The 72,089-nt window shown below is 37.0% G+C and overlaps 1 non-coding gene across 1 annotated transcript; it reads right to left on the reverse strand.

The window, feature by feature from the left end:
* Window positions 1-32,559: 32,559 nt before the first annotated feature.
* On the reverse strand, window positions 32,560-32,666 carry LOC141694618 (small nucleolar RNA R71). The gene has a single exon (XR_012563906.1). It is a non-coding gene; the product is annotated as a small nucleolar RNA R71 (small nucleolar RNA).
* Between the last annotated feature and the right edge of the window lie 39,423 nt (window positions 32,667-72,089).

Genomic DNA, 72,089 nt, shown 5'->3' on the forward strand with positions numbered 1-72,089 from the left:
AAGTATGTTAGATATAATTGATGATATCTGGACAGAAACTATCAGAAGTTCTTATAAAGACTTATATCAGCATTTACTAAAGAGTGACATCATCAGTACTTATATCAGTAGTTCATGATCAGCAAATGATGTCATCCGGATTTGTCACTTCAGTAGATATTCATGGAGGAAAAGGAAAGCAGGAATTCAAGGCGGTGAAGGACTTTATCTAAGAAGCAATCATACATGGATAGGTTTCCTTGTTGTAATAGAATAAGATTCCTTATTCGATTGTGTACCTGTGCTCTATATAAAGCACGAATTAGGTTCATGTTATATACATTGCGAACATTATTATATCATTCGCATAACCTAGCAGCTCTCGAGGATATTTGTTCATCCTTCTGAGAGAGTACGTTTATAATCAGTTTTTATTTGTTAATATAAAAAATGTTGATTCTGTTGAAGCTTTATCGAATTTATTGTATAAACTATATTCACCCCCTCTATAGTTGATTACAGAACTAACAATTGGTATTAGAGCTTGCTGTTGACATACAAACATTTAAAGATCTGAAAATCAATTTTACAATGTCATACAAAGAAGAAAAACCACAGAATCCACCACCACCACCCCCAGCCACATCACCGATTAATAGCAGCATGAGTAGGTATGAAGCAATCAAGGTGCCAACCCTGAAGATACATGAATATCCAATGTGGAAAGTTAGGATGGCTATGTGTTTGGAAGCAACAGATCCCGAATATCTAAGCAGGATTTATGATAGTCCTCATAAACCAATGAAGGTAGTTGTTTCTGTTGCTGGATAACCACAAAAGATGGTTGACAAAGAAAGAAAGGACTACACACCTAAAGATCTTTAATCTATTATGAAGGATGCTAAGGTCAGACACATCTTGCACAACAGTCTTGATAGTGTTATGTCATATAGGGTTATTGGATGTAAGACAGCAAAAGAGATATAGGATGCTTTAGAAGTAAAGTGTCAAGGCACAACTGCTATCAAGAAGAACAGGAGGACAATACTTACTCAAGAATACGAGCACTTTGACTGAAGCGATAATGAGTCCTTAACTGAGATCTATGACAGATTTCAGAAGCTTCTGAATGACTTGTCTCTTGTCGACAAGGAGTTTGATTTGGAGGACTCAAACTTGAAGTTCCTACTTGCTCTCCTTGAAAAGTGGGACTTAAAGTCACATTAGTAAGGGATAACTATCAACTTGATGACACACCTCTAGATGAGATCTATGGAGTACTGAAAACTCATGAACTAGAGATGGAGCAAAGAAATAAGAGAAAAGGATCCAAGTCTAGACCAGTTGCACTTAGAGTTGAAGAGAAGCCAAAAGAGAAAGCTAAGAAAAAAAGCTACTCCAAAGGAAAAGCTATGATTGCAAAGTCTGATACTGAATCATCAAACACTGATGATGAATCAAATACTGATAATGAATCAGATACTGAAAGTGATCATGACAACAATGAAGACATGGAGCAAATAGAAGCTCTAATGGTTAAAAACATCAAGAAGATGGTCTACAAGAACTTCAAAAAAGGGAGAAGATTTTCCAGAAAAGGTTCCAGTTCCTCAAACTCTGAAAAGAGGAACAACGGAAGAAATATTGATTGGAAGGAATTAAGATCTGGAAAACTTCACAAGTCAAAGGAGAGATGCTACAACTGTGATGGAATTAGAAACTTTATAGCTGACTACAGAAAACCCAGAGCTGAGAAGAAACAAGCCTTGATCCCAAAGAAGAAAAACTGGGATGATTCATCAGAATCAGATGATGAGGTCAATTATGCTCTCATGGCAAATACTGAGGTTGACAATTCTGAATTAAAGGTACCTCAGACTACTCTTGCTTTTGATATTGATGATATCTATGAATTAAGACTATTTCTTAAATCTCTGCATGTTAGTTATAGAGATCAAACCTTAGAAAACAATAGAATCAAGAGTGAAAACTCTGTGTTAAAGAAAAGGAATGATCACGTAGAAATTGAGTTGCTTTCCAGGCTAGAAATTCAAAAATAAAGAGATAATGTTGTTTATGTTAAAGAAAAATTGTTAGAAAGGCATGATTATCTGGAAAAGGAGTTAGCTAAAGAAAGAGAGGTTATTAAACTTTGGACTAACTGAGGAAAGACAACTCAGGAAATTTTATAGAATGGCTGTTGGGGATCAGGATTATGATATGCTAATAGATCTAATTTTGATAAGAAAATTGAAAAAGAAACTGAGAAAAATAAACCAGTAAGTACTGATATTAAGGTCAAACTGAAGAAAGTTCAGTTGAAGACCATTAAGTTTAATCCAAGTGCTGATGCTGTTAAATCAGTTAATGAGGTAGGCTCAACCTCAGCACCTAGATCAAACTTAATTACTGATAAGAGTGAACAAGTTCACATAAAATCAGTAAATATTAGTTTAATGACTCAGAAACAGCCTAAGCAAAAGCTGAAGGATCTATACATGAAAGACAAGAAGAAAAGGCCTAGGAAGAATAGGAATGGCAAGTTAGGTGTTAATAAGAATAGCAATTATATAACTCCTCCCAATACACCTAGAAAGGCCTATTTGAACTGTGGTAGTACTAATCATCTTGCTAATTCTTGCAGGAAGAATAAAGAGATATATATTGTTCCTTCCATATCAGAGTTTAGGAATAGAACAGTTAGATATAAATCACAGAGTTCTTGTTTTCATTATGGTAGTGTTTAGCACTCTATTTATACATGTAAAGAGTATCATAGTTTGTATTATGATTATTATAAAATGAAACCCTCTTTAAATAAAGCAAACTCTGTTTCTGCATGTGTAAATATTGATAGTAAGGATGTTAAGAAAAACTCTGATAAAAAGTCTTATGCTGCATATGTTAACAAACTTAAAAAGGCCAAAAGATCCAAGAAAATTTGGGTCCTTAAAAACACTAACTGATTTTAATTACTGATTGCATGGTAACAGGAGGAATACTCTAGTCTTGGACAGTGGATACTCAGGACACATGACTGGTTATAAATCCCTGCTATCAGAATTTGAGGTGAAGGCTGACCCCAAGTGTTTCTTATGAATATGGCAACTTAGGAAAAATCCTGGGATATGGCAAAATCACAGTTGAAAACGTCATTATAGAAAATGTTGTTCTGGTTACTGGACTCAAGCATAATCTAATCAGTGTGAGTCAAATATGTGACAGGGGTTACCATGTCAACTTCTATGAGGAGCATTGTAATTTGTTAGTAAGACTGATGGCAAGATTACAATGACTGGTGTAAGACATGGTAGTTTATATGAAACCAGGGTGTAACAAATGAGAAATTATGTTTGTATTATATCTTAATAAAGATGATTTATGTGTTTTATTATGTCATTAAGTATGTTGAGTTATAAAACCCTAGGTGTTATATGCTACGTGTGTTCTGTTTTGTCAGAATTTATCCCAAGTAATTATCGGGTGTTTTATTCTAAGTCAAATGCTTTTATATCAAAATTTGTACGGCCCAAACAGTGTTTTAATAGCTGATAATTCATACAAAATCATTGGCCTTATTTTTCCTAGTATGGCCAATACCATATCGATATTCTGAACATCCAGTCGTTTTATGAATTTTCTTGTTTCGTGGAAAACGACTTTTCCGGGGCCCTTCGGGTGTTAAAAGCCCCACAAAAATCACATTTTTATTTTTATAGGATCATGAAATTATCAAGTGTTATTTTTCTTTGCATTTTTGTACTATTGAAATTTTTTGGGAATTTTTGGCATATATTTTGTATTTATTGGATATTTAAAAATTAAAAATTTGTACCTAAAAATTGTTAATTAAGGGCCAATTAATTTTATTTAGGGATATAATTAGGGCCTAAATTTTTATTAGGGGTATTATTTTACAACTATAAATACTTTAATTTTATTTAATTATTATAAAAAATCTGAAAATTTAGAAAAATCCCCAAATTTCTCTACAATTAGGGTTCTTCAGTTCTTGAAATCAATCAGCAGTTTCAACGTGATTCTGTTATCCAAATCATTCATGTGAGTAATTAAACCAAAGCTCGTTGATTCTACTTTCTATTTCTGTTATCAATTTCGTATTTAGATTATTCGATTTTGAATTTGTAATTTTCGGATTTAATTTCGATTTGGGTATTTTTGTTACAGATTGTTGTGATGAATTTGATTGTTATAGAGTTGTAGATTGTACGATTTTCTGTCGATTTATGTCTGTTTTATTAAGTTTCGATCCCGATTTAGGCTCGCCGGAAAACCGACGCCGCCATCGGAGTTCCTCGAGTTTCCGGCCTCTGTGACGACCGTTGGTGAGTTTTGTGGACTGGAATAGTTAGGGTAAGGCATGAGGATGAAGTTGTGTTGTGTTTTGATGAGTTTTGGATCGAAACCGAGGCCGTTGTTTTTCCGGTCGCCGGTTTGACGACAGGTTCGATCGTCTTCTTCACCGGAGAAGACGTTAACGGAGGGGTTGTTGTAATTAAGCCCGTAGATGATTTGCTGCTTGGTTTACGAGTGATTTGGCTTCGAAATCAGGCACAATGGGACAGTAATCAGGCTTCAACGGGGCTTGCCGGAGTTTCGTGACTTCGTCGGAATCTACTAAAATCCGGCGAAATTCTTGAACATTCCTGGAAACCCTTTAGACCCGTTTTACTGACCCATTAACCCGCTTTTGATCTTGTTTCTGCTGTGTTAATTTCTAAAAACATGTTTCTGTATATTCTAGTTTATTTTTATTTTATAAAATCAGTTTTTAATTATTTAGTAAATAAAATAATTAATTTGATTAATTATTTGATTTATTTTGTAAATAAATCCAAACTGTTTTCTTATTTTAAAATTTGAAAATTTAATTATTTATTTATTTATTTCTTATTTGTTATTATTTATTTAAATTGATTAGTTATTTGATAATTAATCAGTTTACTCAAATAATTTGTGATAAATTCTATTTAATTCCAAAAATTAAGGAAAAATCATTTTTAAATTTGATTTTTCCTAGATAATTATTTAAAAATATATTTTAGGTTCAATTATTTTTGAATAATTAATTATTTTGAACAATAATTGGTTTATTCTTGTTTATTACGTAATAATTGAACCGTTTATCTGATTTAATTGAAACGAAAGCCCTTAGACTTAGAAAAATGACCTGAATTCATTAAAAATAGTTTTAAATCTTAATTTTTTTCGAGAGCGAGTCGGCTTACGATATTTATTTAATTACATACCCTATAATTTATAAATACGAGTCTAATAAATCCTAGAATATTAGGAAACGAGTAAGATATTGCTTGTTAGTACGAGTATAGATCCGATTTTGATTCTAAAAATATTTTTGAGTCTAAAGTAACTATGTGCCTTATGTGCTATATGATTTATGTGAGTACTTTGAGTCCTAAATGCTAGATAATTTATATACGAGTCAGATAGAATCATATGGGTAGACGATAAGGGCTACGTGACCTCAGTTTGAGATACGATTACGATGAGAGTCCACTAAATGAATATCTTTCTTTGATAGATTCAACACCAGTAAGGCGGATCAAGCCAGAGTTAGGGAGCTGTGAACTACCCAAAGTGGATCGTATACCAGACAAGTTTTTCCCCTATTCTAAGTTCAGAATAGTGACTTTCAGATTTTTATGGCAGCTACACACTGTTCACTCTTGTTCACAAACACTGATACACAACTATTGTTCCTTTATTCATAATTCGTTTCGATTCCTGATTTCTCCTAATTCATTAAATCCTTTATTCATATTCCAACAGTTAATATAAGTATACATATACTCTGATATATTCCAATGTTGGAATACATCAAAGCATACAGATTGCTCTGGATGCTGATCCATGGACTGGATGGTTACGATGTGGGCCGGGTATGAACTGGACCCTTGATTATTAGGCCATAGTGCCTGGGTACCCTATATATTAGTGGGTCTATATAGTTGGGTATAGATCCGCACTATATCCTGACTGATCAGTAGGTTATAGTGCATATGTTGGTTTTTGTGTCCAGTCTAATTCATTGGTTATCGCCGATAGTGGCCTTCATTGTTCCTTGCAGAAGTATATGGTTATTCGAACAATCAGTTTACCGGTTCATTTACCATTCTCTTTATACTGTTTATATATATGTTGCAGACATGTTGAGCAATTATGGCTCACCCCTATTATTGTAATTCACCTTGTTTTCAGTTAAGGCCGAGAATGAAACTCATCCATACCCGAGTGGTCAAAAAGCGGGTCAGACGGCGGGACCCTCTGGCACCAAGGGTGCTAATTCCAAACCAAGAAGAGAGTTTTGAGATGCCTGAGAAGGTGTAGTGAGAATAGATATAGATGTTGTTTGAATAAAACAAACTTAGTTAAAACTTGTGTAGATAAATGGTTTGTAATAAATAAGGTTTGTAAGACTATTAATTTAGGTTGTTTGTAATAAAGTTGGTGAGTTGTTCTTGCTTTCATACCATAACCTTAAAAGATCCTGAGTAATAGTAGAAAGGGGTTGTTATATGTTTATATTATTATCGTACATGTTTAATAATGTAATTAATGGCAAGTAATCCCCTAGATCTAGACCCCGGATTCAGAGGGTGTTACACAGGGTCTCCATAAATACTAATGAATCAGAAGTTTGTCTACTTAGTAAAGCATCTGTGGAAGACAGCTGGAACTGGCATAAAAGACTTTATCCCCTCAATTTCAAAAATATCAATGAACTTGTGAGGAAAGATCTTGTGAGAGGATTGCCCAATGCAGTGTTTACTCCTGATGGCTTATGTCACTCATGCCAGAAAGCCAAGCAAAGGAAAACAACATTCAAGAGTAAAACTGAATCCTCCATTCTTGAACCATATCATCTACTCATATTGATCTCTTTGGTCCAATAAATGTTATATCAATTGCCAAGAAGAGGTATGTACTCGTAATTGTTGATCAACTGCATGTACATATTTTAAACTTGAAATGCCTCCACCGTCACCATCATTTGCATTATTCAACTTAAGTAATAAGAGATGGGAACTCAGTGCACAAAACATGCAACATTCTTCCTTCTACAGTCCCCACTGCGTCCATTGGCAAAAGCAAGGTCTGCTAAATCTCTGCCTCTCGGAACACATATCTAAATTTTAGTAACTATCAAATGATTTGAACTCAAATTACCAGTTTTATCGGTATAAATTCATCTAGCATAACCTAAAATCATAAACTCAACTCCTGAAGTACTCTATTATAAGTTAAACAGTGCTAAATGTGAATGTCATTCATGCCTATAAATTACCACCAGCTCCAAGTCACCATCCTTAGGGCCAAAATCTAAAACAGATACAGTAGTATACTAAACACATCTATGGTTGAAGATGTACCTCCATGGATAGCAAAAAAGTTTGCAGTTCAAAAGTCTTTATACATCCATACAATATAACAATATTATTAGTAAATAATGAGTTTAGACGTTGTCGGTATTTCAGTTTATTTTGTTATATTAGAAACTTAAGAAAAACTTACACTACTTTTGGAACAGAAGAAGAAGGGAAACAGAGGAGAAAACTACCAGATAACATGGATATTATTTCTGTAGGGCCCGGGAAATTTAAGAGAATACCTGACATGTTATCAAGGTTCCTATCAAATAAAATTGTATTACTCATACACCTAAAAAATTAAAATAAAATTGTAACAAAACCTAATAAAAAAAATTGTAACAAAATATAGAGATATATAGATTATATGAAATATATTAGTAAATCATTTGATATAGTTTATAATATATATAATCGTTGTTTAACATGTACTTCTCCCAAAATATATAATATGTCACAACTTTACTCGGAAATCCTTCATTGCCTTGCGATATCAAGGTCTGAAGTAAATGTAAAAACAGTAATTCACATATATGTGTATCTGAAAAAATAAATTAACTAACTAAAATCAAGATAATTATACTTCTCAGGTTTAAAACATTGAATTCTATTACTCACATTTGCATATACCAATCATCACCAAAGTATGATTATACCAATACTTAGCAAAGTATGATACTATAAACTCGAATAAAAAAATATGAAATTACAGATGTCTCCCATGATTACCAAGCATAATAGTTAAATAACAACACATTTTGTTAAATATAATTGATGATATCTAGACAGAAACTATCAGAAGTTCTTATCAGGACTTATATCAGTATTTAATGAAGAGTGACATCATCAATACTTGATGATCAGCAAATGATGTCATCAGGATTTGTCACCTCAGTAGATATTTAAGGAGGAAAAGGAAAGCAGAAATTCAAGGCGGTGAAGGACTTTATCTTAGAAGCAATCATACATGGATAAATTTCCTTATTGTAATATAATAGGACTCCTTATTAATTGTGTAGTTATGCTCTATATAAAGCACATATTAGGTTCATGTTATAAGCATTGCGAATATTATTATATCATTCGCATAACTTAGCAGCTCTCAAGGATATTTGTTCATCCTTTTGAGAGAGTATGTATGTAATCAGTTTTTATCTGTTAATATAAAAAATGTTGATTCTGTTGATACTTTGTCGAATTGATTGCATAAACTATATTCACCTCCCCCTCTACAGTTGATTACAAACCTAACAATTGGTATCAGAGCTTGCTATTGACATAAAAACAGTTTAAGATCTAAAAATCAATAGTTAATGACAGACAAAGAAGCACCACAAAATCCACAACCACCACCCACATCCATATCACATATTAGTAGCAACATGAGTAGGTATGAAGCCAACAAGGTGCCAATCCTGAAGATACATGAATATCCAATTTGGAAAGTCAGGATGGCCATGCGCTTGGAAGCCACATATCCTGAATATCTAAGCAGGATTTATGATGGTCCTCATAAACCAATGAAGGTAGTTATTTCTATTGCAGGAGAACCAGAAAAGATGGTTGATAAAGAAAGGAAGGAATACACTCCTGAAGATCTTTCATCTATTATGAAGAATGCAAAAGTCATAAACATCTTACACGGCAGTCTTGATAGTGTTATGTCCAATAGGGTTATTGGATATAAGACAGCAAAAGAGATATGGGATGCTTTAAAAGTAAAGTATCAAGGCACAACTGTTATCAAGAAGAACAGGAGGACAATACTTACTTAAGAATATGAGCACTTTGACTCAAGAGATAATGAGTCCTTAACTGAGATCTATGATAGATTTTAGAAGCTTCTGAATGACTTTTCTCTTGTCGACAAGGAGTATGATTTAGAGGACTCAAACTTGAAGTTCCTACTTTCTCTCCCTGAAAAGTGGGACTTTAAGGTCACATCAATAAGGGATAACTATCAACTTAATGACACACCTCTAGATGAGATCTATAGAATACTGAAAAATCATGAACTAGAGATGGAGCAAAGAAGCAAAAGGAAAGGTTCCAAGTCTAGACCAGTAGCACTCAAAGTTGAAGAGAAGCCAAAGGAGAAAGCTAGGAGAAAAGGTTACTTCAAAGGAAAAGCTATGATTGCAAAGTCAGATACTGAATCATCAAACTCTAATGATGACTCAAATACTGATAATGAATCAGATACTGATAGTGATCATGACAACAATGAAGACATGGAACAAATGGCTGCTCTATTGGTTAAAGGCTTCAAGAAGATGGTCTACAAGAACTTCAAGAAAGGAAGAAGATTTTCCTGAAATGGTTCCAGTTCTTTAAATTCTGATAAGAGAAATAACAGAAGAAGTACTAATTGGAAGGAATCAAAATTTGGAAAACATGACAAGTCAAAGGAAAGATGCTACAACTGTGATGAAATTGGACACTTTGCAGCTGACTGCAGAAAACCCAAAGCTGAGAAGAAACAAGCCTTGATCTCAAAGAAGAAAAACTAGGATGATTCATTAGATTCAGATGATGGGATCAATTATGCTCTCATGGCAAATATTGATACTGAGGCTGACAATGCTGAATTAAAGGTACCTCAGACTACTCTTGCTTTTGATACTGATGATATCTGTGAAATGAGATTGTTTTTTAAATCTCTGCATGTTAGTTATAGGGATCAAACTTTAGAGAATAATAGAATCAAGAGTGAAAACTCTGAGTTAAAGAAAAGGAATGATCACCTAGAAATTGTGTTGCTTTCCATGTTAGAAATTCAAAAAGAAAGAGATAATGTTGTTTATGTTAAATAAAAATTGTTAGAAAAACATGCTTATCTAGAAAAGGAGTTAGCTAAAGAAAGAGAGGTCATTAAACTTTGGACTAACTCAGGAAATTTTATAGAATGGATGTTGGGGATCAGGATTAGGATATTCTAATAAATCTAATCCTGATAAGAAAATTGAAAAAGAAACTAAGAAAAATAAACCAGTAAATACTGATACCAAGGTCAAACTGAACAAGGTTCAGTTGAAGACCATTAAGTTTAACCCAAGTGCTGATGATGTTAAATCTATTAATGAGGTAGGTTCAACCTCAGAACCTAGATCAAATTTAATTACTGAAAAGAGTGAAAAAGTTCATACAAAATCAGTAAATCTTGGTTTAATGACTCAGAAACAGCTGAAGCAAAAGCTGAAGGATTTACACATGAAAGATAAGGAGAAAAGGCCTAGGAAAAATAGAAATGGAAAGGTAGGTGTTAATAAGAATGACAATTATGTAACTTCTCTCAATGCACCTAGAAATAAATGTTTGAACTGTAGTAGTACTAATCATCTTGCTAATTCTTGCAAGAAGAATAAAGAGAAAAATATTGTTCCGCCTAAATCAGAGTTTAGGAATAGAACAGTTAGATATAAACCACAGAGTCCGTATTTTCATTATGGTAGTGTTTGGCACTATATTTATACATGTAAAGAGTATCAAAGTTTGTATTATGATTATTATGAACTGAAACCCTCTTTAAATAAAGAAAAATATGTTTCTGTATGTGTAAATACTGATAGTAAGGATGTTAACATAAACTCTGTTAAAAAGTCTTCTACTGCATATATTAACAAACTTAAAAAGGCCAAAGGATCCAAGCAAGTCTGGGTCCTTAAAAATACTAATTGATTTCAAGTACTAATTGTAGGGTAATAGGAGAAAAACTCTGGTCTTGGACAGTGGATGCTTAGGACACATGACTGGTTATAAATCACTGTTATCAGAATTTGAGGAGAAAACTGGCCCAAATATTTCTTATGGAGATGATGTAACACCCCCAGATCCGGGGTGGGGATCCGGGTCATCACGGTCTTTCTTTTCATAAATATCATTTAACTTAATTAAAAATAAATAACCTCATGCTGTGACCCCACAATAACACACACCACAACACGTTATAGTCTCAGAGATGATATGAAATAAGTAAAGTCGTTGAAATCCATAATTTAAAAGTTATTACAACCCAAAATGATTACTTAATAAGTTTACCGTTTGTTGCCATTATCCAACACAAGTTATAATTATACATAATTGATTCCCAAAAGTAGAATTCCTGGTCTATAGATAGATCTACCTCTGCAGCTATGGCAGCTATGATATCAACGGGAAGACGTGGGATGCTTCCCACGCTCTTGCGTTGGGTCTGCTTGAGTCTGGCCATCCTTCCTAACCGTTGTTGTGTGATAAAGAAATGAAGCAAGAGTGAGCATTACTGCACACAAGATAATATATAAATTAATTGTTAGGTCACACACACACACTGTAGAGGGGGTGAATACAGTGTATAGTACACTCAAATCGAACTTTAAGAACTTAAGTAACAGAAAACAAACTTTATTGAAACAATAAACTCTGTTACAGTATGGAACTGTTACCTCTCAGTGATGAACAAATATCACGAGAGCTGCTAGGGTTACAATGAATAATCTTTTCTAATAATGATAACACTTATAGTGTAAACCCTATGTCTGTGTTTATATACTACACAGTTACAAGATAATCGCTAATTGATATGGAATATAATTCTGCTTCCTAAAATATATCAATCAGATATCTTTTCTTCCAAGTATTCCATTCTTCACGGAATTCCTTCTTCATGCATATCTCTTCTTATGTTTATCTCAATCTTCTTTCCTTTAATCAGCTACTGTCCTTATGTGATTGTCCTTCAGCACTTAAGTTCTGATATCTATCTTCTGATGATTATCTCCTGATAATATAAGTACTGATATCCTTAAGTCCTGACTTCCAGTATAAGTACTGATCAACAGTTAAGTACTGATTTATCCTGTTCACGTAAGATCTAAAAGCTAAACATAAAACATATTAGCCATGACATTATCAAATATATCTAACAATCTCCCCCAACTTGTAAATTAACAAAATATACAAGTTTAACAGATATTTGATGATGTCAAAAACATTAAGTACAAATGCATGAGAAATAGACTAGATAACTACAACTTACAGTCCTTAAAGTTTTTACCAATTTCAACTTCTGATAACAACTTCAATCTGTATAAATATAAGAATTTAAGCAGTTGTAGATCTTCGACTTGGCTTCTTCATTTTTTGATCTCTCTGATGTCAAGAGTTGTTCTGAGATAGTTCTTCAACAAACATTTCTAAGCATATCTTAGTTCATCAATCATTCTCCTTTTAACACCTTTAAGCTCTGCAGTATCTTCACCAGTTTGAAAGATTGCAGCTCTGAGATCATTAATCTTTGCTTTTCTTAACTCCTGATCTAGTCTTATGACATAAGCTTTTTCTGACTTAAGATTGAATTCAAGTCCCTTAATACCAAGATACGTTCTGATCTGTGCAGTATTAGGCTTCATATCAACAATATCACCATTGTGATCTCTGTACTTTGGAACATATCTGCTGTCAGACTTAACAGAATAAAGCCTTTTCTGTCTCTGAATCTGTTATTTTAAGTAGTTTGCAGCAGTCTCTGTTATTCTGTCATCCACTTGAAGTAAGAAAAGTACATGCTCCAATTCTTCAAAATACTTCAAAGGAATGGCATTTTATCTTATATGATAAACCCTACCATCTGTCATGAAATACAACATGATGTATTCTTTCAAGTAGGTATGGTAAACCATCTGTACAGATTCCAGTTGATTCAATCTCTTAGGAGTTGCTCCAATACATGGTTCACTCAAGGAAGTTGGATCATTGGTAGTGTTGTGTACTCTTCTTTCATCAGCACTTCCCAATCCAGTTTTATCTCTAGCTTCCTTTCCAGTAACTACTCTTGCTTCAAAACCACTTGCAGTAGTCTTCAAAGATTGAGTCTGTTTTGCTTTAGTGAATCCTGGTAGGAGTGTCTTTGATCTATTTTCTGATATCAAGTTAACTTGAGCACTGTCAGAGGTTACTTGCTTCTTCTGAATATCAGAACTTACAATTTCTTGACTCTGAACAACTTGAGCCATGTTAGAGGTTGTTTTAAGCACTTTTCTTGTAGTCAGAGCAAGATCATCTTTTCCATCAGTAATTTCTTCTTCCTCAGGAGGTACATAAGGCTTGATAGGTTCACCAACCTTTTCTTTACCCTTGGATCTTGGATCTATCTGTGGTTGTGATCTAGCCAAAGTTGCTTCAGTATGTGTCCTTTCTTTGATCACAATGCCTTTAGGTTTTGGAAGTAACTTTTTACCAGAAGCTTCATATTTAGATGTGACTTTCTCTGATTTAAGTCTGACTTCTTCTTCCTTTAAACTTTCCAAGTCCATCCCTGGATTTTCTTGAAGAAATAACTATCTTGACATTTCCTCATCAAGATCTAGAAGTTCATCAGAACTTATCCTTTTACCAGCAGCAGAACTTATTCTTTTCCCAGTATCAGAACTTGTTCTGTGACTAGCTTGTCTTGATGTAAACCTTCTACCTTGACTATGACCACTACCCATTCCAGAGGTTCCTTGGTCATCTTTTCCATCATCCTTTCCTTGCAGTGTCTTGTTGGTTGTGCATTTGGACTTAATTACCTTCTCCCCCTTTTTGGCATCAGCAGGTAATAAAACAGAGAGAAGTAGTTCCACTGAGGTCTGGATTTCAGTAAGTTGCGATTGCTGAGAAGCTTGATTTGTCAGAATTTGATCAATCTGAGCTTGTTGTTTCTCTTGAGTTTTCTCAATATAAGCAACCCTGTCAATGGTAGGTTGGAAGAACTTTTTCTTATCAATTTTCCAAACTTGTTCCTGTTTGATAAAGTTCTCCTGAATCTTGTGTAGCTCGGCATGAGTATTGGAATGAAGACCTTGTAGATGTTTAGTACTCAATGCAGTGACTCTAAGCTGGGTTTTAAAATCATCAGAATTTAACATTTCATCAGCTTTAGTCAGGTGCTCAGCAAGATGTAAATCATTTGGAACACATAAAACTGAGTTTCATTCCTTAGTCCACTCCTGACCTGCAGGAGTTTCACTCCAAGGCACTGGTGCATCCCTGATAACAAACTCCTTTACCAGTTCAGACTTAGGAAGAGTCGGTGGAGGAGTATGTCCTGAAGGTCCTGCTTCATCAGCATCTACAGTTGTAGCAGCTTCACCAGTATCTCCAACATTTGCAGCATCAGAACTTAAAGAATCAGTATCTTCTGATAAGACAACAGTGTGAGTAGCAATGGAGGCTTCAGCATCCTCTAATTGCTGATCTGAGACTAAGTTCTGATCAACAGCCATATCCTGATGCTCACCTAAAATCTGATCATCAACATCTTGATGCAGAGAAGGTGTTGTTGATAACTCTGGAGTTTGAACAGTATCAGTAACAGGTGTTGTGGAAGGATTATTTGCTGTTGGAGCTTCTAAGAAAAGAATTGCAGGCACAACCAAGTTCTGAATATCAATTTCAGCACTTGTGCCTGGATCAACAAGAGACACAGATGGGGAGTTAGCCTTGTCAGATACAGCTTCCTGAGATGGAGTGGATGGAGAAGAAGTGACTGGAGCAAATTCCTTGCCTTGTGAGATCAGAGATTCCTGATCCCCTTCCTTAGCTGCTTCCTCCTCATCATCTGAAACTGGCCTTTGTGCCCTCTGTTTCTTGTACTTCCTTGTTGATTTGGATTCCTTGGGAGTTTCAAGAATTATCATACGTCTAAGCCTCTTGAGAAGCCTAGAACCCCCAATTTCAGAATCCTTCTGAGAAGTTGCTTTCTCAACTTCAATCACCACAGGTTCTGAAGAAGGAATCTGTTCCTCAGAATCTAATTCATCTCTCAAAGTAAATCTCCTCCTCTTTTGAGGTGTTTGAGGAACAGTTTTTGTTCTCTTTGGCTTAGAGGATGGAGACTTCACAGTAGGTGCTGAAGAAGAAGGTTGAGTAGTCTGTGAAGTGGAGAGATAGAATTTGAGATAATTTCTGAGGGTAGGTTGAGTAGAATGAGAGGTAGGTACTGAGGTTGATGGATTTTGGATGGTTGGAGGTGGTTGGACATCAGAGTAAACAGATCTATAGGTATCAGGATCAGCATTTACCAGGATCTGTTTTACAGACTTAGGAATCTGTAATGGTCTAACCATTTTCTTCTTAGTATCAGCATTTACCAGATCATTAAAGTACCTTTTTGCAACCTTAAAAGGTGGGGTTTGAGTGCTGACTAAATGAGGTTCATCAGTACAGTAAGTGTAAATAAGTTGATAGAATTTAGTAAAATAAACAACATCTCGATCCTCTGTCATCCTATCCCCAATAAAACCAATTATTCCAGTTGCAAAATCAAAATGAGTTTGATGGATAATAGCATACCCTATGTGCTGACTCAGAATTGGGATAACATCAAAATTTGAACATTTGTTCCCAAAGGCTTTGGTGATGCAATCAAAGAAGAAACTCCATTCTCTTCTGATATTAGCCCGTTTCAACTGTCCAAGTTTTGTCAGACTCTTTTCATATCCCAATTCAGCCATTAACTCCCGAAGGGCTGAGTCCTCTGGAACTGAGAAAGTACAATCCTCTGGAAGATGTAAAGCCCTGCGTACTGTACCAGGAGTGACTACAAAAGATGAATCACCCACTTGGAAGATAATACTGGGAGTTCCACGGTTACCACCATCATCAAAAACGCCAGTCCTCCAGAACCTCAGAACTTGTTGACTTGAAAATAATTCAGGCTGAGTTAAGGCGTACCCAACCTCACTATGTGCAAGAAGATCTTGCACAAAGTGCAATTCAGATGGAGCTTCAACATGATCAAGAATTGCAGCATAGTTGTTTGGAACAAACTTAGCTCCATCAATGATTAAATCCTTTGGTGCCATGTGAAAAAATTGAGAATTAAGTATGCCTGATAGGTGTTTGATATAATATCTGTATGAAAACAATGGAAAAAGTAAAGTGAAGGAGAGTAAAAGTAAGAAGAGAGATAAAAGATGAAGAAATTAAAAAGATTACAGAAATCTTCTCTCTGCTGTACTTATACAAAAAAAATATTACCGTTGGACACCTGTCAGACATGCAGTAATAACGGATAGTTACTGGGCTCGAGAAAACAGGAATGATTACTTACCCAGTTGCCTTGTTTCAAGGAAAAACCGTTCCATTAATCAAGAGAAACAGTTTTAATTCAAAATTTAAACCGTTAGCACTGATTGAATTATTTTTCACTGCAACATTAATATCCTGAAAATAAATCATGTTAAAAATGACCAAGATAAATTAAAGGAGTAAGTGCTGAAAATGAATCAGAACTTAATAAGAAACACAATATATATGGTCATCAGAACATCAATCAGGATTTATCAACACAAGATGAAATAACTCAGAGACAAAATCTTGAAGTAAAAACAACTTTCATTAATATATCAAGACAATACATTTATGAAATGGAAATTACATCAGTACTTATACAAGATTTTCCCTTAGCTCCTAATCCTAACGTCAACAGCTTTAGTCCTAGCTAAGAAGCCTGACAAAGCTGATGATGAAGAAGAACAGGAAGAAGACGAGATTAAGTCATCTTCCTCTTCCTATCTTCGACGAACAAGATGGCGAGTCGTATGATTCGCTCTTGCTGACGGATAGCTTCCCGCCTTTCCTCCTCCAATCGCTCCAGATGGCGATGGTAATCCATATAGAAGAATAGGAGGTGAGTTAGCACCTCCTGTGGGACAGAATCCCAGATCTCCTCAGGAATGGCTGTTACATGCCACTCCTGCTGCCAGTCGGCACAACTTAGCTCCATTGTGAAGGTTTGGTTGTTCAAAAACATGTTGTATCGAACCATTGTGTTTTTGATAGAAGAAGGAGGATAAGTGTGTGAGAAGAATGTGATGGAAAGACTGATGTGAAGTGGTTGCTTATATAGGCAAGAGAATGCCAAGAGACGCAAAGATATTTAATGCTGACAGGTAGAATTAATTCTACCTCGTCTCCCTAGACTTTGAAAAAGAATAACAGTCATTGAAAAGAGGAAGCATGGTCTAGACTGCACAAGACACAAGAAACAATGGACTGTTCAAGTACAAATACCATTAATCCTAATCATAGTGACTATTAATCTTCCACTTCAATATATTCGAGTTCGAACTGAGACTGTTATCAAATTTTATTCACAGATAAGCCAAGTAAAGGATTAGACTGAGAAATCAGAACTTAGACCTATACCAGAACTTAACAGTCATCAGAACATAATTTCTTAACTCGAAAAAGGAATGCCCATCTTAGTAAATACTCATACAAGTTCTGAGTTATGGACGTCAGAACTTAATCATCAGAACGTGTAACTTAGAACTTGTCCTCAGAATTTGTGCAATAATGACACAATGACTGTTTATCTAAAATAACATAGACCACCACAAAAATTTTCATCATTTAGATGGAGTGATTAGTGTGTGCATTAAGCTAAAAACAGACAAAGAGTAAAGTCTGATTCACTTCAGTACATCTTAGAAATAAGGCATAACTAAAATTTTGCTAAAAATCTGTCATTGTCCTGAAACCTACTGAAGAATGAGTTTATGCTTGAGTCCACCTCAACTGTTTTGTGCTAATTTTATGCATCTTTTGAAATTCTATTTTACAGTGGCTTCTCAGTGTAAGTGAGTCACGACTGTTTATCAGAATTTATGCTATTTTTAGAGTATTTCTCCAGTAATCATAGAGTGCGAAAAGTCACCAAGAAAATATTTTGCTTTTCTGATGCATATTTACTTAATACCAGCAATGCACTTGGGTCGTCCCTTCCACATTTTTACTCTAGATCTCAAAGGAGTACCTGATTTTAAGCTTTGATCTTTTTGCTTTTTCTTTTGATAAGAGAGGTCTATCAGCACTTAGTACATTCAGCAGTTTTACTAGTATCAGAACTTAACAGATGAGTAGCATTATTCTAATTTGTGACTTAGTAATAAGATATACAAAGTAAACTTAACTAAGCTCAGTTATCGGAGTTTGCTAGTGTCATAAGATTTCCACTGAAATAATTACTTCTTCCATGGAATCATTTGTTTATTGAAGACTACTAGGTCAGTATCTAGCACAGTTATCCTCATAGGATTAAATAGGTACTAGAACAGACATATCACTTATCAGAGTTTAGAAATATATATCAGACAACAGTCAGTACTTAAAGACATTTATCAATTAAGCACAGAATACACAATGAGATTAATTCTGTAAATACTGAGCATAAAGTCTGATAACACAGAACAAGTCTAAGCAGATTTAGAGAAAGAACCTGAAACCCTTCCAAGTTCATTTACCAATCTTGTAAAAGTAGCTTCACATAATGGTTTTGTGAAGATATCTGCCAACTGTTGATCTGTGGGAACAAAATGCAATTCCACTGTACCTTCATCCACATGTTCCCTAATGAAGTGGTACCTGATGCTGATGTGCTTTGTTGAACTGGATTACCTGTCATGGCAATAGCACTTTGATTATCACAGTAAATAGGGATTTTGAAATATGTTAACCCATAATCCAGTAACTGATTCTTCATCCAAAGAATCTGTGCACAACAGCTTCCTGCAGCAATATACTCTGCTTCTGCAGTTGATGTGGAAATTGACTTTTGTTTCTTGCTGTACCAAGAAACCAATCTGCCTCCAAGAAATTGGCAGCTTCCACTTGTGCTTTTCCTGTCAATTTTGCAACCTGCAAAATTTGCATCTGAGTAACCTATTAGTTTAAAATCTGATTCTCTAGGATACCATAATCCCAGAGCAGCTGTCCCTTTAAGATACTTAAAGATTCTTTTTACAGCTGTTAAGTGAGGTTCTCTTGGATCTGCTTGAAATCTTGCACAAAGACAGGTAGCATACATGATATCAGGTCTACTAGCAGTTAGATAGAGTAGAGAGCCAATCATACCTCTGTAGTCAGTAATATCTACTGATTTATCGGTATCCTTATCCAGTTTTGTTGCAGTGGCCATTCGAGTGGATGCACTTGAACAATCTTGCATTCCAAATTTCTTTAGCAGGTTTCTGGTGTACTTGGTTTGACAAATAAAAGTGCCTTCCTCATTCTGCTTGACTTGAAGGCCCAGAAAATAGCTAAGTTCCCCCATCATACTCATCTGATATCTTGACTGCATTAGTTTGGCAAACTTCTTGCAAAATTTGTCATTTGTAGATCCAAAAATGATATCATCAACATAAATCTGGACCAGAAGTAAGTCCTTTCCATGGTTGAGGTAGAATAGTGTTTTGTCTATTATCCCTCTGTTGAATCCACTTTTCAGAAGAAACTGAGCTAAAGTCTCATATCATGCTCTAGGAGCTTGCTTAAGTCCATAAAGTGCTTTGTCAAGTCTGTAGACATAGTCTGGATGTTTGGTATCTACAAAACCTGGAGGTTGTTCAACATATACCTCTTCCTCCAATTCTCCATTGAGAAAAGCACTTTTCACATCCATTTGAAAGACATTAAACTTTTTGTGAGCAGCATAAGCCAAAAATATCCTTATGGCTTCTAACCTAGCAACTGGTGCAAATGTTTCATCATAATCAATTCCCTCCTGTTGAGAATATCCTTTTACAAGCAGCCTTGCCTTATTCCTTGTAATTATGCCATCACTGTCAGTTTTGTTTCTGAATACCCACTTTGTACCAACAACAGATCTATTCTTTGGTCTTGGTACTAGGGTCCAGACTTTGTTTCTTTCAAATTCATTCAACTCTTCCTGCATTGCTTGCACCCAATCAGCATCTTGAAGAGCTTCTTCCACTTTCTTTGGCTCAGTCTGAGAGAGAAAAGAATTGTAAAGACACTCATTTGAAGTACCTGTTCTAGTTCTGACACCTGCATCAGGATTTCCAATTATCAGATCAGGTGTATGTGATTTTATCCACTTCCTTGCAGATGGAAGGTTTTCTCTAGAACTGGATGCTCCCCCATGATCCATGCTATCTTCATTTTCATTTTCTGATGCTCCCCCTGAAACTATGCTCTCTGAGTTGGATTCTTCAGTATTTAGATTTTCAGCACTATCAGAACTTGGCTTATCAGAACTTGACGAATCAGAACTTGAAGAGCCACATGCATGTTCGGATGTTTCTTGAGATGTGGTAGGATCTTGAGTATGCTCCCCCTGCATAGGTGCATCTTCCTTTAACGTAGTCACCACAGTTTCAATAACATCAGAGTTTAATCCATCAGAGTTTGCAGTATCAGGACTTAGACTGTCAGGATTTTCAGTATCAGAATATGAGTCTTCATTTTCAAATCTCAGCTGATCATGGTCAACGAAATCTTTAAGACCAGTGATCTTCTTGTCATCAAAAGAGACATTGATAGATTCCATGACCACTTTTGTTCTCAAATTATAGACTCTGAAGGCTTTTGTGGAAAGTGGATATCCAACAAAGATTCCTTCATCAGCTTTTAGATCAAACTTCGATAGCTGTTCAGGATGAGTCTTGAGAACAAAACACTTACATCCAAATACATGAAAATATTTCAGATTTGGCTTCTTTCTCTTCACCATCTCATATGGTGTTTTTCCATGCTTGTTAATGAGTGTTGCATTTTGAGTAAAACAAGCAGTCTGCACAGCTTCAGCCCAGAAATAGGTTGGAAGCTTTGCTTCTTCAAGCATTGTACGTGCAGCTTCAATGAGAGTTCTATTCTTCCTTTCAACAACTCCATTTTGCTGTGGAGTTCCAGGAGCAGAAAATTCCTGCTTTATTCCATGGCTTTTGCAGAACTCTTCCATTATCAAATTCTTGAACTCAGTGCCATTATCACTCCTTAAAATTTTCACAGAATCTTTGACCATTTTATCCAGCTGTTTGACATGATCAATCAAGATAGATGTAGTTTCACTTTTTGTGTGCAAGAAATACACCCATGTGTATCTGGTGAAATCATCCACTATGATCAACGCATACTTCTTCTTTGCAATAGACATGACATTTACTGGACCAAATAAATCAACATGTATAAGATGATAAGGCTCAAGAATTGATGAATCAGTCTTGCTCTTGAATGAAGATTTTCTTTGTTTGGCTTTCTGACATGAATCACAAAGACCATCAGGAGCAAATACTGTGTTTGGCAATCCTCTCACAAGATCTTTCTTGACCAGTTCATTTATATTGTTGAAATTTAAATGAGAGAGTTTCTTATGCCAATTCCAGCTTTCTTCAATTGATGCTCTACTTAACAGACAGATTGCAGAGCCATCAGTACTTGTTGAAAGCTTAGCTTCATAAATGTTACCACGTCTGTATCCTTTCAGAACAACTTTGCCTTTAGATTTACTCACAACTTCACAGTGTTCTTCAAAGAAATCAACATGATAACCTCTGTCACAGATTTGACTTATACTCAGTAGGTTGTGTTTAAGTCCTGAGACCAGAGCTACTTGTTTAATTATGACATTTCCAAGATTGATATTGCCATATCCCAATGTTTTTCCAATGTTGCCATCTCCATAAGAAACACTTGGGCCAGCTTTCTCCACAAAGTCTGATAGCAGGGCCTTATTTCCAGTCATATGTCCTGAACATCCACTGTCCAGAACTAGAATATTTTTCCTGTTGCCCTGCAATCACAAAGACCACTAATTATTAGTTTTAAGGACCCAGACTTGCTTGGATCCTTTGGCCTTATTAAGTTTGTTAACATTTGCAGCGGATTTAGCATCAGAGTTTATGTTAACATTTTTCTTATCAGAATTTACATTATCAGACTTTAAATCAGAATTTACACTAGAAGGAACAATGGAAACTTTCTTCAAAGAAGGTTTTATTTGATAATAATCATAGTACAAACTATGATATTCCTTACAAGTATAAATGGAATGCCATAAACTACCACAATGAAAACAAGGATTTTGTGGTTTGTATCTAACAGACTGACTCTTAACTCCTGATTTTGAAGGTAAGGAGTTAATATTCTTATTTTTCCTGCAAAAAGAAGCCAGATGGTTAGAACTTCCACAGTTATGACATGTTTTCCTAGGAGCATCAGGAACAGATTTATAATCATTGCTTTTATTCACACCTTCCTTTCCATTCCTATTTTTCCTAGGTGATTTTACCTTGTTTGCATTCTTGACATCTTTCAGCTTATGCTTAAGCTGCTTCTTTGTCATTAAGCCTATGTTTACTTCAGCTGTCTTTTCCTGTTTTAGTTTGTCAGAAGTTAATTCCTCTTTAACTTCTGATTTCTCATTATCAGACTTTACAGTTACAAACTTAACAGGTTTTAACTTTGGCTTTTGCTTAACAACAGGCTTAATTTCTTCAGTTCCTTTATCATTCTTATTCTCTCCATTACCTAAGCCCTCTTTCCAATTTTCACTACTTAGCAAATTTTGAGTTGTTCTGCCGGAGTTAGTCCAAGTCCTGATTATCTCTCTTTCCTTTTCTAACTCAGTTTTTAGAGATTCATTCATTTTTAGCACTTCATCCCTTACATAAAAAGCATCATCTCTATCCTTCTGAGTTTGATGGAACATGACTAACTCTTTTTCTAAGAAATCATTCCTTTTCTTAAATGCAAGATTTTCAGAAGTTAATCTTTCACATGTTAAAGTTTGGTCTCTATAGCTGACAAACATGGTTTTAAGATATCTTCTCAACTCATTAATATCATCAGTATGAAAAGCATAAGTAGTCTGAGGTACCTTTGTTTCAGCAGCTTCAGAACTGCTCTCAGCACTTTCTTTATCAGCATTTGCCATCAATGCATAGTTCTCCTCACTTTCAGAGTCTGAAGTGTCTGTCCAGCTTTTCTGCTTTGTGACAAGAGCCTTGCCTCTGTCACCCTTTACTTTCTTGCAGTCAGGAGATATGTGGCCTTTCTCACCACAGTTATAGCATTTAACATTGGTGTAATCTCCTCTGTCAGAATTTCCTCCTCTGCCTTCAGATCTTCTGAAATTCTTCTTATCAGAACTTATGCTTTTTCTGGAAAACTTCTTTCCCTTCCTGAACTTCCTGTATGCAATCTTGGTGATTCCTTTCACCATAAGAGCACACAGCTTCATCATCTCCTCATCAGCATCAGTCTCAGGCAAGCTTTCAGAATCTGAGTTATCATCACTCTCAGAACTTGATGACTCAGTATCAGACTTTATGAAAAGAGCTTTACCCTTGTCTTTCTTTGAGGAAGCTGCTTTGGGGAATTCTTCTTCAGCCTTAAGAGCAACTGTCTTTGACTTTCCTCCTTTCCTCTTGCTTCTTTGTTCCATCTCCAGCTCATGAGTCTTGAGCATTCCATAGATTTCGTCAAGAGTTGTTTCATCAAGATTGTAATTGTCTCTTATTGTCGTTGCCTTCAAATCCCAGCATTCAGGAAGAGCTAACAGGAACTTAAGGTTTGAATCTTCAAGATCATACTCTTTATCAACCAATGACAAATCATTCAAAAGTTTGACAAATCTATCATATAAATCATTCAATGACTCATTAGTCTTTGAGTCAAAGTGTTCATACTCTTGAGTGAGTATTGTCTTCTTGTTCTTCTTAATTGTGTCAGTTCCCTGACACTTGTTTCCAGAGCATCCCATATCTCCTTAGCAGTCTTGCAGTTGATTAACCTGTTTGACATTACATTATCAATGGCACTATGCAGTAAGTGTCGTACCTTAGCATCCTTAGCAATTGATGTTATGTCCTCAACAGTATAATCACTTTTCTCCTTTGGTACGGTCATTGCTGCTTCACCTGCAACTGCAACAGCGAGTTTGGTTGGTTTGTGAGGACCTTCCTTGATTCTATCCAGGTATTCTGGATCTGTTGCTTCCAGGAACATGGTCATCCTTACCTTCCATATGGGATATTCAGATGGTCTCAGTATGGGGACTCTGATGGTCTCATACCGACTCTGAATTTGTGTCTTTGGTGGTTCCTCAGTTGTGGTAGGCTTAGTTGGAGTTTCTGTGTCCGACATGATTGTGTTTGGATCTTTAACTGTATGTAAGTTAACAGATAGGCTCTGATACCAATTGTTAGGTCACACACACACACTGTAGAGGGGGTGAATACAGTGTATAGTACACTCAAATCGAACTTTAAGAACTTAAGTAACAGAAAACAAACTTTATTGAAACAATAAACTCTGTTAGAGTATGGAACTGTTACCTCTCAGTGATGAACAAATATCACGAGAGCTGTTAGGGTTACAATGAATAATCTTTTCTAATAATGATAACACTTATAGTGAAAACCCTATGTCTGTGTTTATATACTACACAGTTACAAGATAATCGCTAATGGATATGGAATATAATTCTGCTTCCTAAAATATATCAATCAGATATCTTTTCTTCCAAGTATTCCATTCTTCACGGAATTCCTTCTTCATGCATATCTATTCTTATGTTTATCTCAATCTTCTTTCCTTTAATCAGCTACTGTCCTTATGTGATTGTCCTTCAGCACTTAAGTTCTGATATCTATCTTCTGATGATTATCTCCTGATAATATAAGTACTGATATCCTTAAGTCCTGACTTCCAGTATAAGTACTGATCAACAGTTAAGTACTGATTTATCCTGTTCACGTAAGATCTGAAAGCTAAACATAAAACATATTAGCCATGACATTATCAAATATATCTAACATTAATCAATAATGCAAGTATCTGAATTAATAACTTACTGAAAATCTTTATCAAGTGTAAGATAATTACTTACTGGATATAAGCTTAAAAGAAGATGAAGTTACAAAATACTTCAATATACTTATATCATTTTAGAAAACTACTTGAACTACCATTGTTCAAAGTATAAAAAGTTTTTAAAAGCTCATCATATATAGAGGGAGCTGCGAGATAAAAATTGTATAGAATTAATCTTTGAAATATCAATCAAAGAAATGAAGCTACGAGATACTTCATTAAATGTCGATATATATACTCACATATATATATATATACATATCATACTTTCCTTGAAAACCTCTGTTATGAAAAGTATAAATAGAGTTTTAATACCCAATGAATTTGGAAAGAAGAAAACTTTAGCATAAACTCGATATCTTGCTGATCAAGCAAAGATACCAATTAAGTAATCTTTTCTACTAGTAGATGGATGAATTCTTCGCCGGTCATCACCCTGGGCGCATTAGGACCTTGCGCTAGACCGTTGCCCGGCCACTCACGCGTTGATGGACTATCACCCAGCCTCTTACACCTTGATAGACCGTACCCCGGCCTGTCGCTTATGTCGAATAATTTAGATGGACTTACTTCCCGAACGTTGGGCAAGTAATCAAATTCTTTTATCAAAACAGCAACCTTGTTGTGAATATAAAATACACCACAGAGCCGGATCCCTCATATTTTTAAATGACTATTTAAATCCCCGTCAAAAGGAAGATCTTAAATTTGAAAACAAGTTTTGGGATCCGCTCTAGACTTTAAAATCATTTTGAAGACTCGAAAATATTTTTGAAAGCGTTTGGAATAAGGATGATTTGATAGAATAAATCAATTCCAAGATAATCAAAGAATATCTGAATATTATGCTATAATTAATATTCCAATAACGAATAGCTTTTATCAAAGCAAATGAAGTAAAAGTTTTGAAAATAACAATCTGAAAATATTTAAGGTAAGAATGATTGACGATATCAATCGTTTCCCGAATACTTGGCGAATAACGAAACATTATTCTTTAAGAAAACAAAGAATATTATTTCATAAAATAAATTGAGTCATAAGTCCTCATGAATATTCAAACTAATATTCACTTATAATTTAAAACTATCGAATAAACATAATTCGATTAATATTTTTGAAAACTATATATATATATAAAATATACTCGGAAACATCGCCTCCCAGTTTAGAAAAATGTTAAACTTTGGGTCTCTTATACTTAGGGTATACACAAATAATGCCTATCTCTAGCGTAGGTATTATGCAGTTTATAACAATTGAATCGACAATGAGATATCAAGATTACGAAACAGGCATGCATATATATATATATCATATCAACATACTCCAATATATCGCAAGATTTGCTAATAAAAATCATGCACTTATCACAAGATAATGCATATACATATATACATCACAACAACATTTATACGGGTAGAAAACTTGCATGAGCGACTGGGGTGATAAAAGGCCTAGGGCGAGTCTGGTAACCTATAAACAATATATAAGTTGGAATTAAACCACGGTCTCTTAAGAAACTAGACTTTAACCAATTAGACCCTAACGTTCGCTTTTGCGCTTAACGATTCATATAAGTCGCTCGAGTACCCTCGGCTCCACCATTTTTATAAAATTAATTGTTTAACTTTTTAAGGTGACCATTTCGCGAATACTCTAGGAACTGACTAATTAATCTTACATAATTATTTCGTACTCCAATTAGTCATTTAAGGGCTTTAATCAAGGTTTCAAAGTAAAGCGAGGGGTAATGGTTCGCTCGCGAAACGCCGTTACTTAAAACGGTCGTTTCTCCTAAACCGTACATCGGATCTAAGCGAACCACATACCAAAACGAAGCTAAACATGGAAAAGTTACAGATTGATGAGTGAGCTTTCTGTCCCGAACACTAAGTACAAACAGTTAAATGAAAATGGGCATTACGACGGCTATATTTACGAGTTTTCCCAAATTTTAAACTACACTATCTTCTTACCAATTCACTACAAACCACCAACCATCATCAATACATCAAACACAACTTAAATCCAGGCAAAATCAGTCCATACCCCATGGTTTTCCAACTCATTCAACCACAAACATGATCTACTAACCATAACTTAAGATTCATTAACCATAAACCAAGATTCATATCCAAAATCACTACAAATCCAACCAAACTTCTAATAAACATGGATAATACTTCTCATATACTAAATCAAGCATAAAAACTCCTAAATACTCAAAAATAAAGCTATGGTATGAGGGTTTACCTTCCTTGGTGAGTGATAAGTTGCTAGGAAGCCTTAGGGAGCCTTAATCTAACCTCCTACAAGATTTATCTTTCCAAAGAAATCAAGAACACAAAATTAATTTCAAGAAAGTACTATTCATCATCCCCTTCCATAATTTATTGGAAGAGATTTACAAGGAATTAGAAGCTTAAACTCCTAGAATGTACTCATCTAATCAAAGGGAAGCTTACATAATTACCTTGGATTTGTATATGAAGTGGAGCTTGGAATTGCAAAATTTATTTTTTTAAAAAAACTAAAAGGGCCGAGAGCTTTTTGGAAGAAGAAGGAAGTGAAAATGCTTCTTTGATCCTTGCTTGGTTGATTTGTGTGTTGTTTTTTATTTACTTGATTAATTTAACCTTGATTTAATTAACAAAGATTACTTGGCCATAATTCAATCTTAGCTAAATATCTTTTAACCATGCTTGCATCATCAAGCCTATGTCAACCTTTTAACACATGTCTCTTTCTTGTGGTGTGATGACATCACCATCCACTAACCTCTTTGATTAAATCTTAATTACGTTGCTAAAGACCGCTTATATGTTATACGGTTCGCTTAACTTTCGTCCTTGTTCGTTGTTTGAGGGATCATATCTGGGATCTTATTACTTGGGTTCCCCTGAACCTTTCTCAATATTTTATATTCCTTTAATGATCCTCTCTTATAATCCTTGAATTTGAATCCTTTTAATCATGTTACCTTATACTCAATTCTTTCGGTATCTGGTGGATTTTCGGGAAAAAATCAAAGTGTTCGAATTTGAATTCTGACGATCTTTCATACACTCATATACTCTATGGAGTACTAATAAGATCTCAGAATATCAATAAAAGAACTCCTACATAGTGTGGCATGAAAAATTTCCTCAATCAGCAAAATCACTGTTCATAAGGATTACAAAAAGTCCAAAAATTTGGGGTTATTACATATGGCAACTTAGGAAAAATCTTAGGATATGGCAAAATCAAAATTGGAAATATCATCATTGAAAATGTAGCTCTAGTTGTAGGACTCAAGCATAATCTGATCAGTGTGAGTCAAATCTGTGACAGAGGTTACCATGTGAACTTCTATGAGGAGCATTGTGAAATTGTCAGTAAGTCCGATGGTAAGATTGCAATGACTGGTTTAAGACATGGTAGTTTATATGAAGCCAGGGTTTCCACAAGCACTGATGAATCAGAAGTCTGTCTACTTAGTAGAGCATCTGTGGAAGACAGCTGGAACTGGCATAAAAGACTATCTCATCTCAATTTCAACAATATCAATGAACTTGTGAGGAAAGATCTTGTGAGAGGATTTCCCAATGCAGTGTTTACTCGTGATGGCTTATGTGGCTCATACCAGATATCCAAGCAAAGAAAAACATCTTTCAAGAGTAAAACTGAATCCTCCATTCTTGAACCATATCATCTACTTTATATTGATCTCCATCCATTCTTCTTGATCATGTAAGAGAGCTCGAAAAAGGATCAACATACAAAGTGAAGATCATCAGAAGTGATAATGGAACTGAATTCAAGAATAGCTCTATGGAAGATTTCTGCAAACTCAAGGGGATAAAACAAGAGTTTTCTTCTTCTAGAACTCCACAATAAAATGGAGTTGTTGAAAGAAAGAATAGAACTCTCATAGAAGCTACAAGAACCATGCTAGAGGAAGCAAGATTGCCTACGTACTTCTGGGCTGAGGCTGTGCAAAATGTTTGCTTTACACAAAGTGCAACATTGATTAACTGGCATGGAAAAACACCATTTGAAATGATGAAGGGAAAGAAGCCAAATTTGAAGTACTTTCACATTTTTGGTTGTAAGTGTTTTGTTCTCAAAAATCATCCGGAGTAGCTTACCAAGTTTGATCTAAAAGCTGATGAAGGCATTTTTGTGGGATATCCATTGTCTACAAAAACCTTCAGAGTTTATAATCTGAGAACAAGAACAGTCATGGAATCCATACATGTATTTTTTGATGACAAGAAGATAACAGGTCTAGAAGATGCAGATGACCATGACAAATTGAGATTTGAAAATGATGTACCATATGCTGAACTTTTAAATCCTGACCCTGATACAATAAATACTGATATCACTCAAAGTTCCGAGGATCCATATGTCAGTGGAAATTCTTCTAACACTGAAGCATATTTCGATGGGGAGCAATATGATTCAAATCCAGAGACTTCTACAAGTGATTCAACTCAAGAGACATCAGTACATAGATCATCAGACTCTCATTCCTCAAACTCTGATGATTCAAATACTGATAACTATGAGAACACTGATTCAGGGGGAGCATCAGGAAATGATATATATAACGACTCGTATATTTTCTGATATTAATAAGTACAATTGTTGGTTAATAAATAAATAAATTATGTTATGACTGTTGTCAGTTATGTGTTTTATATGTTGGGATTGTATGTAGTTTAGTAACCCGTATTAAGTGATTTTATTTAATCAATTTTATAGTTTCTATGTTGGTTTGCATATTTAATAATGATTTATTTACATAATTATTTTATAAATTGAGAAATTATCTCTAAAATTATTTTTAGTATTTTATAATTTCAATATGTATTTTTAGAGATTTTTGGAATTTAGAAAGTTATATTATATTGATTAATTATTCCTGTATGATTTTCACAGTGTATTTAATGTAAAATTTGATATTAAATTCTAGAAAAATTTCAAAAATCATGAAATTTATATTTTATTAAGTTGAAATATTCCGAGAATTTTAAAATTATTTTGAAAAATTTTCGGATTATATTCGCCCGCACGTTTGTTCGTTAAATCATAAAACACAGATCGGTTGCGCGTTTAAGAAATGCATATTAAATTATTAAAATTTTATTTTATTAGTTTTTAATTATTCTGATTGTTATGGGTAAAAACTTAAGGTGTATTTATTGCTAGGGTTCGTGAGCTTCAAGGCTCGATTTGACTGCTCTTGTGTTTCGTGACTCAATCTGCCTTAACAAGATGCCTATGTACCTTGCTGTATGCCAAGGATCAAGTCAAAAAACGTAGTTCTCATTTGTGAGGTGAGACCCCTTATATAGGCATGGGATGCCTTTGAATTATGTTGGGGTTAGGAGACTTGGTGGATAAGTGTTGAGTGGCATTTATGACACTTTATTACGCTTCGTAAAGCTTTGAATTGGTGTATTTGTACTCAATTTATTAGTGTTTTTACGTGTTTTTGTAGTGTTTTTGCATTGCAGGCATTTTCCAGGAAATCAGGTAAATTAGCATGGTTGTAGTGTTAATTGGGAGTCTGGATGGTGTTGGAATAAAGGCTCGTGAAAAGACCGGCTCAAATCAGCAAAAAGAAGAAAAGAAGTCAGAATTTTGTTCAGAAGGACGGCACGCCCGCGCTGGTCAAGCGCGCGGCCGCGCCCAAAGAACAGAAACTCAGCGCGCCCGCGCTGGTCAAGCGCGCACCCGCGCCAGGTCGGGGTAGCAGAATTTTGTTTCTATTAGGATATTGAGAGTTTGAAGCCCTGGTCAATACTACAGCATATATATACATAAATAAAGACGTTTTACAAGAGGAGAGACGTACAAAAGCTAAGGAAAAGGAGTAAAGAAGACCGGAGAGCACAATTCAACCAAGGCGAAGAAGATCTAGTTTATTCTTGTGATTCTTTGCTTTAAGTTGTAACGTTGGATGCTAGTTTTCTTATTCTTGAACCTTTACTTGTGTTTCGTACTTGGTTTTATCTAAGTATAAAGACTACGTTTATTATAACATGCTTTCATCGGAACCCACGTTGTTGATGAGTCCGATTATGGGCTAATCGTTATCATGGGGTTGTAGCAGATTTATTTATGGATTTCTTTAGTTAATTTGTTTTAATGCCTTAGTGTGTGGTGATTGTATGATAACCTAGTATTGGTTGTGCTTATTCGTCTTATGAGCATCACGAACTTATAAGATAGTGTGTTAATTCTTAATGAAACAAAAGTGAATTTAAGGATTTAGAACTTGCCATACTAGCATAGGTTCATGTGTTATTGTTATGCATGATTCGTAGGTAATTTTAACCATCTTACTTGCCCTATGTAATCACGATAGATAACTTATGCATTAAACCATTATATTGTCAAATTCTGTAGACATATAGGGTCTCAACATAATTGGTGTCTATTCAGCTTCTATCTCTTTTGTGGATGTCTGATAGTATGGTATTCGTACAACGAAAGTTGACGTTTATCAGTTTCGTGTTATCTGATTAGTGTCATCACCATTACATGCTAAGGTTAAGAACGAAAAGGCTATTAAATGAAGTACTTAATGAAGTTAGAATCCCATGTTTGTGTCATATATTATTTAACTCTCTTTACTCTCTTTAGTTAATGTTCTTTAGTATAATTCTCAATAATAATCGTAGTATAATTAAAACCAAATTTGTTAATCATCTTAGCATTGAATAATAGCCATATCATTGTTGCATAAGTTCATAAATCACAAGTTAATCTAAAACAGTCCATGTGGGAATGAACTAGAAATAATTCTATATTACTTGCGAACGCGCATACTTGCGTGAATTTTAGCGCGTGTTTAGCGACTAACAAGTTTTTGGTGCCGCTGTCGGGGATTGTAGTGTTAACTTTTAGTTTATGTGTTTGTCATTAATGATCGTTAAAGTTCATTGACTCAGACATTGTTACTTACCTTCTCTTTTTCTTTATCGTGTTTCAGGTACTCTAGCAAGCGTGTATGCATACACGTTCGCGGGCTCGTAAGAGAACTCTAGATCAAGCTGAGGAAGAAGATGTAGTGATTCGAAGGGAAGTTTTTTAGGATGAAGAGAAAGTAGCAGAAGAAGAGAATGTCGAGGAACCAACTCTAGTAGTGATGGGAGATCAAGTAGAAAATTCTAAGGCTTTGATGGACTATTCTCAGCCTAAGATCGATGATATTCAGTCGAACATCATCAGACCAGCCATCTCGGTTAACACTTTTGAGATCAAGTCGAGCACGATTCAGATGATACAGAACTCAGTTCAGTTTGAGGGTTCTCCTATAGAAGACCCCAACATGCACATCAGGGATTTCATCGAGATCTGCGACACTTTCAAGTTCAACGGGGTGATTGAAGATGCTATCAAGCTGTGACTCTTCCCATTCTCTCTGAGGGATAAAGTAAAGTGCTGGTTACATTCTCCACCACTAGGGTGTATCACCATATGGGAGGATCTTGCTCAAAAGTTTCTCACTAAATTCTTCCCTATGGCGAAGACTGTTGCAATCAGGAATGCTCTTACTCAGTTTGCTTAGCAAACTGGAGAATCTCTGTGTGAGGCTTGGGATCGATATAAGGAGATGCTAAGGAAGTGCCCACACCATGACATGCCAGATTTGATGATTATAAACTGTTTCTACAATAGTTTGGATGCTCAGTCTAGACCAATGCTCGATGCAGCATCAGGATGAGCTCTGTGGGCTAAGAGCTACAATAAAGCTTATGAATTGATCGAACTGATGGCTTCTAATGAATACCAGAATCCTTCTCAGAGGCTAACTCAGAGCAAGGTAGCAGGAATTCTAGAGTTGGATGCAGCAACTGTTGTAGCTTCCCAACTTAAAGCGTTAACGATGAAAGTGGTCTCTTTGGTGAATTATGGAGTTAATCAAATCTCTAATGTTTGTGAGCTTTGTGCGGGGGCGCATGAAACAGAACAATGTGCTATTTCTAGCGAATCAGCTCAATTTATGAGAAACTTTCAGAGATCACAACAACAAGCTCCATCCACTTATCATCCAAATAACCGCAATCATCCTAACTTCAGCTGGAGTAATAATCAGAATGTGGTGCAACAATCTTATCAGCCATATACAGCAAAGCCGTATAACCCTCCTGGTTTTTAGCAACCGCAATTTGCCCCTAGGCAACAACTTCAACTTCAGCAGCTACCGCAAGCTAATGAAAAATCTGAATTGGAGGAGTTGTGACTCATGTATAAGAGACAAGTTATGTTTATCAAGACCTTGGAGAATCAGATTGGGCAAATTGCTAATGTGTTACTGAATCATCAACCTGGCACGCTCCCAAGAGATACTGAAGTGCCAGGCAAGAAGGAAGCTAAGGAGCATGTTAAGGCAATTAGATTGAGGTTTGATAAGCTGTCAAATTCTGAAAAAGCAAAGACTCCGGAATCTTAAGTTAAGGCTGAAGAAGAAGAAGTAAGGAAGCTGAAGTGGAACCAAGGAAGACTACTATTGAGCACACTCTTCCTGAGGATAATATAGGGGAGAAATAGATCTATCCTCCAACTCCTTTTCCTAAGAGGCTGCAGAAGAAAAAGCTGGATAAGCAGTTTGAGAAGTTTCTGAAGGTGTTCAAGAAACTTCACATCAACATACCTTTCGCTGAAGCTCTTGAACAAATGCCTAGTTACGCGAAGTTTATGAAAGGTATTCTCTATAGGAAGGTGAAGTTTGATGACTTAGAACCGTTTCTCTCATGGAGGAATACAGTGTTGTGTTGCAACAGAAGTTGCCTCTGAAGCTTAAAGATCCTGGAAGCTTCACTATTCCATGCACCATTAGAAATGTGTCATTTGACAAGTATCTATGTGACTTGGGAGCTAGCATCAATCTGATGCCTTTGTCAATCTTCATGAATTTGGACTTGCCTAATCCAAAGCCTACTTATATGACTTTGCAGTTGGCCGACCATTCCATTACATATCCGCGAGATATTGTGGAGGATATCTTGGTCAAGGTGGATAAACTCATCTTCCCTGCTGATTTTCTAATTCTTGATTTCCAGGAGGATAAGAAGATTCTATTAATCTTGGGAAGACCTTTCTTGGCTACTGACCAAACCTTGACAGATGTACAGAAGGGTGAGCTCACCATGCATGTCATGCCCCGACTTAACAATATATATTATACAAATTATTACAATAGCTAACAAAAGAAAGTAAATACATCTGAATCCAAGATCTTCCAGTTTAGGGTTTGGAACAGCCCAACACTATTAACTATTACAACCTGATTTTTAATATCGAGTCCTCACACAAACCGATCACTTAATCTACCTGAGCTCGAACGTACGCATCAGCATCACAAGTCTTACGTGCTGTCTGCTTGAATCTAACCATATCTGCTAGCTGTAATATCATGGTGAAAGTAAGTAGTGAGCCAAATGCTCAACAAGTGCTATACAAAATAATACATAGATCAACATAAAGGAATTAACAATATGAAGGAAGAGCTAATAATATCAAGGAATAAACTTTTGGGTGATGGCATCATTTAATTGTAACAAAACCATTCGAAACCATTTCTTTATCAAAAACCATTTTATGACGCTACGGATTACAGCCGGTGATCAGCCGCGAAGTAATCCCCAACCTCGCTGGATTTTAGAACATTAATGGGATCCCTAGGCAACTTTTAATCCTACAATTTAAGAGCGGAAAGGACTTGTGTCTCAGTCCAGATCCACTATCTAAAGAAAATTATTTGTCCCCCTTTGGGACTGAAAATCAAATTCTAATTTTTTTATTTTATTAAAAATTGATGCCAAGTGACGGTTAATTTCTTAAACAGTGAGCATCTTTATTAAGGTTTCTAGATCAACTTTGAAGCACAGGGAATTGGTCCACTAAATTTCAAGGCCATGATCAACTAGACTATACTTTATCAAGGGAATTACAAGGTTTATATATACAAGGATTTTGGCAAGGAGATTTAGCAAGGTTATCGGATAGTATGAAGGAACAAAGTCAAACTAGGTCCAAGGTAATGGTTCCAGATAAGACATAGGTATTAAAATATAAAGAAGGTGATCATTAATGGTTCCAGATAATATTTAGGTATTAAAATATAGAGAAAGTGAGCATCAGCTCAAGGTACAACAGAGTATCATGCTTTAGGGTAAGGATAGGGTTATCAAACAATTATGATCAATCGTTAAGGAAGAACTGACTTTTAGGTATCAAGACAAGGTTAATGGGTATAACTTTCACATGGTTCAACATCATAATTACTTTGGTATACTAGCATGGTATGACTTTCGATTTACTTGCATAGCAATCTTCAAGTAAAGTTTAACTACTTGCAATAAATACTAGAGGGTTCATGTCATTTTCATATAATACAAAGATAGATTTGAAACCACTTGGTTCATGTATATCAAGGTGAATTAGAATACTCGCATCATATATAAGAACTAGTTATCGCATACTTGTAGTGTAAAAAAAGATAGGTTGAATCATTTGCCTTGAGAAAGGCTTGACTTGACTGGCAGGTAGGAGCAACTGGAAGCTTTACTCGACTTTAATGGCAAGTTTACCTTTGTCTCGAGATCCTGCACAAATAATAATAACCTCATTATAATATGTTCTCACCAACTCAACCTATTTACAAACCGAAATAAAACACAATGACACTTAGGCCTATATACACACATATTTACAAACACCTTATAAGTATATTAATACACATAGCCACTTATGCTCACATACCATATTTAAGTACAAAATACTATAACACATACTATATTGCATCACTAAGCTTGGATGATCTCACTCTACTTACCTAAGTCTCTTGGTCGCTAAACTAGACAAAACTCCAAATTTTGGCCTCCTAACTCGAAGTGCCTTTACTAAACCATACAATTCCTATTGACCCAGACTTGGGCCTTTCACTCTACTGGATTTAAGCTATCTTTCAACTATGGTGGTCAACCAAATATTCACTCATAAGTGTTCTAAAACTATGTGATAAGTGAATGTGCTCATTATAGTAAATTTCAGGATGACATCTATGGTTTCTCGGGTGCTTATGACACTCTTACACTTCAAGTTTACCTCTAAAACTTCTACAATAGACTCTTCTGATCATAAGTAAACTCCCAAACTTGGTTTGGCTCAAAGGCCTAGCTTGGGCCTCCCTAGGCCTAAGCTTAAAGTCCACATTTCCCCTGTTTTCTAGGCAGAAAAGGGTTCTGATTTGAACTATCTTATGACATATGATTCTATTTCAAATCCTATGAACTATGGCTGTAGAAACTCCTCTGACACTCCCTCTAACTAATGCCCAACAGGGACTAATGAGGGCCTACCTACGATATGGTCAAAACTTCCCATTTCTAAGTTGTAACAAAGTTGTCCCCTGCTGGACAGATTTTGTGTTTCCACTCGTGCACCTAACTAAATGACTTACAAACCTCTAACAAACACCTAAAACCTAATGTATACTCCTAGTGCTAGCTTCTGATGACTTGGGCCTCAAAGTTCACAACAATGACAAGGTCAAATATCACCCTAAACCTCATGGTACCAAACTGATTAGAATTTAATGCTCTCCTTTCACCATGATTCTCACTTGACAAACTCAACCAAACATTAACCAAAAACCCAAACCAACCCTCAACCAAGGGAATATACTGAACTAACTCTCCTACACTCAATATTGGCTTAGTGGAGATCATCCTTACCTAAGGTGCAACATATCAAAAACAAAAGTTAACACACTACACTAATTACAAGTCATCAAATTTTCGAAAACAACAACTTATATCCTTTATAAATATATTCGAATTAAAATCACATATCAAGGAACACAAATCCAAAATCAATATCTTAACTCAACTGAAATTAAAGCCTATTAACAATTATCAATCCAAATGATCAAGAACTTTCAAAAATCATGAGTTGATTCCATGCATGCATGCCTTCAAATTTTACAAGACAAAATCATATGATTTCCATAATAAATTTTATCATAAAATCGACATGCAAGCCTAACATAGACTATAACTAAATGATCACTTAGAATGCAAAGGGTTTTATCAAGTTTTTGCTACAAAATTCATGCTATTATCACAAAAACATACAAAAATTGAACAAGGCAACAAAACACCATCCATTCGGCTCTTAACAAGTCATGGCCGAATGGATTAGGGTGAAAACAATATTTGCATAAGTGTAACACACTCATGTCTAGCCATTCTTATCCCTATGATAATATAACTCATGGTGAAAACCTTAGATTCACAGAAATCAAAGGTGTTCACTTTGAGTTTAACAAAACACCACCATACAAGGTCAAAACATAGGTTTTTTACTCTAAACCTTTTAGATTATGAATGATCAAGATATAGGAAGTAACATTTACTTTAATGGAAGATAGATGCTTGAATAAAAAATGAAGAAAAAGAGGGGGTGGGGCTTCGGCTATGGGAAGGCCGACACGAAGGAGCCGAGAGGGGGAGGGAGGAGAAAAGTGGAGAGTGAAGTGGTGGAGTGAAAATGAAGTGATCATGATACTTGTGCTTGTTTTATGCTTTTGATTTGACTAAATATGAGTGAAATTAGTAATTGACAAGAGTAACCTTCTAGCAAAAGTTGGGTAAATCTGCATGCAAGGACAAAGAGGTAATTTGGCTAGTAAAATGAGAGTTAGTGGGGTTGGAATTGTCTTTTTAACCCTTCAAGTTGAATTGGTGGGTATTTGCATGCAAGGGTATTCATGTAAATTGCTAATTACTAAACAACTAATTTTCAAAGATTTACTTTTATAAAATAAAATAAACATGTAAAAATTATAAAAATTGTACCATAAAATAACTTGGATTTTTAGAAATTTTATGAAATCAATTTTGTGATTTGTGAATGAAATAATTTTTAAAAGATAATTTTTCCATGGTAAAGAATATTCTTTATAAGTCAAAAATAAGAACAATTAATAAAACTTTCGCTTTGAAAAAATTCATATTTTAAATAAAGCAATTTATAATGCAGCAAATTCCATTCACACAAATGTACAATCAATAAGTATATTTATAATCAACTCTAATATTATACAGAGTTCACAATTAATATTACATAAAATGTCGGTCGTAACATCCTCTCCCCCTTAAAGGACTCTGTCCTCAGAATCTAAGAGAACAGATGAGGATACCGGTAACACATATCAGACTCTAACTCCCAAGTTGACTCTTCGACCTTGGGGTTCCTCCAAAGTACTTTTACTAACTTCACCGACTTATTTCTAAGACTTTTTGCTTGCCAGTTGAGTATTTTCACAGGTTGCTCCACAAATGACAGGTCTGCCTGAATTTCTATAGGTTCATATTCTATCACATGGTTGGCATCAGGATTGTACTTCTTAAGTAATGACACATGAAACATATTATGCACATGCTGATACTGAGGCGGTAAGGCTAACTCATAAGCCACCTTCCCCACTTGACTCAAAATTTCAAAAGGACCAATATATCTAGGCATTAACTTCCCTTTCTTGCCAAATCTAGATAATCCTTTCCTCGGTGACACTTTCAGCAAAACGGCTTCACCCACTTGGAATCTGACATCCTTACGCACTGGATTCGCATACTTTCTTTGCCTATCTTGAGCACCAAGTAATCTCTTCTAAATTAATTTGACTGCCTCATGCAATTGTTGTACCAATTCTGGGCCTAGAATCTTTCCTTCTCCCACTTCATCCCAACTAGTTGGTGATCTGCATTTCCGTCCGTATAAAGCTTCGTATGGTGGCATGCCAATACTGGAGTGATAGCTGTTGTTATAGGAGAATTCTACCAATGGCAGGTGTTCGTCCCAACTTCCCGCAAATTCAATTACACAACTGCGCAACATGTCTTCGATTGTTTGAATTGTCCTTTCGCTTTGACCGTCTATCTGCGGATGATATGCCGTACTCATGTTTAACTTTGTGCCAAGACTTTCTTGAAATTGCTTCCAGAATCTCGAGTTAAATCGGGGATCTCTGTCTGAAACTATCGATACGGGTACACCATGTCTTAATAAAATTTCACGCACATACAGATGGACCAATCTGTCCAGTGAAGACTTCTCATTAATTGGAAGAAAATGTGCCGACTTCGTAAGGCGATCAACTATGACCCATATAGCGTCATGTCCAGATTTCGTTCGCGGTAGTCCCCCTATAAAGTCCATAGCAATGTCTTCCCATTTCCACTCTGGAATCTTTAGGGGCTGAATTAATCCTCTTGGTCTTTGATATTCTGCCTTCACTTTCTGACAAGTATAACACTTCGCAACCCATTCTGCCACTTCTCGCTTCATATTTGGCCACCAAAAGTTCTGCTTCCAGTCCTGATACATCTTGGTGCTTTCGGATGGATTGAAAATATTAAATTGTGGGCTTCTTGCAATATCTCATTCTTCAATTCAGGTACATGAGGGATCCAAATTCTTGAGGAGAACCTTAGTATACCTTGCTCTTCCCTTTGAGTACCAATCTCTTCTCCGGTTAGCTGATTACTCCCCTGCTTCATTACTTCTTCCTAACATTTCTTTATCTTCCCCAATAATGTTGGCTGGAAAGTCATAGTACGAAAAACTTCTTCAACTATTCCCCAATCACAAAGTTCCAATTCAAATCTCTTAATCTCTTCAGACAATTCCTTTGGTATTGCTATCATATTCAATCTTTCCTTCCTACTCAAAGCATCAGCTACCACGTTCGCCTTTCCCGGATGATAATTTATCGAACAATCATAGTCCTTAATCAATTCCAACCATCTCCTTTGCCTCATGTTGAGCTCCTTCTGAGTGAAAATATACTTTAAACTCTTGTGATCCGTGTAGATCTCACACTTTTCTCCGTAAAGGTAATGTCTCCAAATCTTAAGTACAAATACTATGGCTTCTAATTCCAAGTCATGCGTACGATATTTTAATTCATGTGGTTTTAACTGTCTTGACGCATACGTAATCACCTTATTATGTTGCATTAGCACACAGCCCAGTCCTTTATGTGAAGCATCACTGAAAATCAAAAAGTTTCCTTGATCATCTGGTAATACTAACACTGGAGCTGTAACCAACTTATGCTTCAACTCTTGAAAGCTATCCTCACATTATGCATTCCATTCGAACTTTTGATTCTTCCTAGTAAACTTAGTCAATAGCGTGGCGATTTTCGAAAAATCTTTGACAAATCTTCTATAATATCCTGCCAATCCTAGAAAACTTCGCACTTTCGTAGGTGTCTTTGGCCTCTCCCAACTCATAATTGCCTCAATCTTTGCCGGATCTACTTTAACTCCTTCAATTCCAATAACATGTCCCAAAAATTGTACCTCTTTTAACCAAAACTCACATTTGGAAAACTTGGCATACAACTTCTCTTGTCGGGGTATCTCCAGTGCTATCCATAGATGCTGCTTATGTCCTTCTTCCGATTTTGAATAGATAAGAATGTCACCAATGAATACCACTACGAACTTGTCCAAATACTTTTTAGATACCCGGTTCATCAGATCCATAAATGCTGCTGGAGCATTAGTCAACCCAAAAGGCAGTACTAAGAATTTATAATGCCCGTATCTTGTCCTGAATGTTGTCATTGGGATGTCTTCTTCTTTGATCTTTAATTGATGGTATCATGATCTTAAGTCAATCTTTGAAAAGCATTTTGCTCCTTTCAGCTGATCAAATAGGTCATCTATTCTTGGTAGCGGGTATCGATCTTAATTGTCATCTTATTCAACTCCCAATAATCTATACATAACCTCATGCTTCAATCTTTCTTCTTTACGAACAGAACAGGTGTTCCCCATGGCGACGTACTTTTCCATATCACTCCTTTGTCCAACAATTCTTGTAGCTGGTTCGCCAACTCTTTCAGTTTTGTTGGTGCCATCCTATATGGGGCCTTCGAAATTGGTTCCGTTCCTGGAGCTAGGTTGATCTCCAACTCGATTTGTCAATCTGGCAGTAAACCTGGTAGTTCGTCTGGAAACACATCTGGAAATTCGTTGACTACGAGAATATCTTCTATGCTGAGGCTGTCTCTTTCTGAATCTACCACATAAGCTAGGAATGACTCGCAACCTTTCTTAAGCAATTTCTTAGCCTGGACGATTGTAAGAAATAGTCGCTCTTGCCTCTGTCCCTTAAATACTACTTTCTCTCCACTCTCCGTCTTTAAGTACACCTTCTTGGACTTATAATTTATCTGAGCGTTGTTCTTCCCTAATGATAGGGATAAATAAATCCTGATTACATAATTAAATATTACAGTTTGGGCTGCAAGGCCCAATAAGAAGATGTATGACATTCAGACCAGAAAGGTTAACATGTTGATCAGGCCTGATGGACCAGATCAGGCCTGATGGAATAAAGAAGGCCCAAAAACCCTGATTATTTATTAATTTCATAATTAATAAATAAGGGAGAAAAATAGCTATTAAGGTAAGTCCTAGTGGGGATATAAATCCTTGTAGATTGACCTCCAAGGAACCTCATGGGATAAGGAATCAGCATCCTACTTCCTAGGACTCCTAAGTCTATCCTAATTCAGAGGCTTGACCACCAAATCTCCTATACCAAGTCCAATTCAAGGACTCCAACATCTATATAAGGGGCCTCACCCCACAAATCAGAACTACGTTTTTTGACTTGATCCTTGGCAATCAGCAAGGTACGTAGGCATCTTGTTAAGGCAGATTGAGTCATGAAACACAAGAGCAGTCAAATCGAGCCTTGAAGCTCACGTTCCTTAGTACTAAATACAGCAATTATATATATTAGTTTTTAATCCATAACATTTGGCGCCGTCTGTGGGAAGCACAACAACAACCATGGCGAGAACATGGAGAACAATTAGAGCTCTGGAGGAAGGAACACCATCAGGGACAACCCAGGTGATTTCGTCAATCGTGGAGATTCCTCCCCACTCAAATTATGCATCTACTCAAGGGGAAGCCCAGATAGGGGCAACTCAACCTCAGCCACAAGGGACGACTCCCCCGACTATTCAAGGTACGAATCCTCAAGTTCAACAAGTACATGTACCTGTGACTTCTCGACCCGTCGGGTATGAATATTCAACTGTTGTTACTACTAACCCCCCTTATGGGATGCCCCTTTACCCTGAGGTTGGAGGAAGTGGATATGCTGGGCGAAGCGAAGCACGAGGGCAATCACCCCCTATATACGAGGTTTGGCTCCTATCCCCGAGGATCGGGAATTTTCTGGTCCTTATACTGAGAGAGACTCCGAATCTTCGGATGATGAAGTGGCCCCAAGAAGAAGGCGTCCTGGAAAAGAGCCGATGGCCAATGGAAGAGAACGCCCTCAAAGCACCCAAGGGGCGAATCCCCAAGAAGTGCAGGAAAGGATCAGGGCTCATGAGGCTGAGATCCAAAGGCTGAGGCGCGACTTGGAGGCGCACCAGGCCACCAGGCCCCAGATACCTCCTAGGGGGAGAAATCCTCCTCCTGTCATAGACCTGGATGGTCCGGTAAGGAGAAGGGCTGTTGTACCAAGAACTGATCCAAGCAATCTTCTTCCCCTTGGAGATCCTGATGATCCTACTCCGCCCTTCACTGAAGAGATAATGAATGCCCATATCTCAAGGAAGTTTAAGATGCCAACCATCAAAGCCTATGATGGCACGGGAGATCCCACTAATCATGTTAGGACATTCTCTAGTGCATTGCTGTTGCAACCCGTGAATGATGCTATAAAGTGTCGGGCCTTCCCTCGAACCCTGTCGGGTATGGCTCAAAGATGGTACAGTCGCTTGCCCCCAAACTCTATTGGGTCGTTCAAAGAATTAAGCCAGGCTTTTATTAAGCAATTCATCAGTGGAAGAGTTCATGAGAAAAGTTCTGCATCTCTTATGAGCATTGTGCAGGGGGCAAAGGAATCCCTGAGAGATTACCTGAATCGTTTTACAAAGGAGGCTTTAAAAGTCCCAGACCTTGATGATAAGGTAGCCATGATAGCGCTGTAACAAGGAACTAGGGATGAGTTTTTTAAGATGTCCTTGGCCAAACGCCCCCCTGAAAGCATGTTGCAGCTCCAGAAGAGGGCAGGGAAGTATATCAAAGTTGAAGAAAGCATGAGGAAGACCGTAGTAAGTAATGAGCCCACTGGAGGCAAGAAGCGAAAAATTGATCTGGAGTATATCGCTAAGGACAAGTATCCTAGAACCGAGCAAAACCCTGATTCAACCCCCAAGAAGGGAGGACCTGGGAAAAAGTTCACCGAATACGCTAAGCTGAATGCTCCTAGAAGCCAGATCTTGATGGAAATCGAGAAAGATCGAGATATTCGTTGGCCTAAGCCCCTGAAGGCTGATCCTGCCAAGCTAGACAAAAGCAAATATTGCATATTTCACAAAGATGTTGGTCACGACACCGATGAGTGTAGGCAGTTGAAAGATTTGAGTTCCTCATTCGAAAAGGAAGATTGAACAAATACACTGGAGAAGGAGGGGACAGGAATAATAATGGAAGGAAGAACTTTGAGGATCGTAGGAGGGACCAAGACGATCAGGGGCGAAACCCCCAGCCTAGAGGACCAGTTATAAACACCATTTATGGAAGGCCGAGACCTCGAGGGCCTGTGATAAACACGATCTTTGGAGGTCCAACTGCTGCTGGATTGTCCAAAAATTCCAGAAAGGCATATACTAGAGAGGTTATGCATATTGTTGGAGAAGCCCCGAAGAGGGCTAGGATAGAAGTAACATTGGCTTTTGATGATTCCGACCTAGAGGGTGTGAAGTTTCCTCATGACGACCCGCTAGTCATAACACCGGTAATAGGAAATAGCCCGGTCAAGAGGGTCCTTGTGGATAATGGTGCTTCTGTGGATATCTTTCTCCATGACGCCTCTTTAAGAATGGGGTATAACGACTCCCAGTTAACACCGACCGACATGCCGATATATGGATTTGCTGGAGTAGAATGTCTTGTAGAAGGGATAATCAAGTTGCCAACCACCATAGGTACGGAACCAAGGAAAGCAACGCAGATGTTGGACTTTGTGGTGGTAAAAGCTAGTTCAACCTATAATGGTATCATGGGAAGAACAGGGATACATGCCTTCAAGGCAGTCCCTTCTTCCTACCATTCAGTCATGAAGTTTCCCACCTGGAACGGGATTGGAGAAGAGAGAGGAGATCAAAAAATGGCTAGAAGCTGTTATGTGGCCTCTTTGAGGGCAGATGGATTCGGGGGGCAGGTTCTTCCTATTGAAGATATGGATGTCCGAGAAAATGATGAGAAGAGAGGAAAGCCAGCAGAAGACTTGGTTTCAATTCCTTTAGACCCCGAGAATCCTGAAAGGATGACCTTCATTGGAGCCACATTAGAGGAGCCTCTTAGAGGGAAGTTGGTGAAATTTTTGCAAGAAAATAGTGATGTTTTTACATGGTCAGCAGCTGATATGACAGGCATAGACCCGGAGCTGATTACTCATAAGTTAAACGTAGATCTAAGCAGGAAGACAGTGAAATAAAAGAAAAGAAATTTTGCCCCCGAAAGATAAGAGGCTATAAAACAGGAAGTAGAAAAGCTCTTAGAGGCTGGTTTCATTGAGGAAATTCAATTTTCGGAATGGTTAACAAACCCTGTAATGGTGAAGAAGGCTAATGGGAAGTGGAGGATGTGTATAGACTTCACTGACCTGAATGATGCATGCCCTAAAGACTGTTTTCCATTGCCAAGGATTGATACTTTGATTGATGCCACTGCTGGGCATGAGATGCTGAGTTTCATGGATGGATTTAGCAGATATAATTAGATTAAGATGCACAAGGATGACATTCCAAAGGTATCATTTATCACTGACTTTGGTGTTTATTGTTATCTTGTCATGGCATTCGGTCTTAAGAATGCAGGAGCCACCTATCAAAGGTTGGTAAATAAAATTTTTAAGGATCTTGTTGGTAAGACTATGGAAGTCTATGTTGATGACATGTTAGTCAAGAGTCTAGTAAAGACTGATCATATAACCCATTTGAGGGAAGCTTTTGAGGTCCTGAGGTACCACAAGATGATGTTAAATCCTACAAAATGTGCTTTCGGAGTAGGATCTGGAAAATTTTTGGGATTGATGGTCTCCAAGAGGGGGATATAGGCTAACCCCGACAAAATAAAGGCAATCCTAGACATGGAACCACCAAAAACCATCAAGGATGTTCAGAAGCTCACAGGAAGGGTTGCTGCGCTAGGACGATTCATCTCCAAGTCGGGAGACAAGTGTTTGTCATTCTTCAAGTCACTAAAGAACATCAAAGACTTTGTATGGAATGAGGAAAACCAGAAGGCATTAGAAGAGTTAAAGAAGTATATGGCTCAGGCCCCGTTATTGGCCAAACCATCTTTGAATGAAGTTTTATTCTTGTACTTGGTTATTTCAGAGAGCGTCTTGAGCGCGGTGTTGGTTATGGAGGAGCTGAAAGTCCAGAAACCCGTATATTATGTCAGTAAAATTTTGCATGGTGCTGAATTGAATTATTCAACTATTGAGAAATTTGCTCTAGCCTTGGTAATGGCTTCGAGAAAGCTGCGTCCTTACTTTCAGGCTCATCAGATTGAGGTGCTAACAAATCAGCCACTGAGAAATATCATTCACAGTCCCAAGGCAAGTGGGAGATTGATTAAGTGGGCAATAGAGCTGGGGGAGTTCAATCTCAAGTATAAGCCGTGAATGGCAATAAAAGCCCAGGCGCTAGCTGACTTCGTGGTAGAATGTACCATACCCAACCAAGAAGTCGAGGGGCAGGAAGATACCATACCGCAAGATAAGGGAGTCGATAATGGAGACAGAGAGAAGGATGATAAGGAGAAAGAGTATTGGGTTCTCTATTTTAATAGAGCATCAAAAACAAACTCCAGTGGAGCAGGATTGGTATTGCAAAGCCCTGATGGGTTCTTAATTGAGTATGCTATGAAGCTAGACTTCCCAAACACAAACAATGAGGCAGAATATGAAGCCTTGATAGCTGGCCTTGGCCTAGCTGGGACACTTAGAGTCAAAAACTTAAAGGTCCGTGGAGACTCGAAACTGATCATATCCCAGGTAAAGGGAGAATTTGAGGTAAGGGATGATATGATGGCTAAGTATGTCCGCCTAGTAAGGGCTGTGATGACCCAATTTAATGAATGCCATGTTTAACACATTCCAAGGGAAGAAAATGCTAAGGCAAATGCGTTATCAAAGTTTGCTTCATCTGAGATAGAAGAAAGTTCAGGAAGCGTGTACTTCCGTGTTTTGAAGACACGAAGCATAGATGTTAAGCTTGTGGCTCCCATAGGCCTGGGGACGTCATGGATTGATCCCATCAAGGCTCACATAAAAACCGGTTGGTTGCCAAGCGATGCAGCTGAAGCACGGAAGTTAACTGTTCGGGCACTAAAGTACACTTTGGTAGATGGGATTCTGTACAAAAGATCTTTCGTGGTTCCTTACTTAAGGTGTCTCAGGCCCGATGAGGCACGCTTGGCTCTTGAAGAAGTGCATGAAGGTATTTGTGGACAACACTTGGGGGGCAGGGCCTTGGCTCATAAGATAACCCGTTTAGGCTTCTATTGGCCAGAAATGATGGCTGATGCCAAAGAATATGTGAAGAAGTGTGATCGCTGTCAGAAGCATGCACCAGTTGTTAGACAACCCCCCAAGATGCTGACCTCTATCAACTCGCCTATTCCCTTTGCTATGTGGGGGATGGATATTCTAGGGCCTTTCCCTATGGCCACGGCACAAAGGAAGTTTCTGATTGTAGCCATTGATTATTTCACCAAGTGGATTGAAGCCAAACCCTTGGCCAAAATCACAACTAAGCAGGTTGCACAATTACTGTGGGAAAACATTATGTGCCGATATGGAATTCCCCGTATCCTCGTCACTGACAATGGAACACAATTCAACAACGAGGAATTCAAGAAGTATTGTGAAGAAAATGAAATTGAGTTACGGTTCACCTCTGTGGCTCACCCACAAGCCAATGGGCAAGCAGAAAAAGCAAATCAGATAATCATGGATGGACTAAAGAAGAGGATCGAGAAGTCAAAAAATAATTGGGTGGATGAGATACTTCCCATATTATGGGCCTATAGGACTACCTGTAGAGTCACGACAGGAGAAACTCCCTTCATGTTGGCATATGGGGCAGAAACAGTAGTTCCAGTGGAGATATCACATTCCTCTCCAAGGATTCAGGCTTTCAATGCAGAAGAAAATGAAGAAGGGCAGAGGTTAGCCCTATATCTAATCGATAAAGTGCGAGATAAGGCACATGCAAAGATAGTAGAATATCAGAAAAAGGCTTCATTCTACTACAACCTAAGGGTTAAAGAAAGGTTTTTCAAACAAGGTGATCTAGTCTTAAGGAAGATAGAAGCATCCGGTGTAGGACAAAAAGGGAAGCTTGCCCCGAATTGGGAAGGGCCGTACAGAGTCAAGAGTGTTCAGGGAAGAGGAACCTACAAGCTAGAGACTATGGATGGTTTTGAAGTCCCGAGAACTTGGCATGCACAAAACCTGAAGGTTTACTATGTGTAGGGTAGCTGGATACGATTCTCACTTGTCAGGATGACGAGTAGGTTGAAAAGCACCTTGAAGCTTTGCTTGCTTAGGATTTATATGTTCTAGTTTTATTACGAAGTTTATTAAGACTTGTGTAAGGGACAAATCCCAGATAATTTATGAAATTCATGAGTTCTTCAAAGTATATTTATGGCCTAACAAGTAAAAACCAAATGCATGGATGCAAGCATAAAAGGTGATAAATAAAATAGATCGGATAAATATTACAAGAAGTTCGATAAATAAAGTCTCGAAAATAAGATAAAGAAAACAAGCCACGCAGGGCTGAAAAAGCTTTAAGGAGCTGAGGTACCCTCGGCATCCATATCATCGTCCTCTCCGCTCTCGCTGGATGTCTCTGTCGTCTCGGAGGAGGATGAAGAGCTATCGTCCTCAGCAGGTCTGGAAGAAGACTCGGGAGGAGGAAGGAGTGGATCCTGAGGAATATGATCTGAGACAACTACTCGGGTACGAAACCTCTGTAGCAAAGCCTCGTCATCAGGGCAAACATAATCCGCCGGGATAATATCAGGACAAGCCTCGTTCACGGTCCCAAGGGCCGTGTCCCAACCAGTCCTAAAAAACCCGGGAAAGACTGAATCATCCCTAATCCTCATGGACTGGGCAAATTCCTCTGAGTCCAGATAGTTGTCTATAGCTTTATCTTTCTCCGCCCGAAGTACCACCAGCTCGGCGTTAGACTCCCCGAGTTCTTCCTCCTTGCGCTTGAGCTTCTTCTCCAGGGTAGCGTACTTCTTCTGTTGCCTCCTAAGGGCATTATCGGCCTTATCAGAAGCCTGTTTCCATGACTCGGCTTGCCTCACAGCGCCTTGAAAATAGGCGTTAGACTGAAATAAAGCAATCAACAAAGTATAAGGCAAGAAAATGCTACAAGAATGAAAGATAAGTTCAAAAGAGAGGAGGCATACCGAAGCCAGAGACTGAGCTCCCATGAGCTTAATCCTCTTAAGATCAAGGGTGGCCACCACGTCAGTAAAGTCCTTGGGAGTCATGCTATAGTAGGACCAATCCCAAGCATGCTTCGTAGAACCAACCACGGTATCCCCTCGGGGGAATCCCCAGAGAGGCTGAAAGGCGCCTGTAGCAGCAGCAGTAGGGGCAGCAGCAGTGATAGGAGCATTATGGCCCTCAGCTCCTTCAGTTGAAGCCTCCCCCATAGGCTCCTTGTGCTTTCTCAAGAAGATAGGCTCTGTCGCCTTTCCCCGAGTGTCTAGGCCTGCGAGCCGAGCTTTCTTCATCCTAGCAGTCTCTTCAACAGGAGGAACCTTGTCCTCGTTAATCTCCTTAGCAGCTGCGAAATAGAGCAAAATACAAAATAAGTGATGTTAATAATGCATGAAATGAAATAAAGTTGAGAAGGGAAGAAAAATACCCTGTCGAGAAACAGAGGATAGTCCCACGTGAATGAGGGAAAACTCCTCTAAGAGAGTCCAGCTGGTAGTAGTGCCATCGTCCTGAGTAAGCCCATTATAAATAATAGTTTCCTCGGGAGTTAAGTGAATGGATTTGAGGCTACCATCACTGACCTTCCCGAAGGAAGATCGGAAGAGTGTGCCCCAGTCACCATTTTCCCAATGTAACCCAACGAAACTATTCCTCCAGTTTTGGTTGTTATCAGGAATGGAGGGGCTGTTAAAGATATGTTTACTTTTGGGCCTTTGCTTAACATAGAACCAACCACAAATACTGGAAGAGCTATTATAGCACTGAAAGACCTTCCTAAAAATAGCTACGAAAAGGGGAAAACCCTCCCTAAGGCAGCAGACCATAAAACATAAAATGTTCCTCCAAGCGTTTGGAGGAAGCTGACACGGGTTGATTTTTAAATCAGCTAAAAGATGAGGAATAAAAGGGTGGAAAGGAAACCTAAGCCCAGCATTAAGGGCATCAGTGTAAATAAAGAGAGTGTCAGGTCTCCAGTGGCAAGTACGGTCACCACCAGAGATTGGAACTAATCTAAGAGGAGGAAGTACGTTATAACGTGCATTTAGTTTATCGAAATCAATGTTGTGCCAAGTGTTACAATGATTAAAAGAATCAAGATGTGCAGTAGAGGGATATTCATCCCCCCTAGTGTTAATCACATCGATTAAAGACATATACGAAGAACGGATCTCGATATCCTTACCTCGTTTTGAAGCTGAGGCTATCTTGGCCGCCCTCTCGGAACTCTTGTTAGCCATTAGCAAAGCTGGAAAAGCCTGGAAACTTTGAAAGAAAGAGGGCTGGAAGCTAAGGGAGGAAAGTTGAGAGAGGAGAAGGTTGGAGAATTTTAGAAATGTATGAAATGAGGAGTGAAGAGTGTGAGTGAGAACACTCCCCCCCACCTTTATATAGGAGGAAAAAGGGGAAAATGGGCCTAGAAAAGCCCATTTGGGCCCAAGTTCAGGAACCTTCTGGAATGATCTACAAAATATTGGAAGAATTTGGAAAGATTTTCTAGAGAAATCCAGAAAGTTTTGGGAATATTCCTCAAAATTCTAGAAGCTTCTTAGCTTAGCCCACCTCAGAAAAACCAAGGCCCAATACCAAGGTCAAAAAAAAACAAAAAAGCCCTGTATGAGGGCCACTTGATTTTTAAGAAAAAAATGGGCCTAAGTTCAAACCCAAAGTGTTGGCCCAAATTGAAAGCCCAGAACTAGGGGCCCAATTGGAAGGCCTGTGTAAAATAGGCCCAATAAGACAAAAGCACCTGAAGAGGGCCTAAGTTTTAACCCATTAAAAATTTGGCCCAAAACAAATCCAGTTCATGGGCTCAAAATTCAGGATGGAAGAAATTTAGCCCAGATTTAAGGGCCCAAATCCAAGCATTTGCAAGAAGGGAAAATACTTATATTCCTGACCCAATTCGATCAGGACTTGTAATAGAATCCTAGTCGAATGAATTGAGGTCGTACTTTCTTCGACCAAGGCTAAAAGACAACCTTAATTCGACCAGAAAGAAGATCCATTCGACTAGAAATCCAGAAAAAATCCTGGTCGAACGAGCCCTGCCCGAAATTTCGTCGACCTGGGCAATCAAAAAGGGGATAATTCGGTCAAAAGTAGAGACCCTGACCGAAATTCCTGATCGAAGTTGAATCCTGGCCGAAGGAAGAAAGCCCTGATCGAAATAGAATCCTGGTCGAAGAAAAATCCTGCTCGAAATACAAAAAAAATAGAAAAAAATCCTGGCCGAAATTCGACCAGGATTCTTGCTCGAATGGTTCCTCCTAGAAAAGCCTTCGACCAAGGCACAACAGAGGTTAATTCGACCAGGATCCTGGTCGAACAGGATTCCTGGATGAAATCTGTATAAAAAAAATAAAAAAAAAAGAGGAAAAAGGGGGAAGAAAAAGAAGAAAAAAATCCTGGAAAATTACAGAAAGTTAAGGATAAATCCCGGAAAATTAGGGAAAAATCCAGAAGATTAAGGATAAGTCCCAGAAAATAAGGGAAAAATCCATAAAATTAAGGATAAATCCCAGAAAATTAGGGAAAAATCCAGAAAATTAAGGATAAATCCCAGAAAATTAGGGAAAATCTAGAAGATTAAGGATAAATCCCAGAAAATTAGGGAAAAATCCAGAAAATTAAGGATAAATCCCAGAAAATTAGGGAAAAATCCAGAAAATTAAGGATAAGTCCCAGAAAATAAGGGAAAAATCCAGAAATTAAGGGAAAAATCCAGAAAATTAGGGAAAAATCCCGGAATTAAGGGAAAAATTCCTAGAAATTAAGATAATTCCTGAATAAAAGGAAAAATCATTGTAAACGTGTAGGTCGCTCCACTCTTTACGCAAAAACGAAACCCTGTAAGGGAATGAATAGACTTAACTTCTACGAAACCTAATCAATGTTTCCCAAAAGTTGGGGGGGGGGCAAATGATAGGGATAAATAAATCCTGATTACATAATTAAATATTACAGTTTGGGCTGCAAGGCCCAATAAGAAGATGTATGACATTCAGACCAGAAAGGTTAACATGTTGATCAGGCCTGATGGACCAGATCAGGCCTGATGGAACAAAGAAGGCCCAAAAACCCTGATTATTTATTAATTTCGTAATTAATAAATAAGGGAGAAAAACAGCTATTAAGGTAAGTCCTAGTGGGGATATAAATCCTTGTAGATTGACCTCCAAGGAACCTCATGGGATAAGGAATCAGCTTCCTACTTCCTAGGACTCCTAAGTCTATCCTAATTCAGAGGCTTGACCACCAAGTCTCATATACCAAGTCCAATTCAAGGACTCCCACATCTATATAAGGGGCCTCACCCCACAAATCAGAACTACGTTTTTTAACTTGATCTTTGGCAATCAGCAAGGTACGTAGGCATCTTGTTAAGGCAGATTGAGTCACAAAACACAAGAGCAGTCAAATCGAGCCTTGAAGCTCACGTTCCTTAGTACTAAATACAGCAATTATATATATTAGTTTTTAATCCATAACACCTAACCAATCCATGCCTAAGATTATATCAAACTCCCCCAACTTGAAAAGTATCAAGTCGGCCGAAAATTTATGCCCTGAAATATCAATCTCACACTTAGGACATAGTTGACTCACAGGAATCTTCTCTTGATTCGCAATTACCATATTTACTACCTCGTTCATAGCCATTTTATCACATTGAAGTTTATCAACAAAAGTTTCCAATATAAAAGATCTCGTCGCTCCAAAATCAATCAATACTTTAGCTTCGACATTATTTAATAAAAGTGGACCTGCTATCACCTCAGAATTCTTAACAGCGTCCTTCATTTTTAAATTGAATGTCCTTGCCATTGCTTGCAAAGTGGTTGTAGGTGGGGGGGGTAATGCCAATACCTCAGCGGGCATGCTAGCACTTGTACTTGCCACATTCATCAAAGCTTTGACTTGTCCGGTTGACTTGCACTCCCTAGCTATGTGTCCAGTCTTTCCACACTTCTAGCATGTGATTCCCGGCTTCGGCATCTTACACTCGTTAGCCAAGTGTCCCTTCTGGTTGCATCTATAGCATGTCATGTTCAGCTTATTACACACTCCAGGGTGTCTTTTTCCACAATGCTTGCATTCTGATCTCTGAAATCTATTTTCTCCAACTTGCCCTTGGCTTGCCTGGTTGTTCCCCTTTGATTCTTGTCTTTTATTCAAATTTCCCTTCTTCTAAAAATTTCCACCTTTGTGGAATCCAATCCTTTTCACACTCCAGTCTTGTGAGCTTCCATCTTCAGACTTTTCTCCATAAAATGGAACCTTTCTCTTTTTGTTATCCCTTTCCTTCCTTGATTGCATCCCATTACTCTCAATCAGAGTAGCTTTCTGTACTACTCCTGCATAAGTATCAAGCTCAAACATAGCCACTCTATCTCTGATCCAAGACTCTAACCCTTGTTAGAATCTCTTTGCTTTTTCCTCCTCACTGTTGGTATACTTTGTCACAAACCTTGACAGCTCTGTAAACTTCTTCTCATACACCAGTACAGTCATACTCCCTTGCTTCAATTCAAGAAATTTAAGCTCCATCTGATTCTGCATGTACTTAGGGTAGTACTTTTCCAGAAATAACTTCTTAAACCTTTCCCAAGAAACTTGTTGATTTGCCTCCATAGCTTTCACTGAATCCCACCAATAAATGACTTCGCCCTTCAGGAAGTAAGTAGCATATGGTGTCTTCTGATTGTCCCCTAACTGTACCAATTCAAAAGCTCTTTCCATTTCCCTAATCCATGTGTTAGCTATTACTGGGTCAGTGGTATCATGAAATGCAGGTGGATTCATATTCTGAAAAGCCTTGAAATTGAAAACTTGTCAAGGTGGCACTGGTGGATCACGTGGTTGGTGTGGATCACGGTTATCTTGGTTTTCAAATTATTGTTGAAGAGTTCTTTGTTGTTGAGCTATATCATTTGTTTGTTGTTGTAAGGTTTCCAGTAATCGAAGAATATTAGGATATGTGGTAGATGTAGTTGTTGGGTTCTTCTTTTTGGGTGGCATGATCCTGAAATAAAAGTTATATCAAAATAGGTATAGACAATAAGAAAATTCGAGGGTAGGGTGTCACATGGCATTCTTGTTCACATATGTGGTCAGGTTTCAAATTAAACAATAAGGGTGATGCATATAAAGGCGTAAAAACAATTGAAAGCAAATAGAAAGATAGTGCATAATAATTGAAATTTTACGGTCAAGGTACATCAAGATTAGAATAAAGTCTGAATCTAAGAATAACATGCTTATTTAAAGGAAACAACAGGGAATTCTACAAAGTCCAATAATACAACAACATGAGAGGTAGATGATGGAAAGAACTAAGGCTCCACCCCGTCGGAACGGGGTTTGGTAGTCTTATCCTCTCGAAGCGTCTTCACAATACTCTGGAGCTCGTTTGCAACCATCTAGATGATATATTGGCTTGTACGGTCTCGTTGTGATGGCATCTCATCAAGCTTAGCGTTGACGTACTGAACCAAAGACTCAAGTCTCGCAGTCATCTGCTCCTTAGGCTTTCCTTCATAGTTTCGGCTGTCCGGATACACGTTCTTTAATCCGTCTAACAGTCGGTCGTACTTTCCCTGAAGCATGTCGAACTCGCCCCTCGAATCAGCATACACAGAGAAATGAATTGTGTCAGTCGGCCCAAAGGATGATGAGGAATGCGCCCTTTGCTGACAGACAATACATAGATCTATATAATAGGAGTATTAATGATAGATCTGTTTTACCTACTCTCTCGCATAATATCCTATAACTTATACATATATCCTATAACCTATTTGGGCTGTCCAGGGACTCTAAAACGTAGCTCTGATACCAAAACCTGTCACACCCCGACTTAACAATATATATTATACAAATTATTACAATAGCTAACAAAAGAAAGTAAATACATCTGAATCCAAGATCTTCCAGTTTAGGGTTTGGAACAGCCCAACACTGTTAACTATTACAACCTAATTTTTAATATCGAGTCCTCACACAAACCGATCACTTAATCTACCTGAGCTCGAATATACGCATCGGCATCACAAGACTTACGCGCTGTCTGCTTGAATCTAACCATATCTGCTAGCTGTAATATCATGGTGAAAGCAAGTAGTGAGCCAAATGCTCAACAAGTTCTATACAAAACAATACATAGATCAACATAAAGGAATTAACAATGTGAAGGAAGAGCTAATAATATCAAGGAATAAACTTTTGGGTGATGGCATCATTTAATTGTAACAAAACCATTCAAAACCATTTCTTTATCAAAAACCATTTTATGACGCTACGGATTACAGCCGGTGATCAGCCGCGAAGTATTCCCGAACCTCGCTGGATTCTAGAACATTAATAGGATCCCTAGGCAACTTTTAAGCCTACAATTTAAGAGCGGAAAAGACTTGCGTCTCAGTCCAGATCCACTATCTAAAGAAAATTATTTGTCCCCCTTTGGGACTGAAAATCAAATTCAATTTTTTTTTATTTTATTAAAAACTGATGCCAAGTGACGGTTAATTTCTTAAACTGTGAGCATCTTTATCAAGGTTTCTAGATCAACTTTGAAGCACAGGGAATAGGTCCACTAAATTTCAAGGCCATGATCAACTAGACTATACTTTATCAAGGGAATTGTAAGTTTTATATATACAAGGATTTTGACAAGGAGATTTAGCATGGTTATCGGATAGTATGAGGAACAAAGTCAAACTAGGTCCAAGGTAATGGTTCCAGATAAGACATAGGTATTAAAATATAAATAAGGTGATCATTAATGGTTCCAGATAAGATTTAGGTATTAAAATATAGAGAAAGTGAGCATCAGCTCAAGGTACAACAAAGTATCATGCTTTAGGGTAAGGATAGGGTTATCAAACACTTATGATCAATCGTTAAGGAATAACTGACTTTTAGGTATCAAGACAAGGTTACTGGGTATAACTTGCACATGGTTCAACATCATAATTACTTTGGTATACTAGCATGGTATGACTTTCGATTTACTTGCATAGTAATCTTCAAGTAAAGTTTAACTACTTGCAATAAATACTAGAGGGTTCATGTCATTTTCATATAATACAAAGATAGATTTGAAACCACTTGGTTCATGTATATCAAGGTGAATTAGAATACTTGTATCATATATAAGAACTAGTTATCGCACACTTGCAGTGTAAATAAAAAGATAGGTTGAATCACTTGCCTTGAGAAAGGCTTGACTTGACTGGCAGGTAGGAGCAACTGGAAGCTTTACTCGACTTTAATGGCAAGTTTACCCTCGTCTCGAGATCCTACACAAATAATAATAACCTCATTATAATATGTTCTCACCAACTCAACCTATTTGCAAACTAAAATTAAACACAATGGCACTTAGGCCTATATACACACATATTTACAAACACCTTATTAGTATATTAATACATATAGCCACTTATGCTCACATACCATATTTAAGTACAAAATACTATAACACATACTATATTGCATCACTAAGCTTGGATGATCTCACTCCACTTACTTCAGTCTCTTGGTCGCTAAACTAGATAAAACTCCAAATTTTGGCCTCCTAACTCGAAGTGCCTTTACTAAACCATCCAATTCCTATTGACCCTGACTTGGGCCTTTCACTCTAATGGCTTTAAGCTATCTTTCAACTATGGTGGTCAACCAAATCTTCACTCATAAGTGTTCAAAAACTATGTGATAAGTGAATGTGCTCATTATAGTAAATTTCAAGATGACATCTTTGGTTTCTCGGGTGCTTATGACACTCTTACACTTCAAGTTTACCTCTAAAACTTCTACACTAGACTCTTCTGATCATAAGTAAACTCCCAAACTTGGTGTGGCTCAAAGGCCTAGCTTGGGCCTCCCTAGGCCTAAGCTTAAAGTCCACATTTCCCCTGTTTTCTGGGCAGAAAAGGGTTCTGATTTGAACTATCTTATGACACATGATTCTAATTCAAATCCTATGAACTATGGCTGTAAAAACTCCTCTGACACTCCCTCTAACTAAGGCCCAACAGGGACTAATGAGGGCCTACCTATGATATGGTCAAAACTTCCCATTTCTAAGTTATAACAAAGTTGTCCCCTGCTGGACAGATTTTGTGTTTCCACTCGTGCACCTAACCAAACGACTTACAAACCTCTAACAAACACCTAAAACCTAATGTATACTCCTAGTGCTAGCTTCTGGTGACTTGGGCCTCAAAGTGCACAACAATGACAAGGTCAAATATCACTCTAAACCTCAACAACTTATATCCTTTATATATATATATTCGAATTAAAATCACATATCAAGGAACACAAATCCAAAATCAATATCATAACTCAACTAAAATTAAAGCCTATTAACAATTATTAATCCAAATGATCAAGAACTTTCAAAAATCATGAGTTGATTCCATGCATGCATGCCTTCGAATTTTACAAGCCAAAATCATATGATTTCCATAATAAATTTTATCATAAAATCAACATGCAAGCCTAACATAGACTATAACTAAATGATCACTTAGCATGCAAAGGGTTTTATCAAGTTTTTGCTACAAAATTCATGCTATTATCACAAAAACACACAAAAATTGAACAAGGCAACAAAACACCATCCATTCGGCTCCTAACAAGTCATGGCCGAATGGATTAGGGTGAAAACAACATTTGCATAAGTGTAACACACTCATGTCTAGCCATTCTCATCCCTATGATAATATAACTCATGGTGAAAACCTTAGATTCACAAGAATCAAAGGTGTTCACTTTGAGTTTAACAAAACACCACCATACAAGGTCAAAACATAGGTTTTTCACTCTAAATATTTTGGATTATGAATGATCAAGATATAGGAAGTAACATTTACTTGAATGGAAGATAGATGCTTGAATAAAAAATGAAGAAAAAGAGGGGGGTGGGGCTTCGGCTATGGGAAGGCCGAGACGGAGGAGCCGAGAGGGGGAGGGAGGAGAAAAGTGGAGAGTGAAGTGGTGGAGTGAAAATGAAGTGATCATGATACTTGTGCTTGTTTTTATGCTTTTTATTTGACTAAATGTGAGTGGAATTAGTAATTGACAAGAGTAACCTTCTAGAAAAAGTTGGGTAAATCTGCATGCAAGGACAAAGAGGTAATTTGGCTAGTAAAATGAGAGTTAGTGGGGTTGGAATTGTCTTTTTAGCCCTTCAAGTTGAATTGGTGGGTATTTGCATGCAAGGGTATTCATGTAAATTGCTAATTACTAAAAAACTAATTTTCAAAGATTTACTTTTATAAAATAAAATAAACATTCAAAAATTATAAAAATTGTACCATAAAATAACTTGGATTTTTAGAAATTTTATGAAATCAATTTTGTGATTTGTGAATGAAATAATTTTTAAAAGATAATTTTTCCATGATAAAGAATATTCTTTATAAGTTAAAAATAAGAGCAATTAATAAAACTTTCGCTTTGAAAAAAAATTCATATTTTAAATAAAGCAATTTATAATGCAGCAAATTCCATTCACACAAATGTACAATCAATAAGTATATTTATAATCGACTCTAATATTATACAGAGTTCATAATTAATATTACACAAAATGTCGGTCATAACAATGCAAGTGATGGATCAGGATGTAACTTTTAATGTGTTCAATGCCATGAAGTTCCCTATGGAAAATGAGGAGTGCTTAAAAGTGGAGTTGGTTGATTATGTGGTTACTTCAGAATTTGATCAATTGCTAAGGTCTGATGCCTTAGAGAAGGCCTTGTTGGGGAATTCCGATAGTGAAGATGATGAAGGAAATGAACAGTTGCAATTTCTGAATGCTTCTCCTTGGAAAAGGAAGATTGATATGCCTTTTGAATATCTGGGAATGGAGGAGTTGAATAAAGATCCTAAGCGCCTCAAGCCATCAATTGAGGAAGCTTCTACTCTTGAGCTTAATCCTTTACCTGAACATTTAAGGTATGCATTTTTAGGTGATGCATCTACTTTGCATGTTATTATTGCATCTGACCTTTCAGGTAGCGACGAGGAGAAGCTTTTGAGAATTCTTAGAGAATTCAAATCAGCAATTGCCTGGACTATAACAGATATCAAGGGAATCAGTCCTTTGTATTGCATGCACAAAATTCTGCTAGAGGAAGGAAGCAAGCCTACTGTTGAGCAGCAGAGAAGGATAAATCCGATCATGAAAGAGGTGGTGAAGAAGGAAATTCTTAAGTGGCTGAATGTAGGGATCATCTATCATATTTCTGACAGATCATGGGTGAGCCCAGTTCAGTGTGTGCCTAAGAAAAGAGGTATCACTATGGTTGCTAATGAGAAGAATGAGCTCATTCCTACTCGAACAGTCACGGGGTGGAGAGTTTGCATGGACTACAGGAAGTTGAACAAGGCCACAAGAAAAGATCACTTCCCTCTGCCATTTATTGATCAGATGCTTGACAGATTGGCTGAGCATGAGTATTACTATCTTCTGGATGGTTATTCTGGTTATAATCAAATATGCATTGCTCTAGAAGATCAGGAGAAGACTACTTTTACTTGTCTGTTTGGTACTTTCGCCTTTCGGAGAGTTTCTTTTGGACTATGTGGAGCACCGGCCACATTTCAGAGATGCATGATGGCTATCTTCTCTGATATGATTGGTCAGAATGTGCAGGTGTTCATGGTCGATTTCTCTGTGTTTGGTGATTCATTTGATGAGTGCTTGCAGAATCTAAGTGACGTTCTCAAGACGTGTGTTGAGACCAATCTAGTTCTCAATTGGGAGAAATATCACTTTATGGTGTGACAGGGCATCATTCTTGGACACAAGGTCTCCAGTAAGGGTCTTGAGGTGGACAAAGCCAAAGTGGGGGTCATCGAAAATCATCCCCCACCAATTTCTGTTAAGGGGGTTCACAGTTTTCTTGGTCATGCGGCCTTCTACAGGCGTTTCATCAAGGACTTCTCAAAAATTTCTAAACCATTGTGTAATCTTCTGGAGAAAGATGTCCCGTTTAAGTTTGATGACGAGTGTGTGTGTAATAACCCCAATTTTTGGAAATTTTTGAAACCCTTATGAATAGTGTTTTTTCTGAATGAGAAAACTTTTCATGCCACACTATGTAGGGGTTCTGTTATGGATATTCTGAGATTTTATTAGTACTCTATATGGTATATAAGTGTATGTAAAGATCGTCAGAATCCAATTCCGAACACTTTGATTTTTCCCGAAAATCCACTAGATACGGAAAGAATTGAGTATAAGGTAACATGATTAAAAGGATTTAAATTCAAGGATTATAAGAGAGGATCATAAAAGGAATATAATGTATTGAGAAAGGTTAAGGGAACCCAAGTAATAAGATCCCGGGTATGATCCCTCAAACGATAAACGAGAACGAAAGTTAAGTGAACCGTATAACAGATCAGCGGTCATTAGCCAAGTAATTAAGAGCTAATCAAAGAGGTTAGTGATGATGATGTCACCACACCAACAAGAAGATGACAAGTGTGGGAAGATGACATAGGAGGATGACATAAGCATGACCAAAGGGAAGGTATTGTTGGTTGATTTCAAGCCACACAAATTTTACCATGGTTAAAAGGTAATTAACAAAACAAAAGGATATCAACCAAGCTTTTTATGCACAAAGATCAAGAAAACAAAGCAAGCTTCTCTCTCCCCCCTTTTCATCTTCTTCATTTCGAATTTTTCACCAAAATGGTGAATTAGAAATTCAAAACACAAGCTATACTCCATGGAAAATTATAAGGTTTATTTCTTTGGATCCTATATTTCATAACTAAGAAGAGCAAGTAGTTTGAGTGCTTGAATCAAAGGTTTTCTATCTCAAACAAATCATTTTAGTTTAGGGTGAATAGTAACTTTCAAGAACAAATTTGTGATTCTTGATTTTATTTGCAAGGTCAAGGTAGCTTAAGCATATATTAAGGCTTCCATGGACATTCCAAGGATCTTTCATGGATTAAAAGCTTCAAGGAAGGTATAATCTCTTAACCAAGATTTGTTATTGAATGTTAAGAGCATAATATGAGTAATATAGTTCATGAGAGGCTTGATGGTTGTGTATGTAGAGATTAGTTGGTTTTGGGTTGTTTTTGGAGTTGTAAATCTTGGTTGTTGATTAATGAACTTAAGTGTAGTTTAAATTCATGATAAAGAATAGTATAAATTGTTAATGTTGAGTTGTTGGGGCTGTTATGATAAAGTATGGATGGAGTTTTGATTGGGTTGTGAATTGGGATTGATTGGTGGTTGAATTGGTTGGTAAAATTTTGGGAAATCGCGTAAACATAGCCGTCGTAATGTCCGATTTTCTTTGGACTGTTTTTGTGCATAACATTAGGACCCGAGAACCCACTGCTAGATTATGACCACTGCCATGTTTAGATAGCTCATGTTACGAGCTTCGTTTTGATATGTAGTTCGTTTGATTCCGATGTACGGTTTAGGAAAAACGACCGTTTTAAGTAACGGCGTTTCGCGAACGAAACATTTCCCCTCGCCTTACTTTGAAACCTTGGTTAAAGACCTTAAAGGACTAATTGGAGTATGAAACAATTATGTAAGGTGGATTAGGTAGTTGGTAAGGTACTCGCGAAAGAATCTCCATAAAACCCTTAATGGTTAATTTATTAAAAATGGTGGAGCCGAGAGTACTCGAGCGACTTAAGTAAACCGTTAAGCGCGAAAGCGAACATTAGGACTCTAAATGGTTAAAGTCTAGTTTCTTAAGCGACCGGGGTTTAATTCCGACTTATGTTGTTGTTCATAGGTTATCGGACCCACTCTAAGCGTAAGTCTATCCGGGAGCACTCAGGCAAGTATTCTATCCGTTATACTGTTGTTGTGATGTATACACTTGTATATGCATTATCTTGCGATAGATGCATGTTGGTTATTTAGCAAATTCTTGCGATATATTGTAGCATGTGATATGGTATATATGCATGCCTGTTTCATATTCTTGAAATATATATCTGTTGGTTCAGTTGATAATACCTATGCTAGAGGATAGCGGTATCTTGCATATACCCTTAGTATAGGGACTCAAAGGTGAAAATATCTTCTAAAACCGGGAGTCGAGGATCCCGAGTAGAATTTATATGGATATGGATATATATATATATATATATTTATATATATATGGTTATAGTTTTCCAAACTATTAATCGAATAAGGTTTATTCGATAACTTTAAACTTTATTTTATTATTGAATATTATTTCGAATATTATTCGAGGGCTTATGACTCTTTTATTATTTATCTGAATATTATTTCGAATATTATTCGAGGACTTATGACTCTTTTATATTATTTATGAATATTATTTGAATATTCATTTGAGGATCTATGACTCCGATTATGTGCTGAAATATATTCTTTATTTTATTAAAGAATAAGGTGTTAATAATCAAACTTATTTTCGATTATTCAAATAAAGATAATACTTTCATATAAGTATATCTTTGGTTATTTAATACTCGTTTCAAGTATAAGTTTTAATACTTCTACTTCAATTATTTTTATAAAGATTATTCTTTATGGGAATATTATTTAAATAATAATATTCAGTCATTTTCTAAATATTCTGGGGACTGATTTACTTCATTAAATCAGCCTTACTCCAAACACTCTTTAAAGTGTTTTCGAGTCTTCAAAATGATTTTTAAAAGTCAGAGCGGATCCCAAAACTCATTTTTATATTTAAGATCTTCCTTTTTAAAGGGGATTTAAATACTCGCTCAAAACCTGGGGAATCCGGCTCTGTGGTGTATTTTATATTCGCAACGAGGTTGCAGATTTGGTAAATGAATTGATTACTTGCCCAACGTTCGGGAAGTAAGCCCATCTCATTGAGTCGGCATAAGCGACAGGCCGGGGTACGGTCTATTATTGTGTAAGTGGCTGGGTGGCAGTCCATCAACGCGTGAGGGGCCGGGGTACGGTCTAGCGCGAGGTCCTAATGCGGCCAGGGTGATGACCGGTGAGGAATTCATCCATCTACAGTAGAAAAGGTTACTTATTGGTATCTTTGCCTGATCAGCGAGATATCGGGTTTATGCCAAAATTCTTTTCCTTTCCAAAATTCATTGGATGTTTCAAACTCTGTTCATACTTTACATAACAGAGGTTCCAGGAAATGTTTAAGAGATATATATATGTGGATATATATATATCGGGACTAAATAAAGTATCTCGTAACTTTATTTCATTCAATAATATTTCAAAGATTGAATCTATTCAAATCTTGTCTTGTAGTCTCATCTATGTGATGAACTTTTGAAACTGGTTATAACTTGAACGGTGGTAGTTCAAGTAGTATTGGGAAAGATATAAGTATATTGGGGTATTTGGTAACCTCATCTTTTAAACTTATATCTAGTTAATAATTGTCTTATGAATGACAAAGATTTTCAGAAAAACGTTGAGACAAGGTTAGATGTATGAGATCACCTTGCAACGATATTTTTTTTATATATACAGTTATACACTGGGATTTTGTGTATATTATGCATGGAAGAGGACTTCCAATATTTTGAAAAGTATATATGTATATATACTGAATATTTTGCGACTTCATCGCATTAAGATATCAAACTTGGTTCATTTCTTTTGACCAAGACTTTCATGAGTACTATGAGAAGGCTCATATACTAGTAAGTATATACTAGTAATTATCTTACACACGATAAAAGATTCTAGTAAGTATCCATTTAGATACTTATATTATTGTTATCACTATATATTATCTTGCGAGCTGTAAGGCTCACTCTTGCTTTATTTCTTCATCACACAACAACAGTTAGGAAAGATGGCCAGACTCCAGCAGACCCAGCGCAAGCGCGTGGGAAGCGTCCCGCGTCTTCCCGATGATGTTGTGGCTGCTATAGCTGCAGAGGTAGATCTATTGGTAGATCAGGCATTCTATTTTTGAGAATCAATTATGTATAATTATAACTTGTGGCAGATAATGGCAATTAACTGTAAATTATCAAGTAATCATTTTGGGTTGTAATAACTTTTAAATTGTGGATTCAAAGACTTGTACTTATTTAAATTTCATCTCTGAGACAATAACGGGTTGTGGTGTGTGTTAGTGTGGGGTCACAGCATAAGGTTATTTATTATTGATTTAGTGAAGTGATATTATGGAAAGAAAGACCGTGACGACCCGGATCCCCGACCCCGGATCTGGGGGTGTTACAGAAGTGGTATCAGAGCTAAGCGTTATAAACCTCAGAGATGATGGGACGTTAAGATAATAAGTTCACTAAGATAATAAGAACTCTTGCCAAGTTCATAGTCGGACTACCTAACGTAGTACTGACAGTTAAAACCCTTATGGGAACCCTTATAAATGTAGCGATAGAAGCGTAGTTCGTTATCGTATATGGTAGCGGGACTCCGAACCCTGAAGTTGAGGAACATCAACGCGATGATGTTTTATTACTAATTGGAGATCAGATTGTGGATCCAATAGAGCGTCCTAATGCAGGACCGGATGATGTTGATATTGAGGATGTAGCGGTTGAGGATGTTGTCCTAGAAGGGATTGTTGCTGAGGAGGATCCTGTGGAGGATCCTGACAAGAATGAATAAAGGAACACTGATGAATTGATGACCATGGTTAGGTCGACTACCAGAGGTAGGATTGGTCGGTCACTACCAGAGGTTCGTTCAAGTTTGTAAAGACAGTAGCCCCTTTAACGCGGCTTACTCATAAGACTGAGAAGTTCGAATAGGCAGAGAAATGCGAGAACAACTTTTAAGAACTGAAGCAAAGGTTGGTGACGGCCCCTATGTTGGCGTTGCCGGAGGGAAAAAGGAGATTTTGTGATTTGTAAGTGACGCTTCGCATAAGGAATTAGGGTGCTTCTTAGCACAGCAAGATAATCGCGTCTGCGTCAAGACAATTAAGGTAATATGAAATTTGATATCACCGCCCATGAGCTTAGGCTCGTGGCAATAGTTTTACCCTAAAGATTGGAGGCACTACTTGTATGGAGAGAAGTGCAAGATTTACACAAACCATAGGAGCTCTAGTACCTTTTTACGTAGAAAGAGCTCAATATATGCCAGAGGAGGCAGTTAGAGCTAATCAAGAATAATGATTGGGAGATTCTTTATCATTCGGGGAAAGCCAATATGGTGGCTGATGCCCTTAGTAAAAAGGAGAGACTCAAGATGATAATGTCTTTTGGAGAGTTTATAAGAGATTTTGAGAAAATGGAAATAAAAGTGAAGGTAACCGGAGCCGGTACCGAAAAGCTGTTTGAGATTGCAATACAGCCCGAATTATTGGAAAAGATCATATTGTGCCAGAAAAAGTTATGAATGAAGGCAGAGAGCCAACAATTAGATAAAAGATTAATATCGAGAAAGATGGTAAGGGAATAATGAGGTATTCCTATAGAATTTGGGGTTCCAAATGTTTAAGAGCTTAAAGATGAAATCTTAGATGAAAGCTAGTTTGAGGAATAAGAGTTAGAGCAAACCCTGAATGTGATAGTCAGGGAGGACGCCATCAAGATAGAAGGAACCCATAACATAATGAAGTGGAAAATGAGGATTTTAACGTACAAGATAACCCCAAGTATGGGCGAAGGATGAAACATTCCATACTAAGGAAATGGAAAGTCGAGTAAGGAAAGGAGACCCGAGACGGTACTCCAATATGGCAATTCATGGACCTGTCTAAAGAGAACTTAGACTATTATCCCCAACCACCACCCTGAGGGGACAATGCGGCAGGAAATTCTTTCATGACCTTTAAAGCGTTAAGCTCTCAGAGTTCCAAGGAACAAGTTGACCTAGTCGAGGCAAGAGCCTGGCTAAAGGAAATATAGGAATCATTTGAGATTCTAAATGATTGACGAACCACAAAGGACTGTTTTTGTCACTTACCCTCCTAAGAGAGAGGCCACCCGCTGGTGAAAGACCAAGAAAGGTACGGAGCCAGAGGTTATGATAAACTGATTAAAGTTCAGCCAATTGTTTTCGGGAAAGTAATTCCCAAGGTTATGGAGAGAGTGTAAAAGCTTTAGAGCCAGAACAAAGGCAGACGAGTATGATGAAAATATGAATTTAAGTTGTAAAAGTTGTCAAGATTCGTTCTAAGGACACGAATCCGGAATGACGGGATGTTTGAAATCAATGCTTATGTTGTGTTGGTTCATGAAATAATGATAAGAGAAAGGGAAATAAAAAGGGACTGAAGTGGAAAGGGATATAAAGGCAAAAGAGTTTGAGGTATGATAAGGGAGTCGGGTATGAGGAAACCCTAAAGACTCATAGCAATAGAAATAGAAAAGTATGTAATCGTCAGGATGATGATGATCCACCATGAGTTAAAATTGATGGTTGAAGGCATAAGAGATACATATATTGTACCCCCTTTAAGTTGGGAGGATTCGAGGAAACCTTGAGATAGTTCGAAGGATAAATATTGAGACACGGATAGACTGAGGAGACAAGAAAGTAAGAAATCAGGAAAAAAAAAAATTTGGATGAAGGAAGTGACCTTCAATAATGTGAAATGTAAGACCGGTGGCTCGATACCCAGAAAGGGAGACGCCAGGTATGAGAGATATCCCAACACTGAGATGACTGTGGAGATAAACAACAAAAGTAAATAAGGAATTATTAAGAAGAGGTTCACGTTGAACATGACCAATATCTTCCAGAACATCCATGTTATCATTACCAAATCAGGAAAGAAAAGCGGATGACCATTGTTATCTTTTGGAGGCCATATGGATTGACCTCAATTTGAATAAGGATGTTATTATGAAGTTAGGTATAGACTATCGAGGTGGGAATGATTGAATAGGACACCCTTATCAGGGATATATGACTTGGGTTATCCATAGAAGGATGCAGGTACCTTTTAAAGGTGGAATTAAGGATAGAACATTGGTAATTTAAAATGAATCCTAGGGGACTGCATAAAGGTTGGCATGTCACCCTTAATAGGGACAGTATGAGTTTTGACAGGATGAATTGGAAAGGATTAAGGTAATAACAACCTTTAAGAATCAGTGGAGAATTTTTTTCAGAAGTATATAGACAATGGTTCTAGTAGTAGTAAATGGTATTTTGATATGCCCTGTATCTAAGGAATACAGGAGGAACGATTCAAGGATAACCCTAGAGGTTTTATAAGGAAAAAGGTAATATTCAAAATTCTCAAGAATAGAAATGTTGATAAAGGAAATATGACGTAATTATATTGATGTCAAGTGAGGCACGTGTTAAACCACGAGAAGGTATGGATCGAACCAGTAATGGTCGAAATTGTTCAGGGCAATTAGGACTTAAGATAGAAGATGCTCTAAGTATAATTGAGAGTCAGTCATGACAGTGATTAACCTCTAAAGACTGAGGCAATAACTTATGGAAAAATGGTGATTTTTTTTACTCATCAGATTTTAAGGAAAACATCTTCACATAAGCTGTGATTGAAATGAGGTAGAAAATTATTTGGAGGTGGTTAAAATGACATTGACTATAAGGAAATTGTACTATCAGGAAAGGCCAAAGAGGTGGCCGACACTTTAAAGGTAAGTGGATAATTATAGGCGCGTGTGCCAAAAGAATACAGTGATGATGGTTAAAAAAAAATGTGAAGGTTGAATTATGGTTTGGAAGATTGACATTCCTTCTGTTGACTGTGCAATACCCAACCGTAATAGTAGTTGGTAAAGGTTTAATTCGTGTAATCGCCATGAACGGGCTATCTATCTTAGAAGGTCCTATCTTGAGATAAGCCAGGACCATGTTTCAAAAAGGACTAGATGAACCCTTGAGTTAAGTCTTCTATTTAAGGCATATGATTAAGAATGGTATTAACCTGCTATCATTGCTTTGATTGAAACTCTTCTGCAATTTTATCTGCTTCATGTCATGAAAGTACGTCAGAGTTTGGAGTGTTCTTCATGAATTGTGATTGGTGGTTATGTTAACTCCTTAGGAGAATTAGATACGAGATGTATGGACTCCGTATGGTTAGCTATTAAGACTTCATGGAAATGAATGACTACAGTAGGTCAGTGGTGGACCATAGTAAGGCAGCAATGATTCTGCGAGTAATGAGCTGATTACAACCGTGAGGGTTGTATTGGAATGGGTGTTGAGATTGAGTATCACTATTCGGGTCGTGGTAGTGTATAAGTTATCATTGATAGACTAATTAAGTAGAGTATCTACCTAGTGAATTATTATTCTTTCTTATCAATAGAGAGTCGTATTATTATACGAGGAAGGTTGCGGTGCAAGCATAAGAATTCTAGTAACGATGATGTCTAGAATGAGATCCCAGGTTCGATTTTCGATGTCGAGGGAGTTTCAAAGGTAATTGTGTATAAGCTCGAGGAAGGGCATGGGTCCATAGAATGATGGACGGGTTAGCGAAAATATTTAGGCACGTGAAATACGATGCTATAATACTTGATGCTGATATAAATACGTCTATATTTTGTTCTCCTATGACAAACCTCTATAATTCAGAGGTAGGTTCCAAGCCAGATATTTTGTGGCAGTATATATATATATATATATATATATATATATATATATATTTTTTATATATATACAATTCTCTTCAGTTCGTTCTTTTCTCTTCTTTTCATTTCATGTAATCTGAGAAGAACAACCCTTCCAGAAGGGGAGGTATTGCCGAATGACTATCTATCTGTGTGATAGAAGCCTAGTAGGATACCATCTATTGTTTAATTGCTTGTCAAGTACTAAAGGCTGGCCACCTTCTGTACTAACTATGCGATATAACAAGTGTTCATGATCTTAGTGATCTCTCAACAAATTCCTTTACTTCTATTTGATTGATCAAATTTTGGAAAATAGAAACAACTGAAAAAGGAGTAATAAAGTGGTGGTAGTATGCAGAATGGGAACACATTCGTGATACTAAGGTTGTCATGGTCATTAAAAGGTTATAGAACGCTAACGAGCAAAAGTATAACTAGTATAATATTAGGAACGGAAGGTTGTAGCGATTACGAACTAGAAAAGAATGGGTATTGAGAAGCAAAAGCTCTAATGCTAAATGCTATAATGAGAGTCTGTGCAATAGACTTGAAAGAATTTGGAATGATCACTTAACGCGGATTTAGTTATATCACGACAATAGATCATATGTCATTATCGAGATGTCGCCTTATGAGATCCTTGAGGGAAGACAATGTCGATCTCCCTTATGTTAGGATGAAGTTGTAGAGCGCAAAGATGCTCGGACCCGCAGTAGTCCAAAGGACCAAGGATATGATAGATCTAATCAGAGGACGGCTGGTAGTAGCCCAAGATGGACATGATAAGTATGTTGATTTGACACGAAAGGATAAAGAGTATGAAATAGGGGACCTAGTAATGTTATAGGTATCCCTTGGAAAGGATTGATGAGGTTCGGAAAGAAAGGAAAGCTAAGTCAACAATTTGTTGGACCCTTGGATATATTAAGACGTTTGGGAAGTTAGCATATGAGCTAGCCCTAACCCCGAACATGTAGCAGGTCGTAACGTGTTTCACGTATCAATGTTAAGGAAGTGTAATTCAGATGCCAGATAAATAGAGGCATATGAGCGCATAGATATGCAACCCGACGTAACCAATATGGAGCACCAGGAAGGGTTATAGAGTGAAAAGGAACAAGTGCTTAGGAGAAGGATTATCAAACTAGGCAGAGTTTGGTGGTAGAACAACAATGTGGGAAAATTGACTCGAGAGTTAGAAAGTGTAATGCTAAGAAAGTATCCCCATTCGTTTTCTATCTGATTCCGGGACGGAATCCTTTTAAGGAGGGGAGACTGTAATAACCCCAATTTTTGGAAATTTTTGAAACCCTTATGAATAGTGTTTTTTCTGAATGAGAAAACTTTTCATGCCACACTATGTAGGGGTTCTGTTATGGATATTCTGAGATTTTATTAGTACTCTATATGGTATATAAGTGTATGTAAAGATCGTCAGAATCCAATTCCGAACACTTTGATTTTTCCCGAAAATCCACTAGATACGGAAAGAATTGAGTATAAGGTAACATGATTAAAAGGATTTAAATTCAAGGATTATAAGAGAGGATCATAAAAGGAATATAATGTATTGAGAAAGGTTAAGGGAACCCAAGTAATAAGATCCCGGGTATGATCCCTCAAACGATAAACGAGAACGAAAGTTAAGTGAACCGTATAACAGATCAGCGGTCATTAGCCAAGTAATTAAGAGCTAATCAAAGAGGTTAGTGATGATGATGTCACCACACCAACAAGAAGATGACAAGTGTGGGAAGATGACATAGGAGGATGACATAAGCATGACCAAAGGGAAGGTATTGTTGGTTGATTTCAAGCCACACAAATTTTACCATGGTTAAAAGGTAATTAACAAAACAAAAGGATATCAACCAAGCTTTTTATGCACAAAGATCAAGAAAACAAAGCAAGCTTCTCTCTCCCCCCTTTTCATCTTCTTCATTTCGAATTTTTCACCAAAATGGTGAATTAGAAATTCAAAACACAAGCTATACTCCATGGAAAATTATAAGGTTTGTTTCTTTGGATCCTATATTTCATAACTAAGAAGAGCAAGTAGTTTGAGTGCTTGAATCAAAGGTTTTCTATCTCAAACAAATCATTTTAGTTTAGGGTGAATAGTAACTTTCAAGAACAAATTTGTGATTCTTGATTTTATTTGCAAGGTCAAGGTAGCTTAAGCATATATTAAGGCTTCCATGGACATTCCAAGGATCTTTCATGGATTAAAAGCTTCAAGGAAGGTATAATCTCTTAACCAAGATTTGTTATTGAATGTTAAGAGCATAATATGAGTAATATAGTTCATGAGAGGCTTGATGGTTGTGTATGTAGAGATTAGTTGGTTTTGGGTTGTTTTTGGAGTTGTAAATCTTGGTTGTTGATTAATGAACTTAAGTGTAGTTTAAATTCATGATAAAGAATAGTATAAATTGTTAATGTTGAGTTGTTGGGGCTGTTATGATAAAGTATGGATGGAGTTTTGATTGGGTTGTGAATTGGGATTGATTGGTGGTTGAATTGGTTGGTAAAATTTTGGGAAATCGCGTAAACATAGCCGTCGTAATGTCCGATTTTCTTTGGACTGTTTTTGTGCATAACATTAGGACCCGAGAACCCACTGCTAGATTATGACCACTGCCATGTTTAGATAGCTCATGTTACGAGCTTCGTTTTGATATGTAGTTCGTTTGATTCCGATGTACGGTTTAGGAAAAACGACCGTTTTAAGTAACGGCGTTTCGCGAACGAAACATTTCCCCTCGCCTTACTTTGAAACCTTGGTTAAAGACCTTAAAGGACTAATTGGAGTATGAAACAATTATGTAAGGTGGATTAGGTAGTTGGTAAGGTACTCGCGAAAGAATCTCCATAAAACCCTTAATGGTTAATTTATTAAAAATGGTGGAGCCGAGAGTACTCGAGCGACTTAAGTAAACCGTTAAGCGCGAAAGCGAACATTAGGACTCTAAATGGTTAAAGTCTAGTTTCTTAAGCGACCGGGGTTTAATTCCGACTTATGTTGTTGTTCATAGGTTATCGGACCCACTCTAAGCGTAAGTCTATCCGGGAGCACTCAGGCAAGTATTCTATCCGTTATACTGTTGTTGTGATGTATACACTTGTATATGCATTATCTTGCGATAGATGCATGTTGGTTATTTAGCAAATTCTTGCGATATATTGTAGCATGTGATATGGTATATATGCATGCCTGTTTCATATTCTTGAAATATATATCTGTTGGTTCAGTTGATAATACCTATGCTAGAGGATAGCGGTATCTTGCATATACCCTTAGTATAGGGACTCAAAGGTGAAAATATCTTCTAAAACCGGGAGTCGAGGATCCCGAGTAGATTTTATATGGATATGGATATATATATATATATATATATATTTATATATATATGGTTATAGTTTTCCAAACTATTAATCGAATAAGGTTTATTCGATAACTTTAAACTTTATTTTATTATTGAATATTATTTCGAATATTATTCGAGGGCTTATGACTCTTTTATTATTTATCTGAATATTATTTCGAATATTATTCGAGGACTTATGACTCTTTTATATTATTTATGAATATTATTTGAATATTCATTTGAGGATCTATGACTCCGATTATGTGCTGAAATATATTCTTTATTTTATTAAAGAATAAGGTGTTAATAATCAAACTTATTTTCGATTATTCAAATAAAGATAATACTTTCATATAAGTATATCTTTGGTTATTTAATACTCGTTTCAAGTATAAGTTTTAATACTTCTACTTCAATTATTTTTATAAAGATTATTCTTTATGGGAATATTATTTAAATAATAATATTCAGTCATTTTCTAAATATTCTGGGGACTGATTTACTTCATTAAATCAGCCTTACTCCAAACACTCTTTAAAGTGTTTTCGAGTCTTCAAAA

Source organism: Apium graveolens, chromosome 10 (genome assembly GCF_009905375.1).
Source record: "Apium graveolens cultivar Ventura chromosome 10, ASM990537v1, whole genome shotgun sequence".
Classification (NCBI taxonomy): domain Eukaryota; kingdom Viridiplantae; phylum Streptophyta; class Magnoliopsida; order Apiales; family Apiaceae; genus Apium; species Apium graveolens.